The following is a 72,089-nucleotide window of genomic DNA, read 5'->3' as shown; positions in this document are numbered from 1 at the left end:
AGCTTAGGTGTTTCTTCAAGCTTCGCGAGACATTTGTCAATGGCAAGCTCAGTCAATTCTTGTGTTTCTTGCTCTTGAATGTGTAAGTTCATAGCTGCTTAAAGCTTCTTAGCTTAGCTTCTTAGCTTTGCTTCTTGTCACTGGTCCACTAGGGAGCACCAATGGATCCTTGCTTCCTTGATTCTCATGTGATTGTGCTTGCTGGTTCGTATCATTCTCTCCTTCCTCAAAAAGATTTGTCCTCAAATCTGCAACATGATCAAGAGGACAAAAGTCAGACGCATTAAAGGTAGCACTAACCCCATACTCACTTGGCAAGTGTATTTTATAAGCATTGCCATTGATTCGCTCTAAGACTTGAAATGGACCATCACCACGAGCATCCAGCTTATTCTTCCTCCGATTTGGAACCCGTTCCTTTCGGAAGTGCACCCAAACCCAATCACCAAGAACAAACACCAGTTTCTTCCGTCCCCTATTTTCCCTGTCAGCATACACCTTGTTCCTCTTCTCTATGTTAGACCGAGCCTTCTCATCTAAGGACTTCACCAATTCTTCCTTTTTAGCACCATCTAAACTAGAGAGCTCATGTAAAGGTAATGGAACAAGATCAAGCATAGGCAGTGGGTTAAAACCATAAACAAGCTCAAATGGAGAAAACTCCGTGGATGAATGTATGCTACGGTTATATGCAAACTCAATAAAAGACAAGCAATCTTCCCAAGTGTTCAAATTCTTACCCACTATAGGTCTGAGTAAGGTACCAAGAGTTCTATTCACCACCTCTGTTTGGTCATCTGTCTGTGGATGAAAAGTATTAGAATATAAGAGTTTAGTACCCAACTTACCCCACAATACTTTTCAAAAATATTAATGGTACTTTGCATCTCTATTTGACACAATCGTTCTTGATACTCCATGAAGTCGAACCACTTCCTTGAAGAACAAGTTAGCTACATTGATGGCTTCATCAGTTTTATGGCAAGGAATGAAGTGAGCCATCTTGCTAAACCTGTCGACAACAACAAATATGTTATCTCGACCACGCCTAGTCCTAGGTAAGCCAAGCACAAAGTCCATAGAAATATCCATCCAAGATGAACTAGGAACAGGTAAAGGCATATAAAGTCAATGAGGCATAGACTTAGACTTTGCCTGTCTGCATGCAATACAAGAAGTGCATACTTTCTCAACATCTTTGCACATAGAAGGCCAATAAAAATGCTCAAATAAGGTGTCATAAGTCTTATGTACTCCAAAATGCCCAATCAAACCCCCGCAATGAGATTCAAGCACAAGCAAATCACGCATAGAGCATCTAGTGATGCGGAACCCCAGCCTATTAGAGACTGAAACAACACATACCCTAGTAAAAAGAACTTAGTTTAGAAAATAATTCCCCAATCTAAAGCACCCTTAATTAACATGCAATTAAGAACACTTATAACTGATTGATTTTAAGAGCGGCAAGAATAAGAATCATACAAGTTAGTATCAAACTTTATTCGTGATGCAATGTTAAGAATCAAGATCTCTCTTAAGCTCTCAAAGAAGAATTGCGTAAAGCAATTGTATTGAATAATTGATAATTTGTGTACAATATGGAAAAAGAAATGCTTTACATACCTAGAGTAGCCTAGCCTAATTAAAAAAAAATAAAAATAAAAAAATATTTAAAAACCTAAATAAAGACCCATGATCTTTGCCACTTCCCACTACTATGCATGGACCCATGACTTATGCCACTATCCACCACTATGCATGGACCCATGATCTATGCCAGTATCTACTACTTGATAACTACCCACTACTGGTTAACTACCAACTACTGAATTAGTGATGGGGAATCTGTTAATGCAAATACAAAATTTGAATCGTCAATAAGGACACATTCAGCCTAATTGATTTGGAATGGCCATATTGTTTTTCAACTTCAAAATAAACTTGCAAAGTTTCAACATATCCCTTCATGAATCGTTGAAGTGCTTCCTTCAACATCTTGAATCTCAACCTTGTAATTAGTCCTTGAGGCAATGCTAGCTCATCATTTTTTGTGTTGTTGGTTGTGCTTACATCATCTAGGCACACATAATTTCTTACCCTTAAACAAGTAACCATCATGCCTATAAAAAGAGTTAAAAGCTCCATGCTCACAAGCCACAAACACATTGCCGAAATCAGCATCATTAATGTACAAGTCCTTAACATGCTCAAAACCAAGCAATTTAGAACTCACTGTATTAATTAAAGCATACCTCCTAGACAAAACATCTGCAACCACATTGTTTTTCCCATGGTTATACTTAATCACATATGGAAATTGTTCAATAAACTTAACCCACTTACCATGCCTCTTATTCAACTTGCCTTGTCCCTTCAAGTGCTTTAAGGACTCATGATCCGTATGTATCACAAACTCCTTGGGCAGGAGATAGTGTTGCCACACATCCAGTGCTCTCACCAAGGCATACAGCTCCTTTTCATAGGTTGAATAATTGAGATGTGCTTCGTTCAACTTCTCGCTGAAATAGGCTATTGGTTTCTTCTCTTGCATCATAACAGCCCCAATACCTATGCCAAAAACATCACACTCAATTTCAAAAGTTTTATCAAAGTTAAGTAAAGATAATATAGGAGTGAATGTTAACTTCCCTTTTAAGCAGTCAAAAGCTTTTTGTTGCTCCTCTCCCCACTTGAACCCAACTTCCTTCTTAATAATTTCTGTGAGTGGTGCTGCAATCGTAGAGAAATCCCGCACAAACCTCCTATAAAAGCTTGCAAGGCCAGGAAAGCTCCTCACATCTGAAATAGATTTAGGAATAGGCCACTCTTTTATAGCTTTCACCTTCTCTTCATCCACCTCAGATCCCTGTGCACTCACAACAAAACCAAGGAAAACAAGTCTATCTATACAAAATGTACACTTCTTAAGTTTAGCATACAAGCTCTCTTGCCTCAAAACCTGCACAACCAACCTAACGTGCTCTATAAGTTCGTCGAGAGACCTGTTATAAATCAAGATATCATCAAAATATACAACTACAAATTTTTCTAAGTATGCACGCAATACATGGTTCATCAGGCTCATAAACGTACTAGGTGCATTCGACAAACCAAAAGGCATAACTAACCATTCATACAAACCATACTTTGTCTTAAATAAAGTTTTCCATTCATCACCAGGTTTCATCCTAATATGATGATATCCACTCATAAGATCAATTTTTGTAAAGTACCTGATACCAATTTATGTGGAACCCTATGGTACAAGCCTCAAACTCACACACACAAATAGATATGGAATCTAAAGATTTGATAAACCCACCTCTTATGGCACCCCACACTTAGAGAAGCTGAAACACCAATGATCGAAAGATTTAGATGAGAATCCGACAAACACCAGAATAAATGGTTGATAAGTTAGCTAATATTCTTGGTGCAATTGATGAAAGTAAATCCTCACTCTCACTCAAAGCAATACACGCCAAAGGCATGAAAAAGAATTCTAATAATTTAGATTCAAACATGCCTCTTACAAGCGTTTCTTATCCTTATATAGTAAGGAGAAAACAAATAAAACCCTAAGACACTCTTTTTAGGCCTGGCTGAACCACACATAAGGTACAAGCCCAATCACACACTAACTAACACATCAAACTCATAAGTATTAAAATATAAGCCCAAGACATGACCCAATACCTTAAAACTTAAAAGATAAAATATAGTCAAAATACAAGCCAAAACAAAGTTAAAATAAAAGCAAGTGTTTAAATAATAAAACATAGCAAGCCCATCATGACAAAGTTGAATCTTCACAAATGACTTTTTTTATCTTCACTTTAGGCTACCCTTTGTATAGTTTTGGCCTACATATTTGATTAGGTGACGCGGAACCTGATGCGGAAGCCCAGCCTATTAGAGACTGAAACGACACATACCCTAGTAAAAAGAACTTGGTTCAAAAAATAATTCCCAAATCTAAAGCACCCTTAATTAACATGCAATTAAGAACACTTATAATTGATTGATTTTAAGAGCAGCAAGAATAAGAACCATACAAGTTAGTATCAAACCTTATTCGTGATGCAATGTCAAGAACCAAGATCTCTCTTAAGCTCTCAAAGAAGAACCGCGTAAAGCAATTGTATTGAATAATTGATAATCTGTGTACAATATGGAAAAAGAGATGCTTTATATACCCTAGGGTAGCCTAATTAAAAAAGAAAATAAGTAAAAACCTAAATAAAGACTCATGATCTTTGCCACTTCCCATTACTATGCATGACCCATGATCTATGCCACTACCCACTACTATACATGGTCTCATGATATATGCCACTATCCACTGCTGGATAACTACCCACTACTGGTTAACTACCCACTATTGGATAGCTACCCACTTCTGGTTAACTACTCACTACTAGTTAACTATCAACTGCTAAATAACTACCCACTACTGAATTAGTGATGGGGAATCTGTTAATGCAAATGCAAAATTTGAATCGTCAATAAGGACACATTCAACCTAATTGACTTGGAATGATCAGATTGTTCTTGAACTTCAAAATGAACGTGCAGAGCTTCAACATATCCCTTCATGAATCCTTGAAGTGCTTCTTTCAACCTCTTGGATCTCAACCTTGTAATTGGTCCTTGAGGCAATGCTAGCTCATCATTTTTGGTGTTGTTGGTTGTGCTCACATCAGAATCCTATGGCACAAGCCTCAAACCCACACGCACAAGTAGATATGGAATCCAAAGATTTAATAAACTCACCTCCTATGCCACCCCACACTTAGAGAAGCTGAAACACCAATGATCGAAAGAATCTGACAAACGCCACAATGAATAGTTGATAAGTTAGCCAAAATTCCTGGTGTATTTGATGAAAGCAAATCCTCACTCTCACTCAAAACAATACACGCCAAAGGCATGAAAAGAATTCTGAAAATTTAGATTCAAAGCTGCCTCTTACAAGTGTTTCTTATCCTTATATAGTAAGGAGAGAAAATAAAACCTTAAGACACTCTTTTTAAGTCTGGCCGAACTACACACAAGATCCAAGTCCAATTACACGCTAAAATAACACATCAAATACATAAGTATTAAAACATAAGCCCAAAACATGGCTCAACACTCTAAAACTTAAAAGATAAAATATGGCTAGAATACAAGTCCAAACAAAGCTAAAATAAAACAAGTGTTTAAATAATAAAACATAGTAAGCTCATCATAATAAAGCTGAATCTTCACAAAAGCCTTTCTTGATTTTCACTTTAGGCTTCCCTTTGTGTAGTTTTGCCTCATAGGTTTGATTAGGCTTTCTAAGCCTATGATTACAAGTGTTGCACCAAATCTACCCCATATGAGTTAAAGCATGCCCTAAATGTATATGGATCATATGAATGTGATTTTGAACTCCTTTTAAATCCATTTGAATGATATAAGTTTGCTCCACACTATTACTAGAAATTTGCCCTATTGGATTCGTATCATTAGGCTCCCTAAGCCTATGATTGCAAGTGTTGCACCAAATCTGCCCCATATGAATTGAAGCACGCCCCAAATGTATATAGATTATATGAATATAATTTTTGAACTCATTTTTCTAAATTATCTTGGAAAAATCTCCTTTCTAAATGGGCTGCACGAATTTGGCTTCTAATATATGGCAAATTAATTTAAAACAAATCCCACAAAATACTAAAATAACAAAATAACAAAATTGTCATAAATGCAATTTGGTTATACATGCATTACTCAATCTGAAATTGTGTTGCACGTTCATATGTATTAAAGAGCGTGTAGCTTGTTTCCTTATTCTCTCATACTTTCCAAATATAGTTCTCATCTCGTACGCCTTGAATTGAGCGATAGTAACTTGATTTGTCCTCAAATCTTCAAACACAATGACTAGAAAAGAATTGACATACATGGGATCCTCTTTAAATTCAGTATGATATTTTGCGAATAAAGCACTAAACTTTAACATCTCTCCTCTTTTTTCTTTCATTCTTTTTTTTTTTTGAAATCAATCAATTGAATTGATTTTTTTTCTTTACTCTTCTTTTTTTTTTATCTCACTTTTTAAAAAAAATCTCACACAACTGAAATAAAAATATTTTTTCTCTGTTTTTTTTTGTAAGAGAAACTATAATATAAATCGAAATAAAAAATTACAAAACAAATAAATTAGATAAATAGAAATTTATCTATCATTGTGCTCTGATACAAATTGATATGGAACCCAAGACCAACTTGTAATCAAAAACTCCGTCACACAACTTGATAAAGAACAAAGCAAATATATCTTCTGAAGGGTTGTTCTACTACACCCCTAATCAACGAATGTGATTAGAAACATAGATAATGGAGCGATGCTCTACCAAACCCCTAACCAACCAATGTGATTAGAAATATAGATAATCAAGTGAATGTTGTTCTACTACACCCCTAACCAATCAATGTACTTAGAAACATAGATAATCAAGCGATTCCAGTTTTGAGAACGCCACAAGAAATTTTTGATAAGTTAACTAAGTATGGAATAGATCTATATTAGAACGCCACAAGATTAAACGTTGATAAGTTGCTAAATAATGGAGAAGAACCAAATATTGTTCAAACATCATCTTTATTCATTGGTTTCCTTCTGGCTGCCACCTTAAGGGTGTTTTTATAGCTTTCAAACCCTAATTCTATTGTAGAAAGGTGTAATTACAATATAGGAAATATATCTAGTCGAATAGTCAAACCTAATATTACATTAAAGATCATTTTCCTAAATTGTATTGGAGAAATCTCCTTCCTAAATGGGCTGCACAAATTTAGTTTCTAATATATGCTAAATTAATGTAAAACAAATCCCACAAAATACTAAAATATCAAAATAACAAAATTAGCCTAAATGCAATTTGGCCATACATGCATTACGCCATCTGAAATTGTATTGCGCGTCTACATGTATTGAAGAGTGTGTTGATTATTTTCTTATTCTCCCATACTTCCCAAATATAGTTCTCATCTAGTAAGTCTTGAATTAAACTATGGTTGCTTGATTTGTCATGATTTGGAATTTTCCATTTTAAATTTTTGAAACATTGTGCCATTTCCTTGCTCTTATCAAAACTGACCAAACCGAATCTAATTAAATCAAACTAACACTATACATAACAATCTCAAAGAAACTTCTCTAATCACTGTCCAATATCACCATCCCTCTCACTCTTCGGTTCTTCTCATCTATTTTTTCCCCTTAATCTTCATTCACAAATCTTCTTCTTCTTCTTCTACTGTTCTCAATCTTCATTCATTGATATATCTAATCTAGATCTAGCTCCTCCTTCTTCTACTGTTCTCAATCTTCATCCATTGATATATCTAATCTAGATCTAGCTCCTCATCGTTCTCCTTTTCTTCTTATTCTTCTTTGCTTTCATTTCACCCTTCTAGATTTCTTTATCTTCATCGACATCAACTCCTCTAGATGGAAGAGATAATGTTAAAGGGTATGGGAAATTTCTGGCTAAGAAAAAAAAAGAGAAAGAAAATGATATTAGTGCAATGAAGTTGACAATCGGATGCATGGAGTGCAAGAGTAGGGGAAATAAAAGAGAAGGGTCATTATGATGTGAATACTTGAATTAAAAGGATTTCTTTTTCTTGTTGTTTGGATGTACTGAGGGTCTATGGGCTCTTTGTTTATGGGAGCTTCGTGATGATGGATCAATTTTCGATTGAGATCTGATTCAGACTTGTTTATGTATTTGCTTTTTTTAGGGTTTGATTTTTTCTTTATCTTTCTTAATTATTTCTTCCGATTGTTTTTTGTGTTTACTTAATCAATAAATTAATTTCTATTTTATAGAATAGAATGAAGTCACAATTAGATTATAGACTATTAACTATAAATTTAAGTGATTGCTTATTTTTAAGAGTTCAACGTTATTTATTTTTGGGTTTATATATGACTTACATCTGATGTATTTTCTCAGTTCTAAATACTGCAATAAAACATTCTCCAGTATTTCTTTTTCTTCTTGCTATTCTTCTATAAACCTCCCCTATTTTTGTTTTAGATTAGATTTGTATTCAATTTCCTTAATTATTGTTTGGGATAATGTTCAATGCTTGGTTCATGGGTTTAGTTTAAATCTTTCTTTTTTTTTTTTAATATGGATTTTCATCTTTATATGGTTGAATGTTTTTGTTTCTCTGGAGTTTAGTTTTCTGGGTTTGATGTTCCTGTGCTTTTGGTGTTCATTCGTGAGATTAGTTTTAAATGGACTAGATCAAACCAAATCAAACAGAATGAAGCATAGACTTGTCCTCATAATTAGTTTGGAATTTATAATTGCTCTCTCTGACTTATAAATTTTTTTGTTGACTAACAGAATAATCAAATGGTTGTATTTTGATATGATGATAGATATTTTAATTGGCTTTAAGAATTATAAGGACTAACTATTTAATTTTATCAAAATTTAAGAATCCCATAGTAATTATATATCATTCAATTAAATTTTAAATAGAATTTATTTCAAATTAATTCCATTATTTAGTACAGCACAGTCTTTGAATTCTATAAGCTCATAGTTGATATTTATAATTGAAATTCAATTACTTTCACTTTTTAAATTACCATAAAAAATAATGTCTCTTATTTCGATTGTCAACAAATTATTTAAGCTTTACTTAATTCTAATCCTGATAATTCTGAGTTAGCATTTCTGATTGTAATCGTAGTTTGAATTCTCGTATCGACATTATAGTTATTTGGTTTAGAAGGCAAGCAACAATGGCTGCTCGTATTTTAGTTAGAATCTCCATTAACCATCTTACTTTCAGGTCTGGAATGAAATTCCCATGCTCTTGTTAGATTTTTACACTTAATAAAATTTCAGTTTCTTTCAAAAAAAAAAAAAAAACTTTATGTTTTACTCTATTAAAAAATTTATATTTAATAAATTTATAACGATTAACAAACGTATAAATCCATTAACAATATATTAGTAAATATAAAATAAATTTACATATCTTGAATATTTATATAGCAAAATAAATAGTATCATTATTAAGAACATAATAAACTTAAATACTATAAAATTAAAAAAATATCTTTTAATTATGTACACATACTAATAGTAAATGAACAGAAAGTTTTATGATTTTCATATTATTTAATCAATGAATCTAATTAAATATAACAAAATGGATGATTAAGAAAAAATTGTTTGATATCAACATTTTAGTCCGAAAACGTTGTTACATAGATTTTTTGCATTCATTTTAAATTTTAAAAAATATAATAGGATTTGATTTTAGTTATAATTCATTTTAAAAAAATTAAATTACTATAATTGAATTTTATTTTTATTTAAATAAAATACATAAAAAATGCAACTAAATTTGATTTCATAGAATTTAAAAAATTAAAATTGAATTAAATACAATGTATAACTCTTGCGCTCACTATTATTAGAGACTTGATACTCATAAAAATTGCTCATAAGCGTTAGCGGCTCAATTCCTTATTAATTTTTTCTGGTTAGATAATTGTATATTTTAAAGTTTTTATTTATTGTAAACTCTGATCGAATGAATTTATGTAAATTTTTTATTTTGGAGCTTTAGTGAAATTTTACCGTTCAAAAAAGGTTGTATGAGATTTTCTATTGCATCATACCACCATTTATAGTGATGCCATAATTATTTAACACTTTTTTTTTTTTTTTATCTAAGATATGTTCACTAACGTGAAAAGGTAGTACAAGCCTAAAATTCTAAGAAGTAAAGGAAAACTAGCCCAATGGGTTCAGAGTCCTAAAAAATGAACAACAAATAATGACCCTAAGCCGATTCATCAAGAAACTTTAGCTCTACTAAACTAAACTATGCCAAAAAAAAAAAAAAAGGAGCGCCACATCAGGGAGAAAATGATGAGGTTAGCGAGGGAGTTCTAAACTACAAGAAACTAAGCATTCGCTCATGAAATAAGCCTGATATCAATGTATAATATTTATTTTATTTAACAGTATTAAAATTTAATTTTCAAGATAAGTCTCTCCTTCACATATAAAAAAGAAAGAAAAAGTAATTAAGAAATGAAAAGGGACAAGAAAAACTGTAGCCATGTCTTACAATTGCAATCACTTGCCCGCACATGCTTGACTTGATGAGATGGCTTCGACCGTAAAAAAATACAAAACGAAAAACCAAAAACTTGATGAGATGGCAGCTCAAAAGTCAGAAACTAAGGCCAACTCATCTCTCGCACACCCGTCAAAGAAAGATCTGTGGCGTTTCTATAGCTATTATTATTTATTATTATTATTCTATTTGAAAATTGTAAATGGAAGAATGGTAAGCTTATTAAAATATCTTTAAATATAAATTTTATTAGATATTTTTATCCCCTAATCTATTTGACTTTTAATATTTTAAAAAAATTAAAATACATAGAAGACTATATTAATAATCATAAACTTAAATAACTCCTAGCAATTTATATTCAAAAATAAATAAAATAATTAATATATTTTCTATAAGAAAATTTTATCTTATAAAATAATAGTGGATCCATATAAAATTTTATATTTATATTATAGATATATATTGATCCAATTTAAATAAAAATTATATAATTCAAATTATGCTGATAGCAACCTTTGTGAATCACCTAATAGAATGCGACCTCTCACCAAAAGCTTTTTCTTTTAAACATAATGAATAGGAGTAACCCATAAGCTTAACCTCCACCTTCTTTCGTTGGAGTATTATTCACTTTTTTAGAAACTAATAATTTAATTATTTAATCTACTTTTAAAAATACACTAAATAATTTTTATTTTTTAGCTATTAACTATTTAAATATCTTTTATTAACTATATAAATTAAATAGTTATTATTTTAAAATTATAAAAATTAAATAATAATTATTATTTAGAAATTACAAGAACTAAATAATTATGTTTGTAAAATTATGAAAATTAAATAAATATATATTGAAATATGCAAATACCAATTAAAAATAATAGCATTTTAATCATTAACCGTTTAAGTGGAGAAAAGAAACAAATAGTTGATGATTTAAAATAAAATTGGTAAATAGTTAATCATTAAAAAAGTTTATTTAATAGAATTTTAAAAATAAAAAATAAATAAGTAATTTAAATTACAGCAATTAAATAGTTCAGTCTATTAAAAAAAACAATTAAATAGTTCAGTCTAATTAAATCTATATATTTTTATTTAAAAATTAAATAAATTTAATTTAAATTATTTGATCAATTAAATACTTATAGTTTTACTTGAAGCTTAAATAAGTTTTAATCTAATATAATATTATTTTTTAATAATAAAATATTTTTTAAAATAATAAAATATTTTTTTATAATTTAAAATATAAAAAATTACTATTTTAATTAGCATAAAAATAAAAAAAAATACATAGAAATAGTAAATAATTTTTAAACTACAAAAATAAAATTTTATTATATAAAAAATTTATTATTAAAAAATAATATTATAAATTTATTTTACCGTTAAATAAAAATATTAAGATTTAATTTAAAAAAATTAAATTAAATTTATTTCAACTTTTAAGTGAAAATATAGGATTTAATTGCATTTATTTCTGTTAATTTATTTTTCTCAATTAGTGATAATTTTGACACATTTGTTGTTCTGTAAATATTATGTAAAGACTATTATAGTCTTTCCTATAACATAAACTTTCAAGTTTAAAAAGAATATAAGTTACACTCATAAATTTAACTTGGTAATAAATGTATTTGAATAAATCAGATGTCTTAACTTCTACTTCCCATCTCCAATCCCTATTTTAATATATATATATATATATATATATATATTAAATATTAATAATAAAAATATTTTTTATATAATAAAATTTTATTTTTATTATTTTAAAAATTATTTATTATACCTATATATTTTTTAAAATTTTTATGATAATTAAAATATTAAACTTTTAATTTTTTAAATTATAAAAAAAATAATGTTTTATTAGTAAAAAATAATATTTTATTATATTAGAACCTATTTGATCCTAACAAAAATATAGAATTTAATTATTTCAAAATTTTGAATTAATTTTATTTCGCCCATAAAAAAAATATGGATTTAATTAAATTTATTTTCATTTTAAAAATATATTAAGATATTTTAAAAATTTTTAAAAAATTAATAATTGATTTTTTATAATTTTAACTGCTAATTAATTTTTTTACTTTTATAAAAATATCTACTAATTAATATTTTCATATACTAAAGATATTTTAAATCTTTATATAATATTTAATAATTAAAATTAATTAATAAATTTTATAAAGTCTAATAAAAATTTTAATATATTTTTAAAAATTATTGATTAATTAATAAAATTTTCTCCCTAAAAAATTTTTGTTTTCTGCGTATTTTGGCACATCCGTTGTTGTCCGAATAATGATATTATTTTGTTGATATTGAGTAAACAAATTATTGTTTTGTGTAATTATTTTGATTGACTATTCTTTTGGGTTAGTTCCTCATGAGTCCCGGCTATACTTCTTTCGTCAAAGGGAGATACAAGTTGTCTGGTTCCAAGCTCCTCCAAAAATGCTATGAATTTATTGCTATTCTGGTTTTCTTGGGATCGTGTTCTTATATTCACTCATGGGCCTTAATCAGACCCATCTCCGATTTGTTTCTCTTCTTCGTTCCAAGACTCTGTTTCACATAAATCTTCAAGCCATGAAGTAAGTTACATCTCTCTTTTTCTTAATTGTGTTCTCATTTTTTCTCTTTTCTGTAAAACTTTTAAAGGGCTCCAGGTGATGTATCTTCTAGTTTCAGTTGCTCTACTCATTAGACTGTAGGTTTCGGCAGTGATATCTTGCTATTTCAGGAACAAAAGGTATGGGTTTGTTGGTTTTGAACTGTAGCAATCTGGGTTCTGTGATTAGTGAAGTGATATTTGGGAGCGATTTTACTTATTAAATTCATGGAGACTCTGTTCGATTCATTTTTCATACAGTATTTTATAAATCGTGGATTGCTCTCTGTTTTACACTTTAATATTTGAGGAGGCACGAGTTGCATTGTTTGACTGGTTTTTAGAATGTGCTTGAAGTAAAATAAATTTTTTTTTTTACAGATGATTACCTTCAATCTTCTTGTCTTGCTTGTGAATACCAGTTTGTTGTTTAAGTCTAATCTGATACTCGCAAGTGGATTACTTCTTTTTAATTTCTTCACCTCAAGAACTAGTTGAGCAATTGAAATATATTATAGATCAATTATTACGTTCCAAATGCTTATATTTCTGGATACGTGATAATCTTGCACCAGGTTGAGGTGTTTTTGCAGAAAATGGATCTTTAAATTAGAAACAGATTAGTACATAGATGTGCTGATGATCTTTTCTAGTTATACCCTATGAGGAATAATATATGACACCAAGGGTGGAGATTAAAATTCAAGCTGGACTTTATTGGTTGAAAATTTTGTCTTCTTTTTTTTTTGATACTGAAAATTTTCTAGGATGCATTTCATCTTTTTTTCATTCTCCTTTTGCTTGATGATATCATTCAGTCCTTCCACTTAACACTAGATAGAATGTGTTGCATACTGCAGAAGTGTGTAAACCGACAAAGAATTATGTGGTTTACACGCTCTCAATATACCCTCACTATAAAGCTACTCATAGTAAATGTATTAGTTAGTCCCTATATTCTCCTATAGACATAACCCAATATATTTACTATTCATGGTATGCAATGAACAATAATCTCTTCATCTTGGATTATGTCCTCCAAAGCCTCTCTCCATTGAGCAAAGGCCAAATAGCCTTTGCACAAATGCTCTTATATATAATGTTAGCCTCCCAATCCTATTTTAATTAGGAATCCAATTTAGTTTAGGAGTAATATTATAATATGAGTCTTACCTGCTATAGGAAATAATCCTCCATCCCGATTAAGGAATATTTTTTCCACCTAATTAGGAAAATGTCTCTCCAAATCCTATGTTGATTATGGGTAATAAATATAACAGAATGGTACTGGAAGTCCTCCTATTTTAAGGGGATATTTTAGCTAGATTTTGGTTGCATAAGCAGTTTTCTATTGCTAAAAATATGTTAACAGCCCTGAGATCAAATTATCTACTCAGAAATGCTGTGGTCTTCATTTTGAAGACTAAAAATACTTTTCACTTCTCTAACTATTTTCACTATGCATTAACAATTTCATCTTGAAATGAAGTTTTGATCTGAGAAATTATGTTATTTTTTACTCAGCAGTAATCCGACAGTTCTAAGCTATGGCATATGATTTTAGTATTATGGTTGAAGGTGTTATTCCCATGATCCCATGATGTTACTTTTCATGTACAAGTTTCTCCTGTACATTATTGAGAAGAACTACAAATTATATCAGCTTAGATTTAATATGCTCATGGATGACAATATGTCTGTCAATGAGTTGTATGACATCTATTGTTTAAAGGCATCATGCTCGCATAGTGTATATTATCTTCATTTCTGGACGCATAACCTTTTTATTCCAGAAAGATATTGGACTTAATGGCTTTATTTTTTTCAATTAATTTGTTTGTTTGTTTGAGGAGAATTCTATTTCATGTATTGACTTCGTCTTCTGTATTTTGGCAATATTTTACTCTCCACAGAACAAGAAAGATTTTTGGGATTTCTCTTTCTCTCATCCTTATAAACTTGGCTGCTATCATGGAGCGAGCTGATGAAAATCTCCTTCCTTCTGTTTACAAAGAAGTCAGTGAAGCTTTCGATGCAGGGCCATCTGATTTGGGTTATCTTACTTTCATAAGGAACTTTATGCAGGGACTGGCATCACCCCTGGCAGGTGTACTAGTTATAAGTTACGACCGCCCTGCAGTTCTTGCAATGGGGACATTATGCTGGTCCTTATCAACTGCTGCAGTGGGTGCAAGCCAGCATTTTCTGCAAGTTGCATTCTGGAGAGCAGTAAATGGCTTTGGACTGGCAATTGTAATACCAGCATTGCAGTCTTTCATTGCTGATAGCTACATGGATGGTACGAGGGGAACTGGATTTGGTTTGGTGAACCTTATTGGTAACTTTGGTGGTATAGGAGGAGGTGTGATCGCCACAATTATGGCTGGCCAGCAGTACTGGGGCATTCAAGGATGGCGGTGTGCCTTCATCATGATGGCAACATTAAGTTCTATTATAGGACTTCTTGTTTTTTTGTTTGTTGTTGACCCAAAGAAAACAATCAGTATCCCTCGTGACACCCGTGAAAGTTTTGATAGGTACAAATCACTTGGATGAGGTTCTTAGTTTCGTCGTTTATTTTGATGTGTACTACTGTATACATATGTTCAGCATACAATCTTTCTTTCTTTTTTTTTTTATTGGAAGAAAAATCAGCATATAATATTAAATGTGCAAAAACCGATCATCTTGGATATAAAGAACCTCTTTTGGGGGGTTAAATAGGTTAGGAAAAAATATCTCTTTTTCTTTTACTTTTAGCGATTTAGTTGTTTTGGCTGCAGGAATGACTTGTTAGAAAGGAGCAATTGTAGTGTATCTTCCATTTGGACAGAGTCTTGGACAGCCATGCAAGTTGTTGTGAGAGTGAAAACATTTCAGGTTATTGTTTTGCAGGGCATTGTTGGTACTCTACCATGGACTGCCATGGTGTTCTTCACTATGTGGTTTGAACTAATAGGTGAGCACATATGCAGTCTATTTACCTGAAACTATAGTATACCCATCAGAAGTACATTGAAAATGGCAATGATTATTATACATTACTAATGTGGATGATTATGATGAAGCTATCAGTGCTTCATCCATTATAATGGAATACCACAATGAATTCTACTGCTCTAAAGATGCGAGAAAAAAACGTTTTATATATTTATTGGGATACCTGTTTTCCTATTTTCACTACATTTTGGGATACCTGTTTTCCTATTTTCACTACATTTTGGGATACCTGTTTTCCTATTTTTTCATAGTTTTAGAATTAGGATAAAGTACTATAGACTGAAATCTGGCTAAGGTTTGTTGTAACATAAATATTTTTCTTTGGGTAAATTACAGTGTAATCTCCAAGATTTCGCAAAATCCACTACATAGTCTCTGTTTTTTTAATAGTAAACAATCTAGTCCCTAAGTTTTTGTTTGTCAAATCTCATGGACTGTATTGAAGATTACCTTTTTTTCCTTCTGCTGTTTCAAAATAGCATTTAGCAATTTAGATTCTTGTAGCATGTTAACCACTCTACTTCGGCCTTTGATGTTATTATATTCTAGCATCAAACGTTTTAGAAACTCCATGACATTTTAGGAATTAGAGAAGTGCTCCATCTCATTCCATTTACAGTGTTGAAATTAGAGAAGGGATTTGAGAAATGCTATAGATTAACGAAGCAACTATGCAAGAAGATTTAGTAATATGCTTGTCAACTGTCTTGTTCAGGTTTTGATCATAGAAGCACTGCATTCCTCCTCAGTCTCTTTGCCATTGGATGTTCATTGGGGGCCCTCCTTGGTGGATTCATCACTGATAGGATGTCGCATATTTACCCGCACTCTGGTCGCATCATGTGTGCACAATTTAGTGCCATAATGGGCATTCCATTCTCTTGGTTTCTTCTTAAAGAAATTCCTCTGTCAGTAAACAGTTATTTCACTTTTGCCGTTACACTTTTCCTGATGGGCCTGACTATCAGCTGGCTCGGCCCTGCTGTCAATGCGCCAATGTTCGCCGAGGTAGTCCCTGTGAAGCACCGAACCATGATATATGCATTTGATCGTGCTTTTGAAGGATCACTCTCTGCTTTTGCTGCACCCTTGGTTGGAATTCTTTCAGAAAATATTTTTGGGTATGATTCAAAATCTGTTGATCCACTTAAAGGTTCTATCAAGCAGGCTTCTGCATTGTCGAAGGGGCTTCTTTCGATGATGACAGTTCCATTTGGTTTGTGTTGCTTGTTCTACGCTCCATTGTACAAGTATTTTAGGCGGGATCGTGAAACTGCCAGAATGGCAAGTTTAAAGGAGATGGAGATGACACGAGAAGCATTGTAAGGACTAATCACTGTAACTATACATTTTTTTTTTTCCGGAAATGATGTCTTTTGCTTGATCAGAGGGTATGCATAGAGGAGCTTTTCTATACAACAGGCTATATGCTTGTCATTCATGTAGTGAAGAATGATCATCTTTTGCTCTGAAATGATAAAACCAAGAAAATGACACAATGCTTCAAGAATTTAAAATGTGAAATTTCAAATCATAACAAATTAAGTTACCATTGCTTAAATAACATACTCTTCAATACATGCGGACAAGCAATATAATTTCAAATCGCGTAATGTATATATAGTCAAATTGCATTTAGACCAATTTTGTTATTTTAGTATTTTGGTATGCTTGATAAATTAACTAAGTATGGAGAAAATTCATATTAGATGCCACCAGATTAAATATTGATAAGTTGCTAAATAATAGAGAAGAATCAAATATTATTTATAATATCGTGAATGCGCAATACAATTTTAGATCGTGTAATGTATGGTCAAATTGCATTTAGACTAATTTCGTTATTTTAGTATTTTGTGAGATTTGTTTTAAATTAATTTGGCGTATGTTAGAAGCCAAATTCGTGCAAGGAGATTTCTCCAAAACAATTTAGAAAAATAATTTTTAATGTAATCTAAATTTGATTATTTGACTAGATTCTATACTATAATTACAACTTTCTATAATAGAATTAAGGTTTGGAGGTTATAAAAACACAATTAAGGTAGCAGCCACAATTAGCCAATGAATAAAGATGATGTTATGAACAATATTTGATTTTTCTCCATTATTTAGCAATTTATCAAGGACTTGAGCCAATTTGAAATTAACAGTGATAGAAACACAACCTTTGTGATTGGAGATCCCATGAAAAATGTTCATATGGGTAATAACAAGTCACTTGTTAGTTCTGACTATTTGTCGTTGTGGCTTTCTATGGTGTGAGAAGTGTTAAGACTACATTAATGAGATGATGAGATGAAAACTCTTAATGATATTCATATCCCTTACGGGTGGTGTATAAATTGCAGTATACACTTAATGATATCACCTATATAAGTGTGGAGTGAGGCCGCTTCTATGAGATTGTGGCATAATCTCTAAAGCACTTATGAACTACCAGGCACACGCATGGCCTATTAGCTCAAAACAACATTGACAACAACACATGTGGAATGTTATGAAATAGATGAGATATTAGCATACAAAAAAGAGTTTTTGGTTCATAGAAATAAAAGCTTCACCAATTACTCTATATGTTAAGTCATATTAATTTAGGTCTGGTTCATAGTCCAAAATACACCAGATTCAAAACATATACGCTAAATTTCTAAATCCAGCAATGAAAAATCTTTTGAAATATGTGGGGTATTGTTATAAAATTAATTTAGATTTCAAAAGATTTGATGGTTGTTGAAGATTTTATGGTCGTTAAAGATTTTGTGAAATTTTTTTGCTATTACAGGTTTGAGATTTAAATCTAATATTAAATCTGGCCGTTGTGATTTTATTATATTATCTCAAGATTTTTCTAACCGTTTACAATGACTTTTTTTTTTTCACAAAGTAGTAAAATAAGATTGTTTTTCTTTGTAAAGATGAAGGCTATTTATAGTGAAAAAATAGCCGTCGTAAGCGGTTAGAAAAATCTTGAGATAATATAATAAAATCACAACGGTCAGATTTAATATTAGATTTAAAAATCAAAGCTGCAACAGCAAACAAATCTCACAAATAAAATTTTCAACGATCATAAAATCTTCAACAACCACAAAATCTTTTGAAATCTAAACTAATCTTACAACAATCCCCACATATTAATTGTTAAAAAAATAGGATAAAATAATTAAACCTGAGTCGTGTTGGATACTATCTTTAAAGATTTATTTTGTAATCTCTCACAATTAAACAAGGTTTTCTGGAATTTAATTTACAGGATTAAAACAACAAAAATTTATCTCTAATTTATAATCGAGCAGGAATCATAGAGAACAAAAAAAATAAAGTAGAAAAATGAGTGTTTTTCTATTTATAGCGAAAAAAATGGCTATTGTAAGCGGTTATAAAAATCTTGAGATAATATAATAAAATCACAACGGTCAAATTTAATATTAGATTTAAATATCAAACGTACAACAGCCAAAACAAAGATGAAACGTTTGATATGTTTCAATTATATAAAGCTGAAATAGAAAATCAATTAAATAAGAAAATAAATAGGATTAAATCAGATAAAGGTGGAGAATATATCTTATTTAATGATTTTTGTGAAAAAGAATGAATAATTCATGAATTTACTCCACCTTATTCACCTGAATCCAATGGAATAGCGGAAAGAAAAAATAAAACATTAAAAGGAATGATGAATACTTTATTAATAAGTTCTTTCTCACCCAATAACCTTTGGGGAAAACTGTATTATCTGCTTGTCATATACAAAATATGATACCTTATAAAAAAACTGATAAAACACCCTAAGAACTTTGAAAATGTTATACACCTAATTTAAAATATTTAAAATATTTAAAAGTGTGGGGGTGTCTTGTTAAAGTAATTCTTTCTAATTCTAAAAAATAAAAAATAGGTACAAAAACTTCTAATTATATATTTATGGGTTATGCTGAACATAGTGCTGCATATAGATTTCTTGTTTTGAAAAGTGATGTGCTTGATTGTAACACTATAATTGAGACAAAAAAATACTGAGTTTTTTGAATATATTTTTCCTTTAAAAGTTGAAAAAATTTTCCATGCAACTAATGAAGATATTTATGAAAATGATTTTGGAAATAATAATGAAGATTTAAGTAAAAGTAAAAGATTAAAAAAAAGAGACTTTTTTGGAAATGACTTTTATACTTATTTTTTTGAAAATGAACCTTTAAGCTTTTTTGATACTATTAAACCTTCCAAAATTCCTTTCTGAAAAAGAAGTAATTAAAGGTGAAATTAATCCTATTACTCAAACTGATACCTGGACTTTAGTAGACTTGTCTTCAGGAGCTAAACCTATTGGTTGTAAATGGATTTTCAAAAGGAAATATAACCCAAATGAGTCAATTGAAAAGTATAAAGCATGGCCTATTAGCATAAAATAGCGTTGACAATAAGATCTTTGGAGTGTTATGAGATTGAGGAGATATTAGCATACAAAAAATGAGTTTTCGGTTCATAGAAACAAATGGAAATATAACCCAAATGGGTCAATTGAAAAGTACAAAGCATGGCCTATTAGCATAAAATAGCGTTGACAATAAGATCTTTGGAGTGTTATGAGATTGAGGAGATATTAGCATACAAAAAATGAGTTTTCGGTTCATAGAAACAAATGGAAATATAACCCAAATGGGTCAATTGAAAAGTACAAAGCATGGCCTATTAGCATAAAATAGCGTTGATAATAAGATCTGTGGAGTGTTATGAGATTGATGGGATACTAGCATACAAAAAACGAGTTTTCGGTTCATAGAAACATGGCCTATTAGCATAAAATAGCGTTGACAATAAGATCTGTGGAGTGTTATGAGATTGATGGGATATTAGCATACAAAAAACGAGTTTTCGGTTCATAGAAACAAAAGTTTCACCAATTACTCTGTATGTTAAGTCTTATTAATCTAGGTTTGGTTCATAGTCCAAAAGATTTTTAAGGCAATGAAAAATCTTTTGAAAAATATGAGGGATTATTGTAAAATTAGTTTAGATTTTAAAAGATTTTATAGTTGTTGAAGATTTTATTTGTGAGATTTTTTTGCTGTTGCAAGTTTGATATTTAAATCTAATATTAAATCTCACCGTTGTGATTTTATTATATTATTTTAAGATTTTTATAACCGCTTACAATGGTCATTTTTTCCACTATAAATAGCATCCATCTTTACAAAGAAAAACACTCTCATTTTTCTACTTTATTCTTTCTCTTCTCTATGTTTTCTGCTGGGTTATAAATTAGAGATAAATTTTTGTTGTTCTGATCCTCAAAATTAAATTCCAGAAGAACCTGTTTAATCTTGGGAGTTACAAAATAAATTTTTAAGGCAGTGTCCAACACGACTCTTTTATTATTTTATCTTATTCTTCCAACAATCCTAGATATTATACCAAGATGTTACATTTTTTTAATATAAGAAGCACTAACATGTCCTAATATAGCATGCCATAAATTAAAAGAATTAAACAAATAAGTAGAAAAAGATGCATTTTCATTTGTTATTGCAGAAATATTGAGAACAAAGAGTCTCTTATTATAATAACATTTTCCAACAAAAATATCATTTTTAATCAGTATAATTTTGTCTGACTCAAAAAACACCTTAATCCCAGTTTTTCCTAATAGAGCTACAGAAATTAATTTAAGTCTGGTTTATAGTCCAAAATACACCAGATCCGATATATATACACTAAATTTCTAAATCCAGCAATGAAAAATCTTTTGAAATATGTGGGAGATTGTTGTAAAATTAATTTAGATTTTAAAAGTTTTTGTGATCGTTGAAGATTTTATGGTCGTTGAAGATTTTATTGTGAGATTTAAATCTAATATTAAATCTGGCTGTTGTGATTTTATTATACTATCTCAAGATTTTTCTAACCGTTTACAACGGCCATTTTTTTCACTATAAATAGTCTCCATCTTTACAAAGAAAAAGAATCATCAAAAGATTGTGGTTGTTGAAGATTTTATGGTGGTCGAAGATTTTATTTGTGAGATTTTTGTATGTTGCATGTTTGATATTTAAATCTAATATTAAATCTGGCTGTTGTGATTTTATTATATTATTTTAAGATTTTTCTAACCGCTTATGACGGTCATTTTTTTCACTATAAAATAGCCTCCATCTTTACAAAGAAAAACAATCTCATTTTTCTACTTTTATTCTTTCTCTTCTCAATGTTTTCTACTAGGTGAGCAACATTCGCTACATTATCAAGTTGTATGATGGGGTTTTTGATCACATGTTGATCCTGGGTTCCACATAAAATGTTACTGATATGGTTTGTGACTATGAGGCCATGGCAAGGGCTCTAAACTACCATGTGTTTTTGTCTAGACTTAGACCATCGAACATTCACCGATTAAAACTTTTTTTACTTGCTACTCAAAAGCTCATATATATCATTTTTACTTGCACCAAACTAGAAGGGGTGAAGAAAAATAATTGGATTTTGAAAATTTATTTTAAGTTGAATTGTATCAATTTTAAAGATTTAAATTAAATTATAAAATAGTAAAAATTTTTGAATTTTTTTATATAAATAAATATTATATGAGTTAAATAAAAAATAATAAAATAAGTTACATAGTTTTATTACATCAACAAAGCTACACTTTTCCATTTGAATTTTTAAAACTGCATATTATAACAAAGTTTGCAAATTTAGGTAATTATATCAACTTTTAAATATTTAGATTAAATTATAAAATAGTAAATTTTAGATTTTCTATAATAAAACTAATTTGTATTATCTATAATTCTAATTTGTAATTTTTATTTTTGTAATTTTATTTTAAAATAACAAAGGCATAAGAAACTTTAAATTTAATAAAAATAATTAATTTATTTTAAAAAATTTACAATTTCTTCACTGAAAGTGATCTCTTACTTTTATAAATTAAATAATTTAAAGATTTTCAGAGACCTATGCTGACTGACATGATCCAAGTAGGGGTATAAAAAAACTAAATTATTCATGAGTTATTCAAGATTCGACTCGATAAAAGTTCGATAGGTCTCGGCTCGTTTTCTAAACGAATTGAGTTCGAATTTAATTTTTAGGATTATTTAACAAACGAGCCAAGTTTAGCTTATATTATTCAGCTCGTTAAGACTCGTGAGCTGACTCGTTAAGAGACTTGCAAGAAGATTCGTCAAGAGACCTGTGAGCTAAACTCATTTATAATACTCATAAATAAATTTAATAATAATCTCATTTATAAACACATTAAATACGGACATTATAAAAATATATATTTATAAAATATAATTATTTATAATTTTATTTTAAATTTATAATAAAAAAACAAATTAATACTATCACTTTATGTATAAAGAAATTTAATATATCAGATAAAAATATATTTAAAGTAAAATAATAATACTACTAACAAGCATTAAGTAATATCTACTTAAAAAATTAAGTAATTTTTTATAAATACTTTTTAATAGGAAAAGATATAAATACTATGTCTTTAATATTTATTTGTATTATTTGTCTCTGCTTCTTCATTTAAAATCGTTAAAAGATTAAATAATATAAACTATGTAACTGTACATATTGTTAATTTATATGTCTATATTGATTTATTGTGTAATTATAATACTAGTTTATATATTTATCTTGATACGGATTCAATAAGATAAATTTCTAAAAATGATGTGGAGCAACTTTATATTATTCAAATGGGTCTAAAAGGAGTTCAAACTCATATTCATATGATCTAAATACACTTGGAGCGTACTTCAATTCATATGGGGCAGATTAGGTGCAACACTTGCAATTATAAGCTTATGGAGCCTAATCAAACCTATGGGTCAAAACTGCACAAAGGGAAGAATAAAGGTTTTTGTAAAGATCAAGAAAAACTTTTGTGAAGATTCAGCTTTGTCATAATGGACTTGCTATGTTTTATTATTAAATACTTGCTTTATTTTGATTTTGTTTGGACTTGTATTCTAACTCTAATTTTCTTTCTAAGTTTTAGAGTGTTGGACCATGTTTTAGGCTTATATTTTATTATTTAAGAATTTGATGTATTATTTTAGTGTGTATTTGGACTTGGCCCTTGTGTGTGGTTCGATCAAGCCTAAGAAGATTGTCTTAGAGTTTTATTTTTTTCTCCTTACTGTATAAGGATAAGGAATACTTGTAAGAGGAACTTTTAAATCAAAATTTTTAAAATTTGTTTTATGCCTTTGGCGTGTATTGCTTTGAGTGAGAGTAAGGATTTACTTTCATTAATTGCATCAAGAATTTTGGCTAACTTATCAACTATTCATTGTGGCGTTTATTGGATTCTAATCTAAATCCTTCTATCATTAATGTTTCAGCTTCTCTAAGTGTAGGGTGTCATAGGAGGTAGATTTATCAAATCTTTGGTTTTCATATCTACTTGTACGTGTGAGTTTGAGACTTGTGCCGCAGGGTTCTTGTCAGTTGGTATCAGAATCAAAGTAAGGTAAATTCTTATTTATCTTAAGTTCTAGGGTTTTTGAGTTTTCCTTTCTTTTTCCTTGTTGATTTCGGTGAAGTTTCTTATGTCCATGGCTTCATCTTCTTGATTGTTAAATCGGTACCTAATCTCTTTTGGAAGACAAATTCGAAATCTATAATAAAAAAAAAAATCCATGGATTACTCTTATTGTCTGAAATCTCCATTACCTTATTTGTCTTGATGTTTGGCCGAAATTCGTGAGATCTTTTTTTTGAATTCCTTTTGGCCGAACACTTAAGATTTGCTTCTTGATTTGTGTTTTGTTTTTTGATTTGGCTGGAAATTGTGCTATTTCATCTATATTGCTTTACCTTTCCTAGTTGATGGCTGAAATTTATAGGAATCAATTTAAATTTTGAATTGGCGTGAATTCAGATTGGGAGATAAAAGAAATTATGTACATTTCCTAAAGTGCACATTTAAGACAATTGCATCTAAATTGATTTGGTATCAAATGTTTCTTTTAAGTTTAGAAATTCGATCATAGTGCTGTTGTTGAGTGAAATTTTAATTTTCTGTTTCTATTAGTAGGATTTTGATACTTGCCTTTTTGGGTAGATTTTAAATATATCTATATTTAATTTTCTTTGTAGTGAATTAATGATGCAGAACCTAGGATCAACATGTGATTAAAAACCCCGTCAGACAACTTGATAAAAAACAAAGCAAAATAATCTTTCGAAAGGTTGATATACTACACCCCTAACCAACCAATGTGATTAGAAACATAGATAATCAAGCGAAAATTGATCTACTACACCCCTAACTAACTAATGTGATTAAAAACATAGAAAATCAAGCGATTCCAGTTTCGAGAATGCCACAAGAAATTCTTGATAAGTTAACTAAGTATGGATGAGATCCATATTAGAATACCATAAGGTTAAACCTTGATAAGTTGCTAAATAATGGAGAAGAATCAAATATTGTTCATAAAATCATATTTATTCATTGGCTTATTGTGGCTGCTACCTTAAGGGTGTTTTTATAGCCAAACCTAGATTAAAAATAGTCAAACCTAGATTAAATAGTAGGAATGTGTAATTATAATATAAGAAGGGTATCTAGTTAAATAGTCAAACCTAGATTAAAAATCATTTTCCTAAATTATCTTGGAGAAATCTCCTTCCTAAATGGGTTACACAAATTTGGCTTTTAGTATAGGTCAAATTAATTTAAAACATATCCCACAAAATACTAAAATATCAAAATAATAAAACTGGTCTAAATGCAATTTGGCTATACATGTATTATACGCGATCTGAAATTGTGTTGTGCGTCCACATGTATTGAAAAGAGTGTGGCTTGTTTCCTTATTCTCTCATACTTCCCAAATATAGTTCTCATCTCGTAAACATTGAGTTAAGCAATGGTAACTTGATTTGTCATGATTTGGAGTTTTTCATTTTAATCTTTGAATAATCGTATTATTTTCTTACTCGTATCACATCGTATTATTTCCGTACTCGTATCATTCTCTCTTTTTTCGAAAAAATTCGTCCTCAATTCTTCAACCATAATGATAAGAAAATAATTGATATATATAAAATCTTCTTTGAATTCAGTATGACATTTCGCGAATAAATCACTAAACTTTAACATCTCTTTTCTTTTTCCTTTTTTAAAAAAAAAATCAAATAATTGAAACAATTTTTTTTCTCACTTTTTTTTAAAAAAAATTCATACTATTGAAATAAAAATAAATTTCTTCTTTTTTTATATATAAATATAACTAAAATTTTTTTCTTTTTTTTTTGAAAGAAACTATAAGATAAACTGAAATAAAAAAAATAAGATAGACTAAAAAAAATTTACGAAACAAATAAATATCGATAAATATGTATTTATCTATAACCGTACTCTAATACCAACTGATGCGGAATCCAAGATCAATATGTAATTAAAAATCCCGTCATACAACTTGATAAAAAACAAAGTAAAATATCTTCCAAAATGTTGCTTTACTACACCCCTAACCAACTGATGTGATTAGAAACATAGATAATCAAGTGAAAGTTGCTCTACTACACCCCTAATCAACTAATGTGATTAGAAACATAGATAATCAAGCGATTTCAGCTTCGAGAACACCACAAGAAATTCTTGATAAGTTAACTAAGTATGGAGGAGATCCATATTTATTATGGATTTATGTAAATATTTAGATAATTGTCAGAAGTTAAAAAGGCCTTTTACCTTTTTTTTAATAATAGAATATTTTTTTATATAATTTAAAATATAAAAAATTTAATATTTTAATTAACATAAAAATTTAAAAAATATATAGATATAATAAATAATTTTTAATATTTAAAAAATAAAGTTTTATTGTATAAAAATAATATTTTATTATAAAAATAACATTTTATTAAATGAGTATTTATTTAACTTTTGAATAACAGTATAAGACTTAATTAACCTAAAAATTTAAATTTAACTTATTTGAGCCTTAACCAAAAATATAAAAACTTAATTAGAATTATATTCTATTTTAATTTCCCTAGTTTCCCCTTTCACTTTCACAACCCATATATTGGGTCTGTGAAAAGCCATCAACACATTTCTCCCAAACTGCATTATTAGGCTTTTCCCAGTTTCTAAAAATGAATAATTTATTATTAAATATAGAAAATTTAATTAATTAATCACTTAATTTAAAAGAAATTAAAAATATTTTGAAAAAAATTATTAGTTGATTTTATAATTTTGAAATTGATGAATGAAAATGACTTTATTTTAACTAAAAAAGAAAGCCCACTGATGTCATTATTTCGAGTGCCGTTCATGCACAAGAAGAATTCAACCAAGCAAATGCTCCTTCAGTTCTTCAAGGTACCTTACTTTCCCCTCAATTAGTGAGAGTTTAAACTTCAATGTCAATGCAGCAACGAATAAGTAGCCGCCTCGCTCGAGTTTTTTGAAGTTCAATGTCAATGCAACAATGAATAAGTAGTATAATTGCATACCGAAAAATCTTATTGCTTGCAAAAGAATAAAAGTTTATAAAGAATTGTAGTTGAAAGTGATTTGATATTTATATTTGATTTTTGTAAAGGAATTTCGGCCCTGTGCATATCACAGATATCATAAATGATATTTGTGTTTAATTAAATATTTCTATGTTATCTCTTTTTTCTTTTACCAGAAGAGACAATAATAAAAAATTCATTAAATTTTGTATTTCTTTTTACCTTTTTAAAACTTAATGAATTTATCTTTTAAGAAAATAAAAACTCAAAACAACCCCCTCCAAAATAATTTAATAATTACTGACATCTTCTCTTTCATGAAACTCTGAAAAATAGTACCAACAGAATCTTACTTTTTAAATGGATCGCAACGCTATGTTTGAAAATCTTTTTGAGGAAAGGAAATAAAGTGTGAAAATTAAGTAAAATAAAAGTAATAAAAAAGATTATTTTCCTCTTATTGTTTAGATATTAAGAAGGAAAATAAAAGAAAAAAATAACTATTTAAAATAGTAAAATAATTTATTTTACCTTTTATATTTACAATTAACATAAATAATTTTAAAAATAAAAATATAATTATCTTCATTTTCCATCTACTTTCTCTCCAAATTGGGGACAACGGAATAATAATTTTAATTTGTTATTTTTCATATTCATTTTCCTTTCCCATTTTCCTCTTTCCAGACTCAATAAGATAGAATATTTTTATTTTCCTTTCAAATTTTCCTTCCTTTTATTTTACTCCCATCCAAACATACCATAAGGCTCTAATCTAAATAGAATCACAACTGCAGAAATAAATAATGTGAAATCAATAAAATTAATAAAAAAAATTTATTAATTAATCCCTATATTATAAAAAAACTCATTAGTCAAAAAAATACATTTAAGAGTTCAAAAGTTATAAAAAATATACTAATTAATCATTCTATAAATTTTAACTATTAATTGTTTTACTATCTATTCTCTAAATTTAAATGAACTTATTAATTGATCTTTTAATTTTGTAAAATTTCTACTAATTAATTCCTCTGTATCGATGACATTAGACTTTTTTGTAATTATTTCATAGCAACAATAACACAAAAACTAATTTCAAGAAAAATACGTGTTGCACAAGTATGCAAAGCAAAGCTGAAGAGTAAATCTGTAAGCCATGCACAAGTCTAGACTATGCTTGTTCCAAATAAAATAACAAGTCAACATACAAATAACAACAGATACTACGTTTAACTTGCACTTCAAGGAACTAATGCCTCCCAAATCCACTCCAAAAATTGAAAAGACAAAATGTAAATTGCAGATTAATCTTACAACCACAGGTATTCAAGCATGGATAGGGTAAGTGAAATTGACACTTCGCACCCCCCAAATACCAATCAACAAAAGCTAAACACACCGTGGAAAAAAGGTTTGCCCAACATACCCTCCAGCCATAGCTCTTCTTACATTAGATTCAAAAATTTTTGGATTGTCCCTCAACACTGCAGCAGCATCATGATTAAGGGGATCCTCATAATTTGGTTCCTGCATACAAAATTTGCAATAAAAATTCGAACAGGAAGAAAAAAAGATACCAAACGACTACAAAATCACAGAGATGTACTCAAAAAAATGTTATGAATACCGTGAAAAGATGATATAATCCATATATAATAGTGTTTATATTGAGGACAGGTTTCCAATCTTCCCGCAAGATGTTGAGGCAGACATTTCCTTCCAAATCAATGTTAGGATGGTAAACCTAGGAGTTGGACGTACAATACATTACAGTCACATTAAACTAAACCGTAAGGTACAAAGAATTCATGCAGGAAAATATGTCTTAATAATACAAAGAATATTGGCTTGTTTACCTTGGTCTTGCACTTAACCTTTGGTGCCTCGTGTGGATAGATGGGAGAAACTTGGAAAGAAAATAGAAATGTGCCACCTCTAATCACAATAAGGAAGCATCCAATTAAATTATTGCCTCTAGAAATCAGGCAAACTTTGAGATCAAAACATAGAGAAACTTAGCTTTTCCTCAGAAAGAAGAATGTCATACACAAGTTCAAAATATTACAGATTAAAATATTTTGCCAAGGTCCATGATTACTTGTTTTTATAAGTTCTAGAGACAACAAGATGCTTTTATCCTTACAAATAATATCCTTCATCAGGTACAATTGAAACCTCGAAATTCATAAGGTCATCCTTGCCATTGGAAAATGAAATGGTGCACGATTTAGGCAGGTTCAGCTCCGAAATATCTGCAGGAAAAATACAAGGAAACACTAAGATAGAAGTACGTTGATGATATTTCCAATAGAAGTTTCTAAAACCAAAAGGACAGGACAAACATCATTGAATAGCATATTTTAAGAGTCATAAATCACAATCCACTTCTGCATGTATATGCATTATTTGCACCATATTGCCATTTTAAAGATTTGTACCTACGAAAGCATCAAAAGCAAATGGATAATTTCTATGTATTCCTCGTGAAACATGACAGAAATTTCTCCCAAGATCACATGATCTCAACAAATGTTTTCTCCAATACCTTTCCTTCATGTGAAAAGACATAAGTCTTCATCTCCAAATAATTAACCATTTCCCTCAAATTCAAAGCACTAGTTTAACAGTTGAAACAACTCAAAAAATTCTCTGCTACATGTCTTGAATATCATTCAACTCCATCCATGAAAAAGGCCAAACACCAGTAGAACTCATATTTCACGGAAATTTAGTTGAGGAAAAACTTGGTGCAGGATTAACTTAATCCAGATATCACAATTGCTGTGGCTATTGAACTGTATAACCTACAGGTTGCCAATCTCTTAGCCTCAAAGAGCAACAAGACCATCATCAGTTCTAGGCCTATAGCAAAGAAAGAATGAACAAAGAAACGTCACAGCTCCTGAAATTCCATAATCCCAACAGCCAAATACCTAAATCAAAAGTTTCCAATAAGATTAATCCACTAATCTTGACACTGCAAAAAAAAAAAGTTCTAAAAACTGTATCACCTACTGACAATTAAGAAAAAATATATATAAAAAAAAACTATGAATAACATGAATATAAGGATATTCTAAAAGTCAGAACACTAAGGTTAGGCTTCTCAAATATATCTTTGAACCTGTAAGTAGTTTGGTAACTACATGAACCTCATAAAACCAATTAATAATCCACACATATCTGATCTTTCAATTCACTAATTAAACTCCTCTTAAAAAAGCAGAACCCAATACATTTCCTCTAGAGAATAGAGAAACAAGAAACTACCACACAAACCATATAGAAGGATAAAGATCCTCAAAAACAAACTTCAGAAACAAGAAAATCCAACAGTGGATATTAAAGAGAGAAACTTTCCATAAGTAAAACCAGATAAATATAAGGGACGAACCCTTATGAAGACGCAATTCTCCAGCAGTTTGCTTTTTGAAAGGTACCCCTCCATTGGCATTTTCAGCAAGTTCTCTTTGTTTCTCCTTTACTTTAAATAGACGAATCATAGTTCCTACAATTAAACAATATCTCAAAACAAATTATTCCCATAGATCACATCACACACATCAATATCCATGAACCCAATCAACAATACAAAATCAACCCATCAATAAAGAGCAAAAACGTCGTCCACAACTAAATCGAGACCAATAATTTAGGAGGAGGAAAATGCAAGAAACCTTAAACAAATCTCAACAGTAAAAGCTAAATCACAAGACAAAATAAAGATAAAAGTTTATTTGAAAAATTCAATCCACAGCAACTTAAAATTAAAAGAAGAAGAAAAAATCAAATGAAAAGGAGGGAAATGAGAGATTAAACAAGGGAAGGAGATGATACCTGGTATAAGGAATGAAAATGGACAAAGAAGAAGGGAACGAAAAGGTGAAAATACGAGTGATTGAATGAGCAAAGCGACAATATCACAAGAAGCGTACAATAGTGATGATAATAATAAATTAATAAAAGAAGAAGAGGAAAGAGCAAGCAGATTTGGCAAACAAGTGACGAGAGAAGGTAGACCGGAGGCGGACCCTTCCTGTGTTCCTATGGATTAATTATCAAATCGATATATATCAAATTTTCATTTATACATGTTGCTTCTTTTGTACGCGGATAAGTCAACTTTTTTTATTTTTTATTTTTTTCTCCTCAACCTGTGATATCAAAATAGAGTTTTGATAATGTGGTATTTTAATTTTAAAAAAAAGAAGATGATGTGGTATTTTCATATGCAAACTAGTTGTTTTGTTTAACTAATGGGTACTTTCAATTGATTTATCTCATATTTTTTTAATAATATCATGTATTTTCATCGATAATCTATTTTGTTCTATATTAATTTATGATATTCTGAAATCCAGATAATAGAGTTTACATTGCGATTGTAAACTTAGATAGAGAAAAAGGTGTTCTCTTCCTTTTATTCTTTTCCTTTTATCCACTAGTGACGTCTAACGGCCTTTTTGCTACAGTGCCACCTGTCTCTGTCACACACATCCATACGTACGGAAGCGTCAGAGCCCCTCTCCACGCCAGACGGCCATTTAATTCCCCCCGACGCGCATGCGGACAGAGCTGCAAAGTGACTGGGCCTGCTATCCTTTACCACGTCACATCACCAGGCTAGATTTCTCGTTACTGGACCTGGACTCGCGAATGACCCAACCTGCCCCGTGTGTTTGGGTCGAGGCTTAAGACGTTGGACCGGCCTATTGAAATGGACTTCTGGAACCTTGGGCTTGCTTCATTTCTTTAGGCTTGGCCTCCCTCATGGTAAATGAGATCCAACGGTCATCAATTGTCCCTTTACCTCCTCAGCAGTTATTACATGATTGATGAGGGGGTAAATCCCTAGAACCCATAATGACCGCGCGGCCCGAGAACAGCTCCCCTCAAAACGTCCCTTCCTTGTCTTTACTGTTTTCAAATTTAAAATCTTGAATCTTCGCCAAACCCTCCTTCTCCTTCTGTTCTCTGTGTGCTTCATCTCTTCCGTCTTCCTGACAAATCGCCTTCAAGGTACGTTTCTTACCCTACAATGGAGAGTCCCCGGCTTTTTGATGTCATGAATCTAGAGTCCAACGTCACCTCCTCTTCTCTCGCGACCTTCTTTTCTCGAGAGTATTTAGATACCCCTCTTTTTCGTATTAGGACCCTCCATCGTAATGAGAGGATCCTCCTTCCCAATCCTCCTCCTTCTGGTCTCGTTGACCCCTAGAGGGACTGTAGCCTGATTTTCTTTGTCAAACAACGTGAGTTTGGCTTAACCTTCCCTTTTTCTTCCTTTTTTGTTGAGATCTTCGAGTACTTCGGAATAACTCCTTGTATGCTTACTCCTAACTTGATTCTCTTCATGTGCTCCTTTAAATCTGTCAGTTTGAGTTGGGGTTTCACTCCTACAGCTCGTTTGTTCTCCACCTTCTTTTGCCTGGTCCGGGCTAGCCAGGGTTTTTATTACTTTGCTCCTCGAGGAGGGCTGTCCATCTTCTCGGGGCATAAAGACTCCATCAAAGGTTGGGCAGAGGGGTTCGCTGTGGTAGAGCTGAAGGGAGGTCCCGGGCTGTCCTAGCAGGTAGACCTCCCTTGGAGGGATGTCCCCCCGGGCTGCAACGACCTTCCTTAGTTGACCCTCTTTGAGCAGATCAGCCTTCTCAGACTGACTTTTGTTAAGCAAAAGTATGATGTTGAGAAGTGTATGTTTGTGTCCAGTTCTCAGGTGTAACGACCCGAAAATCGGACCGCTACCGGCGCTAGGATCCAGATCGGCTTAAGGCCGCCAGGACCCGTAGCAAGCCTGACAAACAACCTGTAAACCTGTGTAATCCCATACATGATCATACAAATACATAAACATGTAAACTTTTTCTTTCATAAGTCAAGCTTAACCTGTGCATGCACACTAATATAACCATAAACCTCACACTGGAGCCCTCATCACATGCTCCAATGGGGTATCAATAACATACATTAAGCTTGATTCCTCATCTCATCAATAATAATAGTGATCATGCATTAAAAAGGGGTACCATACACATAGGGTCAAGCACAACCTCTAATCCTCAATATCATTTTACATATCATGACTACATAAAACATTACATTACAATTTCATCATATCCACAACTTCTAACTATTACATAAAAACAGACTTTACTCCTGCCGACCTCCTGATCTACCCTGTATCTGCAAATCTGGGGGATAAGGGGAAAGGGGTGAGCTACAAGAGCCCAATGAGCAGAATAATAATAATAATTAAAACACATGCTATCATGTAATGCATCACATCACAACCATATCACATCAAGGATGGACTTGTCACCAAGGGTCCTCTACATAGTCCAACTGTGCCAGGGGCGTAGTGCAGGCCACACCTGGTCTTTCTCTTACATATATCATAACATACATGTCCAACTGTGCTGGGGGCGTAGTGCAGGCTACACCCGGACTTTCACTTACATAGTGCCAGGGGCGTAGTGCAGGCCACACCTGGACTTCCATATCATATCATATCATGTCTCATCATACTGAGGACCAATGGGTCATCCAATATCCATCCACATCAACATCAAGATATGCAATGCAACATATTCGTGAATTCTAATGCAAGCAACCTAGGATATCACATGGCATTCATGATGCATGATTCATGCTAAAGTTTTCATTTATTTAAAACGTAAGAGTTTATTCTACTCACCTCTGGCTAGCTTTGACACTGACTGAAGCAGCTGACTCACTGCTGGGGTCCTCGGTTCCTCGGGTCCGAACTTATACAGGTGGACTCAAATGAGGGACCAAACAACTAGAACATAACTCTAAAAACATCCCCCAAAAACCCTCTAAAACACCTCAAAACATCCATGCAAAAACATGCAAAGGAAGGCTGAACAGAGCACTTTTGGCGGCAGGTTCGGCGGCCGAAAGTCCCTCCAGAGCCGAAAGCTAGACAGGTTCGGCGGCACCTTCGGCAGCCGAAAGTGCCCTCCAGAGACGAAAGTCTCTTTTCGGGGGCAGGCTTCGGCAGCCGAAAGGCTGGCCTCCCAGGCAGGTTCGGCGGCCGAAAGTCCTTCGGCGGCCGAAAGTCCTTCGGCTGCCGAACCTGGTTTCTGCCAAAGGGCAGAAACTTGGCTCCTCAAGCACATTTGCCTCCCAAAACCATCCAAACATGCATTTTTCCTAATCTACAACATACATACTCAAGCATACAAGTTCCTAGGGGCATCAAACTATCTTAAACCCCATCTACAACACATCAAACATCCACATTGTCCAAAAACATAACATAAACCCATAAACCTAACCATAAGCTAAACATGCATTCTACTCCATAGATCTACTTAAAACTTACTTAAAACATGCCATAAGCTCAAGATCGGCCCTTACCTCTTGAAGATCGAGAGGTGAACGACCCTAGCTCGGAAAATGGGAGAGAAAGAGTTCCTTGAACCTCCAAACTCCAAAACTTGCTTAAATGCTCAAAATCTTCAAAACAAGGGTAAAACTAATGAAAATCGAGAAAGATTTGAAGGAAGGAACTCAAAACCGGTGAGGGATGGCAGAGAGCTCACCTTGGCCGAAAATGGGCAGAAAAGCTCGCCCGTTTTCGGCTAAGGGACCCCTTTATAGGTGGCTGGCCAGGCCACGTTCGGGAGCCAAAAGTGCCTCCGCATGCATGCCATGTTTGGCGGCCGAACATAAGGTTCGGCGGCCGAACCTGGTTTCCCTCACTTATGCTTTCGGGGGCCTAAGGCAGACCCGAAACGCATGCATGTTCGGCGGCCGAACTTGAGGTTCGGCGACCGAACCTGAGTTTTCCTCCAAGGTTGTTTTCATGCAAAAACTCATTTTCTTTTTACTTAAAACCATGAAATACATTAAAACATTTTATAAAAACATGTTTCTACCCTACTAGAGGCTTCCGACATCCGAGATTCCACCGGACAGTAGAAATTTCGATACCGGAGTCTAGCCGGGTATTACATCAGAACTGCCGGAAAGCTGGTACTTGTCTGTTGATGTCTTACCTCTTCCTTGCTTTTACCTTTTATTGAGTATGCTTCTAACTTGTTTGATTATTTTTGTTTTTTGCAGCTTTCGACCTCCCAATGGACAAAATCAAGCCACCGAAATATTTTGTCCTGTCTTGGGAGAGTATGAGGGCCGTTCTAGATGCTTTCTGGGCTGGTATGTCTATGGCTGACGTGACTAGGGAGGTCGCCCATGTTATCTCCCCCTAGGACAGCTGGTCGAGTTTTCCCTCCTTCCTCAGCTTCTTCTCGCGCTCTGGTGTCGATCTCCAAGGACTCCCCTTCTGGTGCTTCTAAGAGGCCTAGTCGCAGCCGAACCTCCAGTTCGTCTACGTCACCTGCTGCCCCCCGGTCTAAATCTGCCTATCTTCTGGGTCCTAGGAGCTCGTCTGCATTGAGGACTCCATGGAGGATAGCTCTCAGGGGAAGGCTGGAGTAGTTGCTACTGTTGAGGGAGCTTAAAGAAGGGAAACCGAGGTCACCTCTGCTGCTGAAGCTGTCTCCAAGGGCAGCACTGAGGTCATCCCAACTGACAAGGGCGCCTCTAAGGGTGGAGCTGAGGTCGTCCCAACTGACAAGGGCACCTCTGAGGGTGGAGTTGAGGTCGTCCCTTCTGCCAAAGGGGCCTCTGAGGCTAGAGCTGAGGTCGTCCCTACTACCAAGGGCGTCTCTAAGGATGGGGCCAAGGCCATCTCTGCTACTCCTCGCTCCAAAAAGACCGTTACTGATCAGTCCAAATTTAGACCATTTTATCATGATGTTATTGATGTTAATTTACACTTTTCTGTCTAATTTTGTGATTTTGATCTTATTCTGCAGAAAATAGTGTAAAAAGGTAATTTGGAGAAAATGCCCTTAAAACTGCCTAAAATGGAACAAAGGAGAGCAAGCATGTCAAGTTGCAACTTGAGAGGAGACAAACAAGGAAAGTAATTTGAAATTCAAATTTCAAATCTCCAAGAGCTTTCAAAATTCAAAATTCAAGATTCAGCTTATTAAGGAAAGTGCTAAATAAGGAAGGTGGCAAATAAGGAAAGTGCAGTCAGCAGAGCAATTTGAAATTCAAATTTCAAATCTTCAAGAATCCCTTTCCTTATTAAGGAAGCCAAATCTCAAGAAGATGCACATTCAAAATTCAAGATTCAAAATTCAGCTTATTAAGGAAGCCAAATCTCAAAAAGACATACTTGCCCCCCAAGTCTTGCACATTCAAAATTTGAAATTTAAAAGAAGGTTCCACCTCACAAGGAAACTAGGGCAACACTCTCTCCCTCTCTTCAAAGTGCCGCACGCCTATATAAGCCTCTCCTTCACCATTTGGCCGGCTCTCTCTTCTCTCCCTTCTCTTCAGATTCGGCCACAAGCCGCGCCACACCTCTCCATCGCCGGCCACCTCTTCTCCTTCTTCCTTTCTTTATTTTTTTGATTTTGTTTCAGCCATGAGTGGCTGAAACCTTTTTTTCTAGTTGAAGATTGGTTGATACTTTAGTTGTTTTATGGATTGGGAGATCTGAACACACATTGTTTAACTTTTGTTTTTCAATATTCATGCAATCTCATGCTTAATTCCATTGTTGCTTTATTATTTTGATCAATGTGGCCAATTGATTCTTGATTGCAAGGTAATAAATTGTTAGTTTGGATAGTTTTAAGTCCGTAATTGCTTGGATTATTCAAATACAAGTAACTCTTGGTGTAAAAACTAAGAAAATTGCATGATCTAGCGATATCACCATGCGTTTGGGTAGATAGAATTAGGTCTCTCTATTTCTTAATGCGATTGACAGTTGTTAGATGCCTAAGGCCCAAGGACGTTCCTTGGCAACTTGTTGATTAGTGATTGATTAGAGAATGTTCCCTAATTAATTTATGCTTAAGGAGAGATAAGGTGGTGAGAAGCGTCTTCTATCTCCATAACTAATTTATTGAATCAAACAAAGGAACCTAAGTATCAATGATCAATCCCAACAACTGAAGTGGATCCAATTCTTCAACTAGAGCTTTTCTCATATTTGAATTCTTTTACTTTAATTATTCGCTTTACTTTATTGCTTTCATCATTAGTTTAACTGAATCAATCTCAAATCCCCCCTTTTTACTTTACTTGCAGTTACTTTTATTTACTTTCAGTTTGTTTGCTTGGTCTTGTTAAGGAAAATAGATAAGTATCAATTCCCTGTGGATTCGATCCTTTCACCACTATCTGCAGTTGTAAAATTGTTGATAACTGAAAAGGTTATTTTTGACCGACTTCGACAACCGCATAGTCAGCTGCCAGTGGTGGCATCACTCTCAGGGAGGCCACTGGTAAGCGAGCTCCTCCTACAGAGGTTCCTACTGCGGCTCCAGCCTCAAAGAAGGCTCACGCTTCCAAGCAGCTTGCCACCGTGCTCCCTCCTGGTGAGAAGAAGAAGGGGTCTCTGGAGCTATTGTCTTCTGCTCCAGACAACAAAATTTTGAATGCTGATGAGATCATTCCCCAGTTCGCCGCTACCTCTGTTGCCGAGCTGCTGTGAGAAAGGATGTTCGGTGGGATTGCTTGTAATACCCGGCTAAACTCCGGTATCGGAAATTCCTATCGTCCGGTGGAATCTCGGATGTCGGAAGCTTCTAGAAGAGTAAAATATGTTTTTACAAAATGTTTTTCATGTTTTTGATGGTCAATTTTGAATTAAAGTTTTAAAGAAAAGAAAAGAAAGAGAATGAAGGAAGAGCCTAGGTTCGGCCGCCGAACCTCAAGTTCGACCGCCGAACATGGGATGCATGCGGAGGCACGTTAGGCCCCCGAAAGTGGCTTGGCCAGCCACCTATAAAGGGGTCCCCTGTCCGAAATGGGCTAGTTTTCTCTCCCCATTTTCCGGCCAAGGTGAGTCTCCGTCCTCCCTTGTCGATCTTGTGTTCTTCCTTCAAGTCTCATATGTTTTTACAAGTTATTTAACTTGGTTTTGAAGATTTTTGGAGCTAAGATCAAGATTTGAAGCTTGGAGACCCCAGAGCTCTCTTCCTCCATTTCTCCAAGTTCCGGTCGCCCCCCCTCTCGATCTTCAAGAGGTAAGAGTAGATCTTTAGCTTATTCCATGTTTTAAACAAGTTTTATGAGGGGTTATTGGGTAGAAATGCATATTTAGGTTGTTGTTTGTTGTTAGGGTTAATGTTGAGTTTATGGATAATGTGTATTGTATGAGTTGCTATATGTGTTTGTGTTGGGGTTTAGGTTAGTTTGAGACCCCTATATGCTTATGTATATGTGTATGCATGTTGTAGAATAGCTAAATACATGTTTGTATGGTTTGGGAGGCAAAATGTGCATGAAGAGGCTAAGTTCTGCCACTTTGGAAGAACTCAGGTTCGGCAGCCGAAGGACTTTCGGCCGCCGAACCTACCTTTGGAGGCAAGCCTTTGGCTGCCGAACCCTGCCCCCAAAAGTTGGACTTTCAGCTCTGGAGGGGAGTTTCGGCTGCCGAAGGTGCCGCCGAACCTGCCTGTGGTGGCATGTTTTGGCTGCCGAACCCTGCCCCCGAAAGTTGGACTTTCGGCTCTGGAAGGGAGTTTTGGCCGCCGAAGGTGCCGCCGAACATGCATGAGTTTCAGCTCTGGAACCACATTCGGCCACCGAAGGTGCCGCCGAAAGTGGCTGAGTTTCGGCTCTAGAGGGACTTTCGGCCGCCGAACCTGCCGCCGAAAGTGCCCTGTTCAGCCTTCCTTTGCTTGATTTCTATGATGTTTTAGGGGGTTTTTGGGGAGTTTTTTAGAGTCATTTTAGTGTATGTTTAGTCCCTCATTTGGTCCATCTGTGTAGGTTCGGACTCGAGAAACCGAGGACCCCAGCAGTGAGATAGCTGCTTCAGAGTCTGTTCAGAGTCAGCCAGAGGTGAGTAAAACTGAACTATGTTTTAACTAATGAAGTTTTGAGCATGTTCATGCATCATGAATGCCATGATATATTTCAGGTTGTTGCATTAGAATCTCATGAATATACTGCATTGCATTCTATGTTGTTGATGTGGATGGATGCTGGATGATCCATTAGCCCTCAATATGATATGATGATTAATGAAAGTCCAAGGCTGCCCATGTCCATGCGTCCTGGCATTCATCATGTATGGTTTACGAAAGTCCAGGGCTGCCCATGTCCACGCATCTTGGCATTGAGTGATGTTTAAGAGGAAGTCCTGCGGAGCTCCGTCGATGGCCGGGCACATTGGATATGTAGAGGGTTATTGGTGACAAGTCCATCCGTGATGTGAATTGTATGTGTTGTGATGCATTCCATGAAAGCATGATTTATTTATATGTTCTTTTGTTCTGCTCACTGGGCTTTTTAGCTCACCCCCCTTTCCCTTAACCCCCAGGCTTGCAGGTTCAGGGTAGACCGGGGAGTCTTCAAGGTTGAAGTCAAGTTAAGTGTAATAGTTAGAGTGGACATGTATTGTAAAATGATTTTATGTATGTATTGTAAAGAATATTTTATGGTTTAGTATAATGCTTGGCCCGAATAGTAAATGTTGTCCCCTGGTACATGATCTTTAAATGAAATGTTTTATGATGAGAAATGATAGTCCAAGCTTGATGTATGTTATGACAACCCGCTAGAGCATTTGATGAGGGCTCTAGTTTGGGGTTTTATTCTTATGATTTTAGTGCATGCACAGGTCAGGCTTGGGATATGAAAAGTTTTTAAATTTTTATGAAAATGTGTGATCATGTATGGGATGTTATCATGGATATTGCAGGTTGAGGAGGCTTGCTACGGGTCTCGGCGGCCTTAAGCCGATCTGGATCCTAGCGCCGGTAGCGGTCTGATTTCCGGGTCGTTACAGATTGGTATCAAAGCCCTAGGTTCATATGGTCGGACCTAGAGAGTGTCGGGCTCATAGGTGTTCTAGAAGGGCAAGCACAATAGGAAAATCATGTCCACTAGGATAGGATGTAGAGTCCTGTCTTGAATGATGATGTGAAATGCCATGATTTACGCATGTGCATTAATGTTATGCTATGTATGTAATGTGGGTTCATGTGTTTCCAGATGGACCATTTGATGCTAATATTTTATGTGATGTGTTGTTTTTTAGTAAGCAGAATGAGAGGCACTCGTCGATCTGCACGATTGACTGGAGTACCACCAGAGAATGAGGGCATGGATACCCGTCCTCCTGCATTGCCAAGGGCAATGTCATGCAGATCTAATAGGGAAAGATCAGTAAGGGACCCTAGAAGGTTTTTTGATGCTAGTAGACGGGGTACAGACCAGGGTGGGAGTTCAACTGATGTGAGGGAAGATATGGATGTTGACCAGAGAAGAGATGGGAGCTTGGGAGTAAGCATGTCTGAGGAGGGTTCAGGGGAGTCTCAGGGAGGCGCTCAGGCCTCTGGATTTGGTTATCCACCCTAATATCCACCCTTTCCTCAGGGTTCAGGGTATCCGATGGGGGGTACATCGGATTTCTCTAGCTTTAACCCCTACCCTTCCTACATGCCTTACCCTCCTTTTTACCCACCATACCCCCAGTATCCCATGTATCCACCCCCACCTTTCCATCCAAATCCAGCAAACCCTACCTCAGGGTGTAACGCCCCGGAAAATCCGGACCGTTACCGGCGCTAGGATCCAGATCGGCGTAAGGCCGCCGGGACCCGTAGCAAGCCTAACATACATCCTGTTTATCTGTTTAATCCCATACATGATCAACAAACATACATAAGAATTAAAAACTTTTCTTTTCTTCATTTACCAAACTCAACCTGTGCATGCACTATATTCATCATATACATAAACATTAATCCCTCTGTGGGATTTCATCAAAGCCTCAATGGGCAATATATATATCCTGTGTTGAGTTGGTTCACATATACATCATAAAATAAGATCATGTACATACCAAGGGATTAACATATACTATGGTCAAGCACAACTCTATCCTCAATAACATAATTACATTCTTATCATTTGTCATGTCCACAAACTCTAGCTATTACATACATATGACTTTTCTCTTCTTTTCTTCTCTATCAATCCCGTACCTGCAAACCTGGGGTTAGGGGAGAGGGGTGAGCTAAAAGCCCAGTGAGCAGAAACTGAAAACATTATATTAAAGTTCATGCTTTCATGAAATGCATCATATCACAGACAATCCACATCAAGGGTGAACCTGTCACCAATTAGTCCCAACATAGTCTCGTGCCAGGCCGTAGCATGGGGTCCTGGTCTTCCTGTCATAACATATATAAAGCCTCGTGCCAGGCCGTAGCATGGGGTCCTGGTCTTCCTGTCATATCATATATAAAGCCTCGTGCCAGGCCGTAGCATGGGGTCCTGGTCTTCCTGTCATATCATATATATAAAGTCTCGTGCCAGGCCGTAGCATGGGGTCCTGGTCTTCCTGTCATATCATATATAAAGCCTCGTGGACTAATTGGATCATACAGCATTCACCCACAACCACAAAATAAAATGCAATGCGACATATTCGTGTACTAATGCAATCAGCCTATTACATATCATCATGATGCGTGAAGCATGCCCAAACCATTCAGTTATTTGATTTAAAACATTAAGCTTGTTTCCACTCACCTCTGGCTAGCTCTGTCCAGACACTGAAGCAGCTCACTCACTGCTGGGGTCCTCGGTTCCTCGGGTCCGAACCTACACAGGTGGACTCCAATGAGGGACCAAACATATATAAACACAACTCTAATACATCCCCCAAAAACCCCCTAAAACATCATGAAAACATCACAGAAAATATGCATGAAACGGCTGAACAGGGCACCTTCGGCGGCACCTTCGGCGGCCGAAAGTCCTGGACAGAGACGAAACTCAGCTAGGTTCGGCGGCACCTTCGGCGGCCGAAAGTGCCAGACAGAGACGAAAGTCTCTTTTCGGGGGCACCTTCGGCAGCCGAAAGCTGCCTTCACAAGAGGGGTTCGGCGGCCGAAACTCCCTTCGGCTGCCGAACCTGGTTTCTGCCAAACGGCAGAAACTTGGTTCAAATGAACCTCCTGCCTCCCAAAACCATAGATCATGCATATTTCTCAACCAAAACACGCATACAAGTTCCTAGGGGTCTCAAACATGCATATACCCCATCTACAACACTTCATTCACACACAAACAAGCTACATTGCTCAAACTTCATCAAAACCCATAAACTCAACATATGTCCTAACATGCATTTCTACCCATAGATCTTACTTAAAACTTGTTTAAAACATAAAAAGGGTTCAAGATCGACCCTTACCTCTTGAAGAAACGAGAGGAAAGCGATCCTAGCTTGGAGATGGAGAGATTAAGCTCTTTGAACCTCCAAGCACTCAAAGCTTGCTCAAAGCTCACAAATCTTCAAAACAAGGTTATAAACTTGTTAAAACCATGAAAGATCTAGAGGAAACACTCAAGATCGAGGGAGGAACGGTGGAGACTCACCTTGGCCGACAATGGGAGAGAAAAAGCTCGCCCGTGCGGACCAAGGGGACCCTTTTATAGTGGCTGGCCAGGCCACGTTCGGGGGCCGAATGTGCCTCCGCATCCATGCAATGTTCGGCGGCCGAACATAAGGTTCGGCGGCCGAACCTGCACTTCCCTCACTTAGACTTTCGGGGGCCTAACGTGCCTCCCAAAGTCCATGCATGTTCGGCGGCCGAAAGTGAGTTTCGGCGGCCGAACCTGAGTTTTTCCTTAAAGAATTTTCATGCAAAAATTTATTTAAAATCATACTTAAAACATTAAAATACATGAAAATATTTTATAAAAACATGCTTTTACCCTTCTAGAGGTTTCCGACACCCAAATTCCACCGGACGGTAGGAATTCCGATACCGGAGTCTAGCCGGGTATTACATTCTCCCCCCCTTAAGAACATTCGTCCCCGAATGTTCCTCAACTAGTACTTGCATAGCGAAACAAACATAACATACACACATATAGCACATGGAACACATCTCAACTAACCTTAGAAGAGGTGGGGGTACTGCTGGAGCATGGACTCCCGGGTCTCCCAAGTGCATTCTTCCAAATTGTGGTGGTTCCAAAGGACTTTCACCATCGGGATTTCCTTGTTCCTCAACTTTCTGATCTGAGTGTCAAGAATCCGCACTGGCTGTTCAACATACGTGAGATCCTCTTGGATCTCCACATCAGGCTCGCTAAGAACCTTGCCCGGATCTGACACGAACTTCCTCAACATGGAAACATGGAAAACCGGATGGATTCTTTCCATAGAAGCAGGCAAGTCCAGCTTGTATGATACATTCCCAATCCTTTGCAGGACTTCAAAGGGTCCAATGTACCGCGGAGCTAGCTTACCCTTTTTACCAAATCGAACCACCCCTTTCATCGGAGACACCTTGAGCAATACTAGATCCCCCTCCTGAAACTCTACCTGTTTCCTGCGGATGTCTGCATAACTTTTCTGCCTGCTGGTGGCAGTCTTTATCCTTTCTCTGATAATGGGCACCACCCTGCTGGTGATCTCAACAAGCTCAGGCCCTGCTAAGGACCTCTCTCCAACCTCCTCCCAGCAAACGGGTGACCTGCACTTCCTCCCATACAAAGCTTCGTATGGAGCCATCCCTATGCTAGCATGATAGCTGTTATTGTAGGCAAACTCCACCAAAGGTAGATGTTGCTTCCAAGAACCGCCAAAATCTAGCACACACATTCTGAGCATATCTTCTATGGTCTGGATGGTCCTCTCTGACTGTCCATCAGTCTGGGGGTGGAAGGCAGTACTGAAATCTAACCTGGTACCCATAGCACTCTGCAGACTCCGCCAAAATCTGGAGGTGAACTGGGGCCCTCTATCTGACACTATAGATACCGGGACCCCATGTAGTCTGACGACTTCATCCACATAAACCTGCGCTAACTTATCCACAGAGTAGTTGCTCCTAACTGGAATGAAGTGAGCAGATTTGGTGAGTCTGTCCACAATCACCCATATGGAGTCTAGTCTGTTGGATGTTGCCGGTAACCCCACTACAAAGTCCATAGCTATGTTCTCCCATTTCCATTCTGGAATAGGTAGCGGGTTAAGCATTCCAGCCGGCTTCTGATGTTCCAGCTTCACCCTCTGACATATTTCGCAGGCTGACACGAATTGTGCCACTTCCCTCTTCATAGCTGGCCACCAATACACCCTCTTCAGATCTTGGTACATCTTGGTGGCTCCAGGGTGAACACTGTATCTTGCATTATGAGCCTCTCTCATAATGTCTCCTTTAAGCCCGATGTCATCTGGTACACATAGTCTGTTCCCATAGCGGAGGATCCCCTTATCATCGAATCTGAACTCACTATCTTTGCCTGACTGAACAGTCCTGGCAATCTTCACTAACTCTGGGTCCTCGTGCTGTTTCTGAGCCACCTGCTCCAGAAACACGGGGGTTACTTTCATCTGTGCAATCAAAGCACCTGTACCAGACAACTCCATCTGTAGACCCTCCTCAATGAGCTTATAAAATTCCTTCACCACCGGTCTCCTCTCTGCCGTGATGTGGGATAGACTGCCAAGTGATTTCCGGCTTAAGGCATCAGCTACTACATTAGCCTTACCCGGATGGTACTGTATCTTACAATCATAGTCACTGAGCAGTTCTACCCATCTCCTCTGCCTCAAGTTCAAATCCCTCTGACTCAAGATGTGCTGCAGGCTCTTATGATCTGTGAAGATCTCACATTTTACCCCATAGAGGTAATGCCTCCACATCTTGAGGGCAAAGATAACTGCTGCCATCTCCAGATCGTGTGTGGGGTAATTCATCTCATGCCTCTTTAGCTGTCTAGAAGCATAAGCGATCACCCTACCATTCTGCATCAACACACAACCCAAGCCTACTCTGGATGCATCACAGAATACTGTGAAGTCCTCATTGCTGGTTGGCAGAGCTAACACCGGTGCTGAAGTCAACCTCTTCTTGAGCTCCTCAAAGCTTTCTTCACATCGATCGGTCCACTCGAACCTCTGATTCTTTCTGGTCAATCTGGTTAAAGGAGCTGCAATTTTGGAGAAGTCCTGTACGAACCTCCTGTAATAACCAGCCAAACCCAAGAAACTTCTGATCTCTGTCACTGAGGTGGGTCTGGGCCAGTTAGTCACAGCCTCTACTTTCTTGGGGTCTACCTCTATTCCATTCTCTGACACTATATGCCCCAAGAATGAGATGCTCCTTAACCAGAACTCACACTTGGAGAACTTGGCATACAAGCCATGTTCCCTCAAGGTCTGCAAAACTATCTTCAGATGATGGGCATGCTCCTCTGCATTCCTGGAATACACTAGGATATCATCTATGAAGACAATAACGAAGTGATCCAGGTATGGTCTGAATATTCTGTTCATGAGGTCCATGAATGCTGCAGGGGCGTTGGTTAACCCAAACGGCATTACAAGGAACTCATAGTGCCCATATCTGGTCCTGAAGGCCGTCTTTGGCACGTCCTCCTCTCTGATTCTCAACTGATGGTACCCGGATCTCAGATCTATTTTGGAGAAACAACCCGCTCCTGCTAGCTGGTCGAATAGATCGTCGATCCTTGGCAATGGGTACTTATTCTTGATGGTGACTTTGTTCAACTGCCTGTAGTCGATACAAAGCCTGAGGGATCCATCCTTTTTCTTCACGAAGAGTACTGGAGCACCCCAAGGTGAGGTACTCGGTCGGATGAAACCCTTGTCCACCAGTTCTTGCAACTGTTCCTTCAACTCTTTCATCTCGGCTGGTGCCATCCTGTAGGGAGGGATAGAGATCGGTCTGGTACTAGGCATTAACTCAATTTCGAACTCTATTTCCCTAGCAGGTGGTAACCCTGGCAGCTCGTCTGGGAAAACATCTAAGAACTCACTCACCACAGGCACTGAGGCGGGCTCTCTAACATGACTATCCAACTCCCTCACATGAGCTAGAAACCCCTGACATCCCCTCCTAAGCAACCTACGAGCCTGAAGAGCTGAAATTAGACCTCTAGGTGTACCCCTCTTGTCTCCTCTGAAGACGACCTCTGACCCATCCTGACATCTGAACTTAACTACTTTGTCCCTGCAGTCCAAGGTAGCACCATGGGTAGATAGCCAATCCATCCCTAGAATGACGTCAAAGTCTGTCAAATCTAGAACCACAAGGTCGGCGGACAAGCATCTTCCCTCTATAAAAACTGGACTACACTGGCAGACTGACTCTGCAACTGACGGGTCACACTTGGGTCCACTGACCCATAGGGGACACTCTAACCCAGAGACCATCAATCCTAACCTCTGAACGGCTCTCGGTGCAATAAAAGAGTGAGATGCACCCGGGTCCATTAATGCATACACATCAGAACACCCAATGATGAGATTACCTGACACCACGGTGTTGGATGTGTTAGCCTCCTGCTGTGTCATGGTGAAGATCCTGGCTGGAGCTGATGGACCTTCACCTCTGAATCCTGCTGAGGAAGAAGCTGACCCTCTCCCTCTGCCTCTGCCACTGGCCTGTGTAGCAGCTAGAGCTACTGGCTGTGCCACACTTCCTGAAGCTGTCTGCTGTGTCTGTGCCGTAGGAACTGCTTTAGGGCATTGCCATGACATATGCCCCTCTTGCCCACATCTGTAGCAGGTCGTTGTCCCATACCGGCATAAACCCCTGTGTGGCCTACCACACTTCGCACAAGCTGCATTATCCGCCCCAGAACTAGAACCACTGCCAAACCCCAGACTAGACTTGACCTTGTTCCAGAACTTATTCTTCTTACCCTTGGGCTTACCCCATCTCTTACTGCCTGAAGCTGCTGCACTCAAGGTAGAGGGATCTAACCTTCCCCCTCCCGGAGTTTTAGAACCAGAAGCTTGTGCCACTGTCTGTTTGACTGTCCCCTGAACGATGGCACTAGCCTCCATTCTCCTAGCCATGTCTACTATGGCGTGAAAACTCTCTCTATCTGCTGACTGTACCAAGGAGGAATACCTAGGATGGAGCTTCATGATATACCTCCTCGACTTCTTCTGGTCTGTGCTAAGGTCTTGCCCAGCAAAAGGCAGCAACTCCATAAACCTGTCAGTATACTCGTCTACACTCATGTCATCGGTTTGCCTCAACTGCTCGAATTCTATCATCTTCAATTCCCTTGAACTATCAGGGAAAGCCCATCCTGCAAATTCATTAGCGAACTCCTCCCACGATAGGCTATCCACCCTCGGCTTCACATAGTTTTTGAACCACTCACGGGCCTTTTTGCATTTCAAGGTGAAACCAGCCATCTGAATGGCTCTACTATCATCGGCCCCAATCTCCTCTGTGATCATCTTGACCTTCTCCAAATATACGAACGGGTCATCGCCTGACTCAAACTGGGGAGCACCCAACTTCATGTAATCTGTCATTTTAGCCTTACTTCCCCCAGATGAGATAGGCTGAGGTATCTGGGTATCTGGGACTGTAGGTGCTGGTGGTGGTGGAGGTACAGCATCCCCTGAGGTAGGGTTTGCTGGATTTGGATAGTATGGTGGAGGTGGGTACACTGGGTACTGTGGATATGGTGGGTAGTATGGTGGGTATGGCATCTGTGTGGAGTAAGGGTTAAAACTAGGGTAATCCGATGTACCTCCCATCGAATACCCGGGATTTTGGGTGTAGGGCGGATAGTGAGGTGGCTGAACAAATCCCGAGGCCTGAGTGCCTCCTTGGGATTCTCCCATACCCTCTTCTGACATGCTGACGCCCAAACTGCCATCCCTCCTTTGATCAACATCCATCTGATCCCCCATATCCTCTGACATACCTCCCTGCACTGTTCCTCTGACTGATCTGCTTCTTCCCAGATCTAAAGACCTTCTAGGGTCTCTCACTGCTCGGTCCCTGTTGGACCTACTTGACATTGCCCTAGGCAATGTTGAAGGACGGGCATCAATGCCCTCGTCCTGAGGTGGTATTCCAGTCAATCGTGCAGATCGACGGGTTCCTCTCATCCTGTTTTCTGAGAAACAGTAAACATCACATAAACATTAGCATTAAATGGTTCATGTCGGCAAGCATGAACCTCACAGCTACATTATACACATAGCATATCATCATGGTATATCATACAATCATAGCAAGACAGGACTCTACATCCTATCCTAGTGGACATGATTTTTGCCTATTGTGCTTGACCTTCTATAACATCTATGAGCCCGACACTCTAGGTCCGACCATATGAACCTAGGGCTCTGATACCACTCTGTAACGCCCCGGAAAATCCGGACCGTTACCGGCGCTAGGATCCAGATCGGCGTAAGGCCGCCGGGACCCGTAGCAAGCCTAACATACATCCTGTTTATCTGTTTAATCCCATACATGATCAACAAACATACATAAGAATTAAAAACTTTTCTTTTCTTCATTTACCAAACTCAACCTGTGCATGCACTATATTCATCATATACATAAACATTAATCCCTCTGTGGGATTTCATCAAAGCCTCAATGGGCAATATATATATCCTGTGTTGAGTTGGTTCACATATACATCATAAAATAAGATCATGTACATACCAAGGGATTAACATATACTATGGTCAAGCACAACTCTATCCTCAATAACATAATTACATTCTTATCATTTGTCATGTCCACAAACTCTAGCTATTACATACATATGACTTTTCTCTTCTTTTCTTCTCTATCAATCCCGTACCTGCAAACCTGGGGTTAGGGGAGAGGGGTGAGCTAAAAGCCCAGTGAGCAGAAACTGAAAACATTATATTAAAGTTCATGCTTTCATGAAATGCATCATATCACAGACAATCCACATCAAGGGTGAACCTGTCACCAATTAGTCCCAACATAGTCTCGTGCCAGGCCGTAGCATGGGGTCCTGGTCTTCCTGTCATAACATATATAAAGCCTCGTGCCAGGCCGTAGCATGGGGTCCTGGTCTTCCTGTCATATCATATATAAAGCCTCGTGCCAGGCCGTAGCATGGGGTCCTGGTCTTCCTGTCATATCATATATATAAAGTCTCGTGCCAGGCCGTAGCATGGGGTCCTGGTCTTCCTGTCATATCATATATAAAGCCTCGTGGACTAATTGGATCATACAGCATTCACCCACAACCACAAAATAAAATGCAATGCGACATATTCGTGTACTAATGCAATCAGCCTATTACATATCATCATGATGCGTGAAGCATGCCCAAACCATTCAGTTATTTGATTTAAAACATTAAGCTTGTTTCCACTCACCTCTGGCTAGCTCTGTCCAGACACTGAAGCAGCTCACTCACTGCTGGGGTCCTCGGTTCCTCGGGTCCGAACCTACACAGGTGGACTCCAATGAGGGACCAAACATATATAAACACAACTCTAATACATCCCCCAAAAACCCCCTAAAACATCATGAAAACATCACAGAAAATATGCATGAAACGGCTGAACAGGGCACCTTCGGCGGCACCTTCGGCGGCCGAAAGTCCTGGACAGAGACGAAACTCAGCTAGGTTCGGCGGCACCTTCGGCGGCCGAAAGTGCCAGACAGAGACGAAAGTCTCTTTTCGGGGGCACCTTCGGCAGCCGAAAGCTGCCTTCACAAGAGGGGTTCGGCGGCCGAAACTCCCTTCGGCTGCCGAACCTGGTTTCTGCCAAACGGCAGAAACTTGGTTCAAATGAACCTCCTGCCTCCCAAAACCATAGATCATGCATATTTCTCAACCAAAACACGCATACAAGTTCCTAGGGGTCTCAAACATGCATATACCCCATCTACAACACTTCATTCACACACAAACAAGCTACATTGCTCAAACTTCATCAAAACCCATAAACTCAACATATGTCCTAACATGCATTTCTACCCATAGATCTTACTTAAAACTTGTTTAAAACATAAAAAGGGTTCAAGATCGACCCTTACCTCTTGAAGAAACGAGAGGAAAGCGATCCTAGCTTGGAGATGGAGAGATTAAGCTCTTTGAACCTCCAAGCACTCAAAGCTTGCTCAAAGCTCACAAATCTTCAAAACAAGGTTATAAACTTGTTAAAACCATGAAAGATCTAGAGGAAACACTCAAGATCGAGGGAGGAACGGTGGAGACTCACCTTGGCCGACAATGGGAGAGAAAAAGCTCGCCCGTGCGGACCAAGGGGACCCTTTTATAGTGGCTGGCCAGGCCACGTTCGGGGGCCGAATGTGCCTCCGCATCCATGCAATGTTCGGCGGCCGAACATAAGGTTCGGCGGCCGAACCTGCACTTCCCTCACTTAGACTTTCGGGGGCCTAACGTGCCTCCCAAAGTCCATGCATGTTCGGCGGCCGAAAGTGAGTTTCGGCGGCCGAACCTGAGTTTTTCCTTAAAGAATTTTCATGCAAAAATTTATTTAAAATCATACTTAAAACATTAAAATACATGAAAATATTTTATAAAAACATGCTTTTACCCTTCTAGAGGTTTCCGACACCCAAATTCCACCGGACGGTAGGAATTCCGATACCGGAGTCTAGCCGGGTATTACACAGGGAATATGGCACCTCCTCCTCCACCAGCAGAGCCAGCTACCCCTAATGTCCAAATGCCTAAGCCTAGCTCTTCTGGGGGGGATAAGGTGAAGATGACTGATTATCTTAAGTTGGATGCTCCCCAGTTTAATACAGGGGATGATCCATTTGAGTACCTCAAAACGGTGAAAATGATAACCGACGAGTTGGGAGCAAGTGATAGTAGGGCCATTCAGATGGCGGGATTCACACTCAAATGTAAGAAGGCCAAGGATTAGTTCAAGAGCTATGTGGACCCGAGGGTGGATAGTCTATCTTGGGAGGAATTTGCAAATGAATTCGCAGGATGGGTTTTCCCTGATAGCTCCAGGGAGCTGAAAATGATTGAGTTTGAACAGCTAAGGCAGACGGAGGAAATGAGTGTAGATAAATACACTGATAGATTCCTGGAGTTCTTGCCGTTTGCAGGGCAAGCATTTGACACAGATCTGAAGAAGTCTAGGAGGTATATCATGAAGCTTCACTCCAGGTATTCCTTCTTAATTCAATCAGCAGAGAGGGAGAGTTTCCATGCTATAGTGGATATGGCCCGGAAGATGGAGGCCAGTGCAATAATCGAAGGGAGAGTTAAACAGTCAGTGGCACAGCCTTCAGGTTCCAAGACTCCGAGCAGTGTAAAGTTGGACAGATCCAAGTCCAAGAAGAGCAAGTTCTGGAACAAGATAAAGTCTAGTCTGGGAATGGGAGGTGGCTCAAGCTATGGCTCAGGCAGTCCTGCTTGTATGAAGTGTGGTAAGCCACACAAAGGAGTCTGTCGGTTTGGGACGACAGCCTGCTTCAGATGTGGGCAGGAGGGACACATGGCACGGGAGTGTCCTAGGGCACCTTTTATGGCACAGTCCCAGCAGACAGCTTCAGGTATATGGCACAGCCAGTAGCTCCAGTCGTGACTCAGGGCAGTAGCAGAGGCAGAGGGAGAGGGGCAGCCTCTTCTTCAGGTTCCCGGGGTGAAGGTCCCACAGCTCCAGCTAGGATCTTCACTATGACACAGCAGGAGGCGAACACATCCAACACCGTGGTGTCAGATAATCTCATCATTGGTTGTTCAGATGTGTATGCTTTGATGGATCCTGGTGCATCTCATTCTTTTGTTGCCCCGAGAGCAGTAGAGAGGTTGTGTTTGATGGTCTCTGGGTTGGAGTGTCCCCTTTGGGTCAGTGGACCCAAGTGTGATCCATCAGTGGCAGAGTCAGTCTGCCGGTTTAGTCCGATGTGGGCAGGAGGGACACATGGCACGGGAGTGTCCTAGGGCACCTTTTATGGCACAGTCCCAGCAGATAGCTTCAGGTAGTGTGGCACAGCTAGTAGCTCCAGCCGTGACTCAGGGCAGTAGCAGAGGCAGAGGGAGAGGGGCAGCCTCTTCTTCAGGTTCCTGGAGTGAAGGTCCCACAGCTCCAGCTAGGATCTTCACTATGACACAGCAGGAGGCGAACACATCCAACACCGTGGTGTCAGGTAATCTCATCATTGGTTGTTCAGATGTGTATGCTTTGATGGACCCTGGTGCATCTCATTCTTTTGTTGCCCCGAGAGCAGTAGAGAGGTTGTGTTTGATGGTCTCTGGGTTGGAGTGTCCCCTTTGGGTCAGTGGACCCAAGTGTGATCCATCAGTGGCAGAGTCAGTCTGCCGGTTTAGTCCAGTGTTTATAAAGGATAGATGCCTTCCAGCCGACCTAGTGGTTCTAGACTTGACAGATTTTGACGTCATTCTAGGGATGGATTGGATATCTATCCATGGTGCTACTCTGGACTGCAGAGACAAAATAGTCAGATTCAGAGGTCAGGATAGGTCAGAGGTCGTCTTCAGAGGAGACAAGAGGGGTACACCTAGAGGTCTGATATCAGCCCTACAGGCTCATAGGTTGCTTAGGAGGGGATGTCAGGGGTATTTAGCTCATGTGAGAGAGCTAGATAGTCAGGTCAGGGAACCAGCCTCAGTGCCAGTAGTCAGAGAATTTCCAGATGTCTTCCCAGACGAGCTTCTAGGACTACCACCTGCTAGGGAGATAGAGTTTGAAACAAAATTGATGCCTGGAACCAGACCAATCTCTATCCCTCCCTACAGGATGGCACCAGCAGAGTTGAAGGAACTGAAGGAGCAGTTGCAAGAGCTGGTAGATAAGGGTTTCATCCGACCGAGTACCTCACCTTGGGGAGCTCCAGTGTTGTTTGTGAGAAAGAAGGATGGATCCCTCAGGCTTTGTATCAACTATAGGCAGTTGAACAAAGTCACTACCAAGAATAAGTATCCGTTGCCCAGGATCGATGATCTATTTGACTAGCTGGCAGGAGCAGGTTGCTTCTCCAAGATAGATATGAGATCTGGGTACCATCAGTTGAGAATAAGAGAAAAGGATGTGTCGAAGACGGCGTTCAGGACCAGATATGGGCACTATGAGTTCCTTGTCATGCCGTTCGGGCTAACCAATGCCCCTGCAGCATTCATGGACCTCATGAACAGGGTTTTTAGTCAGTATCTGGATCACTTTGTTATTGTCTTCATCGATGATATCTTAGTGTATTCCAGAAACACAGAGGAGCATGCCCATCATCTGAAGACAGTTTTGCAGACCCTGAGAGAGCATGGCTTATATGCCAAGTTCTCCAAATGTGAATTCTGATTGAGGAGTATCTCATTCTTGGGGCATGTTGTGTCAGAACAGGGAATTGAAGTGGACCCCAAGAAGGTAGAAGCTGTGGCTAACTGGCCTAGACCCACTACAGTAACAGAAATCAAAAGCTTTTTGGGTTTGGCAGGTTACTACAGGAGGTTTGTACAAGACTTCTCCAGAATTGCCGCTCCTATGACCAGATTGACCAAGAAGAATCATAAGTTTGTATGGTCTGATCAGTGTGAAGAGAGTTTTGAGGAGCTAAAGAAGAGGTTGACGTTAGCACCGGTGTTAGCTCTGCCTACCAGTAATGAAGATTTCACAATTTTCTGTGATGCATCCGGTGTGGGACTAGGTTGTGTGTTAATGCAGAATGATAGAGTAATTGCTTATGCTTCTAGGCAGTTGAAGAAGCATGAGTTGAATTATCCTACACATGACCTAGAGATGGCAGCAGTGATCTTTGCACTTAAGATGTGGAGGCATTACCTGTATGGGGTTAAATGTGAGATCTTCGCAGAATCATAAAAGCCTGCAGTACATCTTGAGTCATAGAGAGTTGATCCTGAGGCAGAGAAGATGGGTAGAACTGCTTAGTGACTATGATTGCAAAATCCAGTACCATCCGGGTAAGGCAAATGTTGTGGCAGATGCCCTAAGCCGAAAGTCACTTGGCAGTTTATCCCATATCACAGCAGAGAGAAGACCAGTGGTGAGAGAGTTCTACAAGCTTATTAACGAAGGTCTACAGTTGGAGTTGTCTGGTACAGGTGCTTTGATAGCCCAGATGAGAGTAACACCTGTGTTTCTGGAGCAGGTAGCTCAGAAACAGCACGAGGACCTAGAGTTAGAAGATTGCCAGGACTGTTCAATCAGGCAAGAACGAAGAGTTCATATTTGACAGCAAAGGGATCCTCCGCTATGGGAATAGATTATGTGTACTAGATGATGTGGGTCTGAAGGGAGACATTATGAGGGAAGCTCATAATGCCAGATACAACATTCACCCTGGAGCCACCAAAATGTACCAAGATCTGAAGAGAGTTTATTGGTGGCCAGCTATGAAAAGGGAGGTGGCACAGTTCGTGTCCGCCTGTGAGGTATGTCAAAGGGTGAAGCTGGAACATCAGAAGTCAGCTGGAATGCTTAACCCACTGCCGATTCCAGAGTGGAAATGAGAGAATATCGCTATGGACTTCGTAGTGGGGTTACCGGCAACATCTAACAGATTAGACTCCATATGGGTGATCGTGGATAGACTGACCAAATCTGCTCACTTCATCCCTGTTAGGAGTGGCTACTCTATGGATAAATTGGCGCAGGTGTTTGTAGATGAAGTGGTCAGGTTGCATGGGGCTCCTGTTTCAATAGTGTCTGATAGAGGACCCCAGTTCACCTCCAGGTTTTGACGGAGTCTACAGAATGCTATGGGTACCAGGTTGGATTTTAGCACTGCTTTCCATCCTCAGACTGATGGGCAGTCGGAGAGGACCATCCAGACAATTGAAGATATGCTCAGAATGTGTGTGCTAGATTTTGGCTGTTCTTGGAGGCAGCATCTACCCTTGGTGGAGTCTGCCTATAATAACAGCTATCATGCTAGTATAGGGATGGCTCCATATGAAGCTTTATATGGAAGGAAGTGCAGATCGCCTATTTGCTGGGAAGAAGTTGGAGAGAGGGCCTTGGCAGGCCCAGAGTTAGTAGAGATCACCAGCAGGGTGGTGCCCATTATCAGAGAAAGGATCAGGACTGCGATCAGTCGATAGAAAAGTTATGCAGATGTTCGCAGGAGAAAGGTGGAGTTTCAGGAGGGAGATTTGGTATTGCTCAAGGTGTCTCCTATGAAAGGGGTGATTCGGTTTGGGAAGAAAGGTAAGCTAGCTCCGCGGTACATCGGACCCTTTGAAATCTTGCAAAAGATCGGGAATGTATCGTATAAGCTGGATTTACCTACTTCTATGGAGAGAATCCATCCGGTTTTCCATGTTTCCATGTTAAGGAAGTTTGTGTCAGATCTGGGCAAGGTTCTTAGCGAGCCTGATGTGGAGATCCAAGGAGATCTCACCTATGTTGAGTAGCCAGTGCGGATCCTAGACACGCAAATCAGGAAGTTGAGAAACAAGGAAATCCCGATGGTGAAAGTCCTTTGGAATCACCACAACATCGAGGAGTGTACCTAGGAGACACGGGAGTCCATGCTCCAGCAATACCCTCATCTCTTCTAAGGTATGTGCTATAGGTTTATGTATTTCTTGATGTTTTAAGCTATGCCTGTTTTGTTTGGTGAACATACGGGGACGAATGTTCTTAAGGGGGAGAGAATGTAATATCCGGCTAGACTCCGGCATCGGAAATTCCTACCGTCCGGTGGAATCTCGGATGTCGAAAGCTTCTAGAAGGATAAAATATGTTTTTACAAAATGTTTTTCATGTTTTTGATGGTCAATTTTGAATTAAAGTTTTAAAGAAAAGAAAAGAAAGAGAATGAAGGAAGAGCCCAGGTTCGGCCGCCGAACCTCAAGTTCAGCCGCCGAACATGGGATGCATACGGAAACACGTTAGGCCCCCGAAAGTGGCCTGGGGGTCTCCTGTCCGAAATGGGCGAGTTTTCTCTCCCCATTTTCGGCCAAGGTGAGTCTCCGTCCTCCCTTGTCGATCTTGTGTTCTTCCTTCAAGTCTCTTATGTTTTTACAAGTTATTTAACTTGGTTTTGAAGATTTTTGGAGCTAAGATCAAGATTTGAAGCTTGGAGACCCCGGAGCTCTCTTCCTCCATTTCTCCAAGTTTCGGTCGCCCCCCCTCTCGATCTTCAAGAGGTAAGAGTAGATCTTTAGCTTATTCCATGTTTTAAACAAGTTTTATGAGGGGTTATGGGGTAGAAATGCATATTTAGGTTGTTGTTTGTTGTTAGGGTTAATGTTGAGTTTATGGATAATATGTGTTGTATGAGTTGCTATATGTGTTTGTATTGGGGTTTAGGTTAGTTTGAGACCCCTATATGCTTATGTATATGTGTATGCATGTTGTAGAATAGCTAAATGCATATTTGTATGGTTTGGGAGGCAAAATGTGCATGAGGAGGCTGAGTTCTGCCACTTTGGAAGAACTCAGGTTCGGCAGCCGAAGGACTTTCGGCCGTCGAACCTGCCTGTGGAGGCAAGCCTTTGGCTGCCGAACCCTGCCCCCGAAAGTTGGACTTTCGGCTCTGGAGGGGAGTTTCGGCTGCTGAAGGTGCCGCCGAACCTGCCTGTAGTAGCATGTTTTGGCTACTGAACCCTGCCCCCGAAAGTTGGACTTTCGGCTCTGGAAGGGAGTTTCAGCCGTCGAAGGTGCCGCCGAACATGCATGAGTTTTGGCTCTGGAACCACATTCGGCCACCAAAGGTGCCGCCGAAAGTGGCTGAGTTTCGGCTCTGGAGGGACTTTCGGCCGCCGAACCTACCGCCGAAAGTGCCCTGTTCAGCCTTCCTTTGCATGATTTCTATGATGTTTTAGGGGGGGTTTTGGGGAGTTGTTTAGAGTCATTTTAGTGTATGTTTGGTCCCTCATTTGGTCCATCTGTGTAGGTTCAGACCCGAGGAACCGAGGACCCCAGCAGTGAGATAGTTGCTTCAGAGTCTGTTCAGAGTCAGCCAGAGGTGAGTAGAACTGAACTATGTTTTAATTAATGAAGTTTTGAGCATGTTCATGCATCATGAATACCATGATATATTTCAGGTTGTTGCATTAGAATCTCACAAATATGCTGCATTGCATTCTATGTTGTTGATGTGGATGGATGTTGGATGATTCATTAGCCCTCAATATGATATGATGATTAATAAAAGTCCAAGGCTGCCCATGTCCACGCGTCCTGACATTTATCATGTATGGTTTATGAAAGTCCAGGATTGCCCATGTCCACGCGTCTTAGCATTGTGTGATGTTTAAGAGGAAGTCCTGCGGAGCTCCGTCGAGGGCCGAGCACATGGGATATGTAGAGTGTAACGACCCCAAAATGGACCGTCACCGGCGCTAGGATTCAGGTTCTATGCACAAAATCATCAAAACCTCACACATAACCCTATTCATGCACCTCTCTCCATAAACCCCATAAAACCTTCAGAAAACATAAAAACAAGCTCAGGATCTTCACTTACCTTGTGAAAACAAGTAGATGAATGATCCTAACGTGGAGTTTTGAAGCAACTCTTCTTCCAACTCTCCAAACTTCACACCTTTGAGTTTTTAGCTTAAAACCTTCAAAAGATCATAAAAACTAAGCAAATCTTTGCATGATGTAATGAAAACATGAAAGAATACTCACAAAGGACAGAGTTTCACCTCAGCAAGTGAAAGAAACGGTGCTCTTACCGCTTCAACCGACTGAGGGCCATTTATAGGTGGCTGGCCAGACCACCTTCGGCGGCCACACGTGAAACCGAAAGCCATGCATGTTCGGCGGCCGAACCTCAACTTCGGCGGCCGAACCTGGCTTTTCTGCCTTGGTTCATTTCACGCAAAAACTCATTTCCTTATGCTTGAAAACTATGAAACATACCAACACCTTTTAGAAAAACATAAATCTAACCCATCTAGAGACTTCCGACATCCTGAACTCCATCGGAAAGTAGAATTCTGATGCCGGACTCTAGCCGGGTATTACATTCTCCCCCCCTTAAGAACATTCGTCCTCGAATGTCCCAAAAAAAAACAAACAAGGAACACATATAAAAAGGAGGAAACCAACCTCAAAACAAATATGGATACTGCTGAAGCATCAACTCTCGCGTCTCCTAGGTGCACTCTTCTAGATTATGGTGGTTCCACAGCACTTTCACCATTGGGATCTCTTTGTTCCTTAGCTGTCTGATCTGTGTGTCCAGAATCCGCACTGGCTGCTCTATATAGGTGAGATCTGTAAGAATCTCCACCTCAGGCTCACTCAGAACCTGATTCGGATCTGACACAAACTGCCGTAGCATAGAAACATGAAATACCGGGTGAATTCTCGCCATAGAAGCAGGTAAATCCAGCTTATACGACACATTTCCGATCCTCTACAAAATCTCAAAGGGTCCAATGTATCGTGGGGCTAACTTACCCTTCTTTCCAAATCGAACCACTCCTTTCATTGGAGACACTTTTAGCAATACCCAATTACCCTCCTGAAATTCTAACTGTTTTCTGCGAACGTCTGCATAACTTTTCTGTCTGCTCTGCGCTGTTCTGATTCTCTCTCTGATCTTGGGCACCACTCTACTGGTAATCTCTACTAACTCTGGCCCTGCAAGAGCCTTCTCTCCTATTTCTTCCCAACAAACAGGGGATCTGCACTTCCTCCCATACAAAGCTTCATAAGGAGCCATCCCAATGCTAGCATGATGGCTGTTATTGTAGGCAAACTCCACCAAAGGTAGATGTTGCCTCCAAGAATCGCCAAAGTCTAACACACACAGTCGAAGCATATCCTCTATGGTCTGGATGGTCCTTTCTGACTGTCCATCAGTCTGTGGGTGGAAAGCAGTGCTAAAATCCAGTCTCGTGCCCATTGCACTCTGCAGACTTTGCCAAAATCTGGAGGTAAACTGAGGTCCTCTATTTGAGACTATCGACACTGGAACACCATGTAATCTCACTATCTCATCCAGATATACCTGTGCCAACTTATCCACAGAATAGTTACTCCGAACTGGAAGAAAATGAGCAGATTTCGTGAGTCTGTCCACAATTACCCATATAGAGTCTATCCTGTTGGACGCTGCTGGTAAACCCACTACAAAATCCATGGCTATGTTCTCCCATTTCCACTCTGGAATCGGTAATGGGTTAAGCATTCCGGCTGGTTTCTGATGCTCTAGTTTCACCCTCTGGCAAACCTCACAGGCTATCACAAACTGCGCCACTTCTTTCTTCATGGCTGGCCACCAATATACCCTCTTTAAATCCTGATACATCTTGGTGGCTCCTAGGTGAACACTATACCTTGCATTATGAGCTTCCCTCATAATGTCTTCCTTCACACTGCTCCTATCTGGTACACAAAGTCTGTAATACCCGGCTAGATTCCGGCATCGGAATCCCTACCTCCGGCGGAATCTCCGTTGGAATCTGGAATTTCTGAAGATGCCAGAGGCGTCTAGAGGGGTAAAATGTGTTTTCTAAAATGTTTTTACATGATTTCATGGTTTTAAACGAAAAGGAAATGAGTTTTGAACAGAAAAGACCAAGGAGGCGTTTGCCAGGTTCGGCCGCCGAAAGTGAGGTTCGGCCGCCGAACATGGAAAGGCTTCGGGAGCGCCTTTGGCCTCCGAAAGTCTTGTTTGAACGAGCCAAGGTTCGGCCGCCAAAAGTCAAGTTCGGCCGCCGAACATGCATGAGTTTAGGGGGCACGTTAGGCTGCCGAAGGTCTTCGACCAGGCCACCTATAAAGAGCCCTCAGATCGGAAATGGGAGAGTTTTCTCCCCATTCTCGAGCTCAGGTGAGTTTTTGTCCTCTCTTGGCCATTTTCATGTTTTTCTTCATCTCCTTCATGTTTTCATGAGTTCCATGGTGGTTTTGAAGAGTTTTGAAGCTTAGATCAAGGATTTGGGAACTTGGAGCTTTTGGAGCTTGGATTCTCCACACCTCCGAGTTAGAGATCGCACAACCCTCGATCTTCAAGAGGTAAGTGTAGATCTTGGTTTTCCTTGAGTTTTCATGAAGTTTTAAGAAAGTTTAATGATGTTTTAATGGTTGAGTTAGGTAGATATGCATGTAGAGGTTTATGTGGGTTTTATACCCAATGTATGTTATATGATGTTTGTATTGAGGAGTTTATGTTAGTTTATGCTCCTTTATGCTTGTGGGAGTGAGTATGCATGATTGGGAGAGAGTATGTGAGGATTTGGGTATATTTGAGTTTGGTTTTGGCTTGGCAGAATCGGACCTGTCGTCCAGAGGGGACCAGGTTCGGCCGCCGAAAGGAGTTTCGGCCGCCGAACCTGCATGGGAGGCAGTCTTTAGGCTGCCGAACGTGCCCCCGAAGGAGGGACTTTCATTTCTGTCCAAGGGTTTCGGCCGCCGAACCTGCCGCCGAACTTACCCGAGTTTCGTCTCTGGAAGGGACTTTCGGCCGCCGAAGGTGCCGCCGAAAGTGCCCTGTCCAGCCTTTTCATAGGTGTTTTCTATGCATGTTTAAGTGATGTTCTAGGGGGTTTTTGGGGGTATGTTTATGAGTTGTTTAGAGTATGTTTGGCACCTCATTCGAGTCCACCTGTGTAGGATCGGACCCGAGGGACCGAGGAGGCCAGTAGTGCTAGCAGTTGCAGAGTCAGTCAGCGTCTGCCAGGAGGTGAGTAGAACTAACTTAATCTTTTATTTTATGAAATCAAATGCCTAAAGCATACTCATGCATCATGATTATATGTAATAGGATGATTGCACTAGTTTCACGAATATGGCGCATTGCATTATTTGATGTTGATTCAGGAGGTTTGGACCAAGGCGACTTCAATAGCCCATATCTGTCATTGAGTCTTGGGTAAGTCCTCTGAGAGCCGGACAAGTACATATAGGAAAGTCACTGTGAGCTCTCTGTGGACTAGGTACCCCGTCATGTATGTGAAAGTCCTGTGTGAGCTCCTTTGGGGGAGCCGGGCACCGACAGAGGGAATTTTGAGGTCATGTCCGATCCTTGAGAGTAAAGGCTGCTAGCAAAAAAAAAAAAAAAAAAAAAAAAGGAACTCTCAAAAACACTCCGTGGGGAATATTTATCTGCATGAGCCCCGAGACGGACCAGATACAGTTATGTGATTTCTTTGTGATATGACGCATTTCATGAGAGCATGTAATTAATGAACTGTTTTCTCTGTTTCTACTCACTGGGCTTTTTAGCTCATCCCTTTCCCCTAACCCCAGTGTTGCAGGTTTGAAGTCGTTCGGGAAGCCTCAAGAGTTAAGGTTAAGTCTGTGTAATAGTTTTAGATTAGCACTTTTAGTGTGGACATGTATTATAAAGTGAGATATTGATTTGTAAACTGAGATATTGTAATGTAAAGTTAAGTAGAGTTATGTTTATGGATTAGACATGTGCTTGGCCCTAAGACTTGGTTAGTCCCTGTTTAATACATGATGTATGTAATGTCTTAGATGTTGAGTTATGTTGGAACGAATCTTGTGGCATGTGTTGTTTACCACGTTATGTTATGGATGAGGACCCTAGTAGAGGTCTTATGTTTGTGGTTTGATGCATGCACAGGTTAGGTTCTAGTTCTTTGGATGTATTCCAGCTTGATGTATGTTATGTTGACCCAGCTAGAGTGATGGAGGCTCTAGTAAGGGGTTTCTTTATGTTTTCAGTTATGTTGCATACAGGACAAGCTCGGTTTATACATCAGATGTTTATGTTTTTGTGTTAAAGTGTTGATCATGTATGGGATTTGACCAGGTGATAGGAGGTACGTTTGGCTTGCTACGGGTCCCGGCGGCCTTAAGCCGATCTGGATCCTAGCGCCGGTGGCGGTTCGGGCCGTTACAGAGGGGTATCGGTTTCCGGGTCGTTACAGATATGGTATCAGAGCTTTGGGCCTCAAGAGTACGGTGTGTTGCACATCGGAAAGAGGTTGGCTTAGAGGTCATAGAAGGGCAAGCACAATAGGAAGAATCATGTCCACTAGGATAGGATGTAGAGTCCTGTCTCGTATGATGATGATGTGATATGCCATGATGTTATGCTATGTATGTACGTATGCTATGTATGTTGTAGGTTCATGTGTTTTCATATGAACCGTATGATGCTAATGATTGATTGTATGCTTGTGTGTTGTTCTTCAGAGGAGCCAGAATGCGAAGTGCTCGTCGATCTGTGGAATCGACTGGAGTTCCATCCGAGAGGGAAGGTGTGGACACCTTTCCCGCTGCTCTGCCAAGAGCGCAGTCGTGGGGAGTCAGCAGATGGGGAACATCAAGGGACCCTAGAAGGTCTTTTGATGCAAGCAGAGAAGGGATGGCTCCAAGAAGGATGTCAGCTAGTATGAGGGAAGTGGAGATGGATATTCAGAGAAGAGATTTCAGTTTGGGAATCAGGGTGCCCGAAGAAGGCATGGGAGATTCTCAGGAGGATGCTCAGACTCAGGATTCCAGGATCTCAGGTTCAGGGGGGATTGATCCCTCCACTCTGAGTACAGCTGCCTCAAGAGATAAAAGGTGGGGAAACACCACTAAGAAGTGGGGCAGGGGCCTCAGAAGGTCGAAGAAGAAGTTTTGGCAGAATCTGAAGGCTAGTTTGGGTTTTGGTGGCTTAAGCTCTGGCTCAGGCAGTTCAAGATGCGTGAGGTGTGGAAGACCACACAAAAGAGTCTGTCGGGTGGGGACTACAGCTTGTTTTAGGTGCGGACAGGAGGGGCACATAGCACGTGAGTGTCCCACTGTGCCCAGGTTGGCTCAGTCCCAGCCAGCAGCTCCAGGTAGAACAGCTCAGCCAGCAGCTCCAGCCATGTTTCAGGTTGGTAGTCGAGGCAGAGGAAGAGGGTCAGTCCCTCATCTCTCAGGCTTCCGTGGAGAAGTTCCGTCAGCTTCAGCTCGGATCTTCACCCAAGCTCAGCAAGAGGCAGACACATCGAACATGGTGGTGTCAGGTACGCTCACTTTTGAAAGTTCTGATGTGTATGTTTTTGTGAACCCTAGTGTTTTTCTCTTTCTTTAGTTGCTCTAGGAGCCGTTGAGAGGTTGAGTTGATAGCTTTTGGGCTAGAGTGTTCTCTTTGGGTCAGTAGACTCACGTGTGATCCATCTGGGGTAGAGTCAGTCTGCCGGTTCAGTTCTGTGTCAGTTGAGGGTAGATGCCTTCCACTCGACTTTGAGGTCCTAGACTTGACTGTCTGGACGTCAATCGAGGGATGGATTAGTTTCTGCTCGTGGTGCTATCTTGGTCTGTAGAGACAAGGTAGTCAAGTTCAGAGGACAGGATGGGTCAGAGATAGTCTTCTGAGGGAACACAGTAGGGATGCCTAGAGGTTTGATGTCAGCCTGTCTGGTTCGTAGGGTACATAGGAGGGGTTGTCAGAGGGTTCTAGTTCTTGTTGAAAGTTTTGCAGTCAGGTCAAGGAACCAGCCTCGATGCCAGTTGTTAGAGAGAGGTAGTAGTCAGAGTAGAGGCGAGACTTGGTAGACAAGGGATTTTATCCGACCTAGTACCTCACCCTGGATTGTTCCAGTGTGGTTGGGGGAAAAGAAGGATGAATCCTTGAGACTTTGTAACGACTGTAAGCAGTTGACCAAGGTCACTACCAAGGGCAGGTATTCCTATGCAGGATGGATGATCTATTGGAACAGTTAGTAGAAGCTGATTGTTTTCCAAAATAGATCTGAAATCCGGGTACTACCTGTGAGAGTTAGAGTTAGTGTTGGGTTAGCAGTAAGAAGAAGCCAGTTGTTAGTAGAGAAGATAAAGAGAGAAGAATAAAGATCAGAGAAGGTCAGAGTAGCGCAGCAGAAGATGGATGAGTTTCAGGAGAAGGTTGGGTATTGTTAAGGTGTTTCTTTTGGGAAAGGTGTGCCCAGAAGACCCAGGAGTTTTTACTCCAGCAGTGCCCGTGTCTCTCTTTCAGGAGAGAGATTTTTAGGTCTTGCTTGCTTGTTTGCTTGCATGTTTATGTATGATTGATGTTATGTTTTATGCTATGCCTGTTTGTGGAACATTCGGGGACGAATGTTCTTAAAGGGGGGAAGAATGTAATACCCGGCTAGATTCCGGCATCGGAATCCCTACCTCCGGCGGAATCTCCGTTGGAATCTGGAATTTCTGAAGATGCCAGAGGCGTCTAGAGGGGTAAAATGTGTTTTCTAAAATGTTTTTACATGATTTCATGGTTTTAAACGAAAAGGAAATGAGTTTTGAACAGAAAAGACCAAGGATGTAACACCCGGCTAGACTCCGGTATCGGAATTCCTACCGTCCGGTGGAATCTCGGATGTCGGAAACTTTTAGAAGGGTGAAAGCATGTTTTTATGAAATGTTTTCATGTTTTTAATGTTTTTAAGTATGATATTAAATGAGTTTTTGCATGAAAAATCTTTGGAGGAAAACCCAGGTTCGGCCGCCGAAAGACGAGTTCGGCCGCCGAACATTGCATGAGTTGTGGAGGCACATTCGGCCCCCAAACGTGGCCTGGCCAGCCACTATAAAAGGGTCCCTTTGGTCCGCACGGGCGAGTTTTTTTTCTCTCCCATTGTCGGCCAAGGTGAGTCTCCGCCGCTCCTCCCTCAATCTTGAGTGTTTTCCCTAGATCTTTCATGGTTTTCACGAGTTTTAACTTCTACTTTGAAGATTTGTGAGCAAAGAGCAAGTTTTGGGTGCTTGGAGGTTCAAGGAGCTCAATCTCTTCATCTCCAAGCTAGGATCGTCTTCCCTCTCGTTTCTTCAAGAGGTAAGCTCGGATCCACCCTTATTATGCGTTTTAAACAAGTTTTATGAAGTTTTAAGGGGTAGAATGCATGTTAGGGTATATGTTGAGCTTATGGGTTTTTGATGCTTTAATGAACAATGTGGCTTGATTGTGTGTGTTTGGAGTGTTGTAGATGGGGTATATGTTTGTTTGAGGCCCCTAGGAGCTTGTATGCATGCTTTGGTTGAGTCATATGCATGATTTATGGTTTTGGGAGGCAGGAGGTTCATTTGAACCAAGTTTCTGCCCGTTTGGCAGAAACCAGGTTCGGCAGCCGAAGGAAGTTTCGGCCGCCGAACCCTTCTTGTGGAGGCAGCATTCGGCTGCCGAAGGTGCCCCCGAAAAGAGACTTTCGTCTCTGTCTGGCACTTTCGGCCGCCGAAGGTGCCGCCGAACCTGTCTGACTTTCGTCTCTGTCTGGGACTTTCGGCCGCCGAACCTGCCGCCGAAAGTGCCCTGTTCAGCCATTTCATGCATATTTTTATGTGATGTTTTCATGATATTCTAGGGGGTTTTTGGGGAGTATGTTAGAGTCTTGATTAAGTATGTTTGGTCCCTCATTCGAGTCCACCTGTGTAGGTTCGGACCCGAGGAACCGAGGACCCCAGCAGTGATAGCTGCTTCAGAGTATTGTCAGAGCTAGCCAGAGGTGAGTGGAATAAACCTAAATTTTTTTAATTAATGAAATGTGAATTTTGAGCATGACCCATGCATCATGAATGCCATGTGAATATCATAGGTTGCTTGCATTAGTTCACGAATATGTTGCATTGCATACTTGATGATGATGTGGATGGGCATTGAATGATCCTTTAGTCCTTGATATGTATGATGAGACATGGTATGGTATGTTTGCCGGTTGACCCATTCTACGTCCCGGCCAGAATAAGAGAAAGACCAGGTTGACCCATTCTACGTCCCTGGCATATTGGAATGTTATGTTATGTATGTTATGTAAGAGAAAGACCGGTTGACCCACTCTACGTCCCGGCACTTTGGATTGTAGAGGACTAGAGGTGACGATACCATCCTTATGTGATTTGTTTGTGATGTGTTGCATTTCATGTGAGCATGAAACTTTAATATAATGTTTTCTTTATTCTGCTCACTGGGCTTTCTAGCTCACCCCTCTCCCCTAACCCCAGATGTGCAGGTACAGGGTAGATCAGAAGGTTAGCCAGAGTACTGAAGAGATGTTATGTAATAGTTAGAATGTGGACGTGACAAATGTTTTGATGTAATGTAAGAGTATTGAACAGTTATGTAATGTTATGTATGATATTGAGGATTAGAGATGTGCTTGACCCTATATGTATAGTTGTCCCTCTTATACACATGATCTATAGAGTTGTTTATGAGATACGATCTTATGATAGTCCAAGCTTTATGTAATGATGAGACACCCCATGGGAGCATTTGATAAGGGCTCCAGTGGAGGTTTATGTCTATAGTTATGTGCATGCACAGGTTGAGCTTGGAAAAGAAAGAAAAATGTTTACAGTTTTATGTATGCTGTTGATCATGTATGGGACTATACAGGTATACAGGTTGTATGTTAGGCTTGCTACGGGTCCCGGCGGCCTTACGCCGATCTGGATCCTAGCGCCGGTAGCGGTCCGGATTTCCGGGGCGTTACAGAGTGGTATCAGAGCCCTAGGTTCATATGGTCGGACCTAGCGTGACGGGCTCATAGAGGTTATAGAAGGTCAAGCACAATAGGAAAAGTCATGTCCACTAGGATAGGAAGTAGAGTCCTGTCTTGCTATGATAATGTGATATGCCATGATCATATGCATGTGCATAAATGATGTGATATGTATGTGATGAGGGTTCATGTGTGCCCACATGAACCATAAGATGCTAATGTTTGCTTGTTATGTGCTGTTTTTCAGAAACAGGATGAGAGGGACTCGTCGATCTGCACGATTGACTGGAGTACCACCTGAGGATGAGGGCATGAGCGCCCGTCCTCCAGCATTGCCTAGGGCAATGTCTAGCAGGTCTAACAGGGAAAGAGCAGCGAGAGACCCTAGAAGGTCTTTAGATCTGGGAAGGAGCAGATCAGTTAGAGGAACAGTTCAGGGAGGCATGTCAGAGGATGTGGGAGATGACATGGATGTGGAGCAGAGGAGGGATGGCAGTTTGGGGATGAGCATGTCAGAAGAGGGTATGGGAGAATCCCAAGGAGGCACTCAGGCCTCGGGATTTGTTCAGCCACCACAGTACCCACCCTTTTCACATAACCCCGGATATTCGATGGGAGGTACATCGGATTATCCTAGCTTCACCCCTTATCCCACACAGATGCCATACCCACCATACTACCCACCCTACACACAGTACCCCATGTACCCACCTCCACCATACTATCCAAATCCAGCAAACCCTACCCCAGGGGATGTTGCTCCTCCTCCACCCCCAGCAGCACCAGAAACCCAAATACCTCAACCTAGCTCATCTGGAGGGAGCAAGGTGAAGATGACCGACTACATGAAGTTGGGTGCTCCCCAATATGAAACAGGTGATGACCCGTTTGTGTACCTGGAGAGGGTCAAGACCATTACAGATGAGATAGGGGCGAATGACAGTAGAGCCATTCAGATGGCTGGGTTCACCCTAAAATGCAAGAAGGCCCGTGAGTGGTTCAAGGCCTATGTGAAACCAAGGGTGGACAGTCTTTCATGGGAGGAGTTCGCTAATGAATTTGCTGGATGGGCTTTCCCTGATAGCTCAAGGGAACAGAAGATGATAGAGTTTGAGCAGCTGAGGCAAACGGATGAAATGAGTATTGATGAGTACACCAACAGGTTCTTGGAGCTGTTGCCTTTTGCTGGGCAGAACCTTGATACAGACCAGAAGAAGTCAAGGAGGTACATCATGAAGCTCAATTCCAGGTATTCCTCCTTGATACAGTCGGCAGATAGAGAAAGCTTTCACGCCATAGTGGATATGGCTAGGAGGATGGAGGCTAGTGCTATCATTGAGGGCAAAGTTAAACAATCAGTGGCACAGCCTTCTGGTTCCAAGACCCCAGGTGGGGGAAGAGTGGACCCTGCATCCTTGAGTTCAGGCAGCAAGAGGTGGGGTACTACCTCCAGGAAATCAAAGAAGAGTAAATTCTGGAACAAGATCAAATCAGGTCTGGGATTGGGAAGTGGTTCGAGCTCTGGTGCAGATAATGCCGTATGTGCAAGGTGTGGCAAGCAACACTGGGGAGTGTGCCGGTTTGGGACGACAGCCTGCTACAGATGTGGGCAAGAGGGACACCTGTCTCGGGAGTGTCCAAGGGCAGTTCATACGGCACAGCCTCAGCAGACAGCATCAGGTAGTGTGGCGCAGCCAGTAGCTCCAGCTGCTACACAGGCCAGTGGCAGAGGCAGAGGGAGAGGGTCAGCTTCTTCCTCAGCAGGGTTCAGAGGTGAAGGTCCATCAGCTCCAGCCAGGATCTTCACCATGACACAGCAGGAGGCTAACACATCCAACACCGTGGTGTCAGGTAATCTCATCATTGGGTGTTCCGATGTGTATGCATTAATGGACCCGGGTGCATCTCATTCTTTTATTGCACCGAGAGCCGTTCAGAGGTTAGGGTTGATGGTCTCTGGGTTAGAGTGTCCCCTATGGGTCAGTGGACCCAAATGTGACCCGTCAATTGCAGAGTCAGTCTGCCAGTGTAGTCCAGTTTTTATAGAGGGAAGATGCATGTCCGCCGACCTTGTGGTTCTAGAATTGACAGACTTTGACGTCATTCTAGGGATGGACTGGCTATCTACCCATGGTGCTACCTTGGACTGCAGGGACAAGGTAGTCAGGTTCAAAGATCAGAACGGGTCAGAGGTTGTCTTCAGAGGAGACAAGAGGGGTACGCCTAGAGGTTTGATATCGGCCCTACAGGCTCGAAGGCTGCTTAGGTAGGGATGTCAAGGGTATTTGGCTCATGTGAGAGAGCTAGACAGTCAGATTAGAGAGCCCGCCGCAGTGCCAGTGGTCAATGAGTTTTTAGATGTGTTCCCAGACGAGTTGCCAGGTTTACCACCTGTTAGGGAGATAGAGTTCGAGATTGAATTGATGCCTGGAACTAGACCGATCTCTATCCCTCCCTACAGGATGGCACCAGCAGAACTGAAAGAGCTAAAGGAGCAGTTGCAAGAGCTGGTGGACAAGGGTTTCATCCGACCGAGTACCTCACCTTGGGGTGCTCCAGTGCTTTTTGTGAAGAAAAAGGATGGATCCCTTAGGCTTTGTATCGACTACAGACAGTTGAACAAAGTTACCATCAAGAACAAGTACCCGTTGCCGAGGATCGATGATCTATTTGACCAGCTAGCAGGAGCTGGGTGTTTCTCCAAGATAGATCTACGATCCGGGTACCACCAGCTAAGAATCAGAGAGGAAGATGTACCAAAGACAGCCTTCAGGACCAGATATGGGCATTTTGAGTTCCTTGTAATGCCGTTGGGGTTAACCAACGCCCCTGCAGCATTCATGGATCTCATGAACAGAGTATTCAGACAATACCTGGATCACTTTGTTATTGTCTTCATAGACGATATCTTAGTGTATTCCAGGAATGCAGAGGAGCATGCCCATCATCTGAGGATAGTTCTGCAGACCTTGAGGGAACATGGCTTGTATGCCAAGTTCTCCAAGTGTGAGTTCTGGTTAAGGAGCATATCATTCTTGGGGCATGTAGTGTCAGAGAACGGAATTGAAGTAGACCCCAAAAAGATAGAGGCTGTGACTAACTGGCCTAGACCCACCTCAGTGGCAGAGATCAGAAGTTTCTTGGGTTTAGCTAGTTACTACAGGAGGTTCGTTCAGGACTTCTCCAAAATTGCAGCTCCTCTAACCAGATTAACCAGGAAGAATCAGAGGTTCGAGTGGACCGATCAGTGTGAAGAGAGCTTTGAGGAGCTCAAGAAGAGGTTGACGTCAGCACCGGTGTTAGCCCTGCCGAATAGCAATGAGGACTTCACAGTGTTCTGTGATGCATCCAGAGTAGGCTTGGGTTGTGTGCTAATGCAGAACGGGAGGGTGATAGCTTATGCTTCTAGACAGTTGAAGAGGCATGAGTTGAATTACCCCACACACGACCTTGAGATGGCAGCAGTTATCTTTGCACTCAAGATGTGGAGGCATTACCTCTATGGGGTAAAATGTGAGATCTTCACAGATCATAAGAGCCTGCAGCACATCTTGAGCCAAAGAGAGCTGAACTTGAGGCAGAGGAGATGGGTAGAACTGCTCAGTGACTATGATTGCAAGATACAGTACCATCCGGGTAAGGCTAATGTAGTAGCTGATGCCTTAAGCCGGAAATCACTTGGCAGTCTTTCCCACATTATAGCAGAGAGGAGACCGGTGGTGAAGGAGTTTTACAAGCTCATGGAGGAAGGTCTACAGTTGGAGTTGTCTGGTACATGTGCTTTAATAGCCCAGATGAAAGTGACACCTGTGTTTCTGGAGCAGGTGGCTCAGAAACAGCACGAGGACCCAGAGTTAGTGAAAATTGCCAGGACTGTTCAGTCAGGCAAAAGTGAAGAGTTCAGATTTGATGATAAGGGGATCCTCCGCTATGGGAACAGACTGTGTGTACCAGATGACATAGGGCTAAAAGGAGACATTATGAGAGAGGCTCATAATGCGAGATACAGTATTCACCCTGGAGCCACCAAGATGTATCAAGATCTGAAGAGAGTGTATTGGTGGCCAGCTATGAAGAGAGAAGTGGCACAGGTTGTGTCAGCCTGCGAGGTATGTCAGAGGGTGAAGCTGGAACATCAGAAGCCGGCTGGAATGCTTAACCCGCTACCTATTCCAGAGTGGAAATGGGAAAATATAGCTATGGATTTCGTAGTGGGGCTACCGGCGGCGTCCAACAGATTAGACTCCATATGGGTGATTGTGGACAGACTCACTAAATCTGCTCACTTCATTCCAGTTAGGAGCAACTACTCTGTGGATAAGTTAGCGCAGGTATATGTTGATGAGGTTGTCAGATTGCATGGGGTCCCAGTGTCTATAGTATCAGATAGAGGGCCCCAGTTCACCTCCAGGTTTTGGCGGAGTCTGCAGAGTGCTATGGGTACCAGGTTAGATTTCAGTACTGCCTTCCATCCCCAGACTGATGGACAGTCAGAGAGGACCATTCAGACAATTGAGGATATGCTCCGAATGTGTGTGCTAGATTTTGGCGGTTCTTGGAGGCAGCATCTACCCTTGGTGGAGTTTGCCTACAATAACAGCTATCATGCTAGCATAGGGATGGCTCCATATGAAGCTTTGTATGGGAGGAAGTGCAGATCACCTGTCTGTTGGGAAGAGGTTGGAGAGAGGTCCTTAGCAGGGCCTGAGCTAGTAGAGATCACCAGCAGGGTGGTGCCCATGATCAGAGAAAGGATCAAGACTGCTGCAAGCAGACAGAAGAGTTATGCAGACATCCGCAGGAAACAGGTAGAGTTTCAGGAGGGGGATCTAGTGTTGCTCAAAGTGTCTCCAATGAAGGGGGTGGTTCGGTTTGGTAAGAAAGGTAAGCTAGCTCCACGGTACATCGGACCCTTTGAAGTCTTGCAAAAGGTTGGGAATGTATCGTACAAGCTGGACTTACCTACTTCCATGGAGAGAATCCATCCGGTTTTCCATGTTTCTATGTTACGGAAGTTCGTGTCAGATCCAAGCAAGGTTCTTAGTGAGCCTGATGTGGAGATCCAAGAGGATCTCACTTATGTAGAGCAGCCAGTGCGGATTCTTGACACACAGATCAGAAGGTTGAGGAACAAGGAAATCCCGATGGTGAAAGTCCTTTGGAACCACCACAACATCGAAGAGTGTACCTGGGAGACACGGGAGTCTATGCTCCAGCAATATCCCCATCTCTTTTAAGGTTAGTCCCTGTGTGTTTTATGGATTTTGTATGTTATGATTGTTGTGTATGCTATGCATGTACTAGTTGAGGAACATTCGGGGACGAATGTTCTTAAGGGGGGGAGAATGTAACACCCGGCTAGACTCCGGTATCGGAATTCCTACCGTCCGGTGGAATCTCGGATGTCGGAAACTTTTAGAAGGGTGAAAGCATGTTTTTATGAAATGTTTTCATGTTTTTAATGTTTTTAAGTATGATATTAAATGAGTTTTTGCATGAAAAATCTTTGGAGGAAAACCCAGGTTCGGCCGCCGAAAGACGAGTTCGGCCGCCGAACATTGCATGAGTTGTGGAGGCACATTCGGCCCCCGAACGTGGCCTGGCCAGCCACTAT

At 39.2% G+C, this 72,089-nt stretch overlaps 2 protein-coding genes across 4 annotated transcripts; one reads left to right on the top strand and one right to left on the bottom strand.

The window, feature by feature from the left end:
• Positions 1-12,517: 12,517 nt before the first annotated feature.
• Positions 12,518-17,162, top strand: LOC110628614. Of its 2 annotated transcripts, none has more exons than XM_021775386.2 (4): positions 12,518-12,758; positions 14,689-15,312; positions 15,544-15,734; positions 16,491-17,162. In XM_021775386.2, the coding sequence occupies exons 1-4, from the start codon at positions 12,676-12,678 to the stop codon at positions 17,099-17,101; spliced, it is 1,509 nt and encodes a 502-aa protein (XP_021631078.2). In that variant the 5' UTR covers positions 12,518-12,675; the 3' UTR covers positions 17,102-17,162. The 2 variants fall into 2 exon arrangements, with proteins under 2 accessions (XP_021631078.2, XP_021631079.2); XM_021775387.2 differs by having other exon boundaries at positions 12,519-12,758; positions 15,559-15,734.
• An 11,240-nt stretch (positions 17,163-28,402) lies between these two features.
• On the bottom strand, positions 28,403-31,336 carry LOC110627335 (NEDD8-conjugating enzyme Ubc12). Of its 2 annotated transcripts, XM_021773604.2 has the most exons (6): positions 31,118-31,336; positions 30,675-30,788; positions 29,424-29,532; positions 29,137-29,215; positions 28,908-29,024; positions 28,403-28,807 (listed from the first exon to the last, which is right to left on the bottom strand). In XM_021773604.2, exons 2-6 carry the CDS (start codon positions 30,781-30,783, stop codon positions 28,670-28,672), a joined length of 552 nt encoding a protein of 183 aa, XP_021629296.1. In that variant the 5' UTR covers positions 30,784-30,788; positions 31,118-31,336; the 3' UTR covers positions 28,403-28,669. The 2 variants fall into 2 exon arrangements, with proteins under 2 accessions (XP_021629296.1, XP_043818168.1); XM_043962233.1 differs by lacking the exon at positions 31,118-31,336 and having other exon boundaries at positions 30,641-30,774.
• Positions 31,337-72,089: the final 40,753 nt, after the last annotated feature.

This window comes from Manihot esculenta, chromosome 12 (assembly GCF_001659605.2).
Source record: "Manihot esculenta cultivar AM560-2 chromosome 12, M.esculenta_v8, whole genome shotgun sequence".
Taxonomy (NCBI): Eukaryota; Viridiplantae; Streptophyta; class Magnoliopsida; order Malpighiales; family Euphorbiaceae; genus Manihot; species Manihot esculenta.
Note: the sequence above shows the minus strand (reverse complement) of the source record. Positions and strands in the feature narration are given on the sequence as shown.

Bases quoted from the DNA above. Each gene is read 5' to 3' on its own strand.
- LOC110628614 (XM_021775386.2), top strand. From the start codon at position 12,676: ATGGGCCTTAATCAGACCCATCTCCGATTTGTTTCTCTTCTTCGTTCC. The intron at 12,759-14,688 runs GTAAGTTACATC...TACTCTCCACAG, and splicing joins ATAAATCTTCAAGCCATGAA to AACAAGAAAGATTTTTGGGA. The intron at 15,313-15,543 runs GTACAAATCACT...TTAGCGATTTAG, and splicing joins ACCCGTGAAAGTTTTGATAG to TTGTTTTGGCTGCAGGAATG.
- LOC110627335 (XM_021773604.2), bottom strand. From the start codon at position 30,783: ATGATTCGTCTATTTAAAGTAAAGGAGAAACAAAGAGAACTTGCTGAA. The intron at 29,216-29,423 runs GTAAGGATAAAA...TATTGTGATTAG, and splicing joins CCTGATGAAGGATATTATTT to AGGTGGCACATTTCTATTTT. The intron at 28,808-28,907 runs GTATTCATAACA...TTTTGTATGCAG, and splicing joins GATTATATCATCTTTTCACG to GAACCAAATTATGAGGATCC.